Raw genomic sequence first — 72,089 nt, 5'->3', positions numbered from 1 at the left:
ATTGATCGCCAGATTTTGACATTTATTCGTGTTTGCCAGGTTTTCGAATAAACCTATTAGCTACCCTGGGAAGAATAGGGACTCAAACACTCTAAAATATTTTTTTAAGAATGTGATGGAAACGCAGCACGGGTTTCCAGGAATCTTGTTCTGGTGATATTTCTATATAGACGATGTAGACGACGAAATTGCTTCGTCAAAAGCATTTTGATCAGTCTGTGCTCTTCATCTTGTCTTTTGATAAAAGTTGAAGCAATACGTATCAATTGCTTCTTTCAGGAAACCATAAAAATAGCTGTTGATTGACTGGAATTGACAACGCAATCGATGATGAAAAGGACAACGATACGTTATCTAACGTGTTTTGACTACAGAAACCACTTTGTAGCGAACAGCAGTGTTCTATGCCATCATGGTTCCGCAATATTCCGAAAATAATTTGATTTTCACATCATCTCCACCTACTACTACTTCATTCCGAATTTAATTTACCTTCATCGGAAGCATATTGACATGATAAACAACTTTGTCGAAAACATCAACCTTCTATCTCGTCATGGTTCGGAAATATCGCCAAATGAATTAAATTTCACCGTATACTCCATCTAGCGGACTAGTTCCAAACCTCAGAGTTCGTTACCAAATGCGTCTTGGCTTTACAAACAACTTTGTAGTAAATAGTAACCTTTTAGCTCATTACGGTTTTAAAATATTCTTAAATGAATTTAATTGCTTCATTATTAGCGCCATCTAGCGAATCAGTTCCGAATTTTGTTGTATATCACGGGATGTGTCTTAACTAGATAAGCAACTTTGTCGAAAGTCGCAACCTTCTATCTATTCACAAACTTGAGTTATTGCCCGCCGTGTACTCAGTACACGACGCGACCGCTTGCGTAACTTTTTTCATTTCAAAAAAGTTACGTTACTGGTCGCGCTGGTGTACTGAGTACACGCGCGCGGACACACCATTTTTACAAGCATCTTTCGACCACTTTTTTTATTTCTTTTTTCTATGTTTTGGCATCATTAGAAAGAGGAAGAGTAGATCTTCGAATACAACCAAAACCTGGTGTGATTTGATTAAAATTTCGATGATTTTTTCGCGTTTTTCGGAAACGCGTGTACTCAGTACACTAGCGCGACCGCTCTAGGGTTAAGAGTGCAGGACAATTAAGGGATTAGTACAACGATCCTACTGACTCTAGCGGCCCCACCCAGCCGAGACCCGAGGCTGGCAAAAGAGTAAATATGTGCAAATATATCACCTCTGTTCACGAACTACTTCCTTTACCTCCACGTGGTGCTGGCTGGGGTACTCAAGCTTGGTTGTCGTATGCAGACAGGAAAGGTGGGACACTCGCCGTGTGGTTTTCGGCTACCTAATCTTACAATTCGGTGCCGGTTTTTGGGGAAGCGTGGCTGTGAGATGTGAACAGACCGAGTGAGAGATATTTTTTTTGCTGAATTAGAATAGGGAAAGAAACCCGCAATCATAATAGATCAAAATGCTGATTGTAATGATAATATCCATACAAAGAAAAAAAAAACAAAAACCCTCATTGTTGTTTACATTGTGCAGTTGTGTCCTTTTGTTCGGTTTATGCCGGATTGTAAATTTAGGCAAAAATTCAGCCACGGGACCTGACTTTGCCGTGAGAGTCAGCAATTCAAAAACCTCTAAGCTAAGGTGTAACTCCGTGCCGATGACTAGATGACTGGAGGGGTGAAAACATGCCAGTAACGAACGGAGTGTTTCGGGCATCATGCCCCATCATGCTTTCTGTGCCATGCGGGGCTCTGGTACGGTCAAATTTTGTTATCCCTTGCGACACGTGGGAACGGCATAGAAGTTCTGTCCCATTTCCCTTTTGGAGATTACATCAAATGTGTTCTGGCCAACATTATTCGCTTTGCTTACAATTTTCTGTTTGTTCTGTGTTGGAGATTGTTTGTGCATATACTCCGCTAGTCAAATAGTTGGAGTTGCACAAATCAATTTTCAACACAAACGGGTAGTAAATCATGCGAAAAATTCTTTAATGGCTCTGTCATCATCGCATTGGTTCAGGAGCCATAGTTTCGCATGGGTATTTTCATTCGACGGATATTGAACTTCGCTGCTTTCAGCAAAACTGGTATGATAAATCCTTGTTTGAGACCCAGATTAACTCTCATTTGACTACTCGATATTCCAAGTTCAAACGTCATGTAATCCGTACAATAGTTCCGACTACCAAGTATTCTAAAAAAAGTTGTAAAATTAAATGTAATATTGCAACCAATTTTTTTAAGTCTTTCAGCTATTTTTTCAACAAAAAAAAATATTAAAGGCTTCTTCCGTATGTGAATATTATGGTTTACTGAACTTTGTATTTATTCTACGCGTAATTGTCACGACCCACAGTGCACAGTGGTTTAAAAAGCGAAAAACGCGAACCTGACGTTTGTAAGAGGAAAAACGTAAATAAAATGCTATACTATAGCAAAGTTGTTGTATGTCATCAAAAGCAACTTTTGGTATGAATGAATTTTTGATTAATCCACCTAAAAGGGGATAAAAATTTTATTTTTTCAACGATTTGATAAAACAATATAGTTTCATCGGCAAGCTTGTAGAAAATAAAATTTGAAAAATCTTTGCTGAAGACACTTTGGCTCTATCTCTTCGAACGATCTACAACATTTTCTGTATGAACAACATCTAAAAACTAAAAAAATCCATTTATAGATTCTGCAAATTAACGAATGGATAAGGGTAACTGGCAGCAGTGTCTCCAAAAGGAAAATTAAGGCAGACGGGTCACATTATTATTTGCCGAATCAAGTGAACGCTCAGAATGCTGAAAATAAAACGGTTGAAACATGGAAATTACAGATACAAACATGCATAAACATTCAAACTTGCTTATTGATCGCTCGAAACCAGGGTTGGGCAATTCTAATGACGGAAATACTGCAAGACGTATTATTGAACATTGAAAAGTGTCCGCACAAATTCTGTAGCTTTGGACTCGCGCAACAACAATATAAAGCATGTGCGGCCCACAGTGCGTTGAACGTATGGGACTGCGGTACAAATATGAAAACTACTAGTTTTAGACATTTTATCAAGCTAGTGTAATGAAAAAAGTAGTTTGTGATAATCAAAGCTATATATTAGTATATTTGTTAAATGTCTTAAAATATTTACATAATGGCAAAAATGACCCAAACGCCAAATTTTGTGCAGAAAATGCGGACAGGAGGGACATTTTGCCAGTGACTGCAAAAGGCAACCGGGGTGCATGCTCTGTAAAAGAGAGGACGGTAACGACCACATGACGGGTGGCTATAATTGCCCTCTGTATATTAAGGCAAAGGCAAGCCAACAGTAATGGAGGTGATCCAAAAAAAACCTGAATCACTGCGACACTGCACAACAACAGTTGTGGCAGTCGACAACAAAAATGAAGTGCGACGTCGCAATTATTGCGGAGCCATATCGTGTTCCACCTGATAACTCTAACTGGGTCGCAGATAGTGCAGGAAAAGCGGCGGTAGAAGTCATGGGACGGTATCCTATTCAGGAAGTGGTTTCAAACACGCACGAGGGTTTCGTAATTGCTAAAATTAATGGAACTTTCATATGCAGTTGCTATGCACCCCCAAGCTAGACATTAAACCAGTTCCACCATATGTTGGACAGTTGCACCCAGAAGCTCGTTGGAAGGAAACCGGTCGTTATAGCAGGGGACTTCAATGCCTGGGCAGTGGAGCGGGGAAGCAGATGTACCAATGTGAGAGGAAATAGCCTACTGGAAACCCTGGCTAAGCTAGAGGTAACACTCTGCAACGAAGGCGCCATCAGAACCTTGCACAGAGATGACCAGGAGTCTATCATGGACGTCACCTTCTGCAGCCCATCTTTGTTGGCAAACATGAACTGGAGGGTATGCAAGGAGTACACCCATAGTGATCATCAGGCGATCATGTATACTATTGGCAAACGGAACCCTGCGGCAGAACGAAGAAATAGAGTTAACGAGCGCAAGTGGAAGACGAAAGCCATCGACAAGGACCTATTCATCAAAGCACTGCACGCTGATAGTGATTCACTGGATTTGAACGCAGATGTACTGACAGAAACGTTAGCGAAAGCATGTGATGTTACAATACCAAGGAAACGGGAGCCGAGAAATAAGCGTCCTCCAGTCTATTGGTGGAATGAAGCACTTAGCGTTCTTCGCGCCAACTACCTTAGAGCGAGAAGACGCGTTCAAAGAGAACTGGACGACATAGCCAGAGAACATCGTAGAGAGGTGTTTAGAGTGGCCAGAGCCGCGCTTAAAAAACGATAAGACAGAGCAAAACGAGCTGCTTCAAAGAGCTATGCCGTGATGCGGATGTCAACCCTTGGGGCAATGCATATCAGAGGGTGAGGGAAAAACTCAGGGGCCGACGGTGCCAGCTGAAATGTGTCCCGAAAAGCTAAGGGTTATCGTCGAGGGGCTATTCCCGAAGCATGATTCGACGAGCTGGCCATTTACACCGTATGCCGAGGATACGGAACGCAGGCAGGTGTCGAACGAAGAATTGACAGCAGCCGTAAAAAAACTGAAGGCGAAAAAAGCCCCCGGTCCGGATGGAATCCCCATTGTGGCCCTGAAAGCGGTACTGCAGGCGTACCCGGACATGTTTAGAATAGTGCTGCAGAAATGCCTAGACGATGGTCTTTTTCCGGATAAATGGAAAGTGTGTTGTTGTCAAATCCAGTGAAACCCCCGGGAGATCCCGCATCGTATAGACCAATATGCCTGCCTGCTGGATACACTAGGGAAACTACTGGAGAGAATCGTTCTTAATAGGCTGGCGGAATTTCTGGAAAGTAACCACGGACTCCGCCAGTGACGGACCTTCGCTGATGAACCGCCACGGGTGGCTCCCTAAAAAGAGTGAACAAGTGATGGGGAAATTGGATCGGGACCCGAGCTGTTTGTCACAAGCCAGGATAAAGGAGGAGTGTTGAGATTTGTCGCTCGGCGTGCAGCTCCGGATGGCTCCATGATAAGTTTATGGTGGATCCATCCGGAACTGCACATCGAGTCTCTTCCGCGGCAAATCTTGTAAAAATCTTTTGCTCTCAATGTAGCAAGTAGTCAAGGAGCATGCTACATTCTGAGCAAAGTGCGGAGGAGGACCCCAATCCTCGGTGTAACGCGACCCGTGCCTAGGGATGAATGCTTGGGGGGGTCTAATAAAGTTTCCCAAGGTCGAACGGAGCCTGCATGGTACCAGAGCACCCTGTGCAGTATATTGCTCCCTCTGTTCTAAGCTGGTAAAGAACCGTTGATTTTCTCCCCAGCAGAGTACAACCATCGCCATGGATAACCTTGAAACAATAATTGATGGGGCAACCAACGACCCCCAAGAGTTGGTGATAAACACCGGAGTAGGTGTAGAGGTGGCGCACGACGGTAGACCGGAAGTGCGCAGTCCGATCGGCACGGACAATACTGGCGAAGTAATGGATACAGGGATGGAAGAGGACTTTAACCTCGACAGCATGTCGCTGGAAGGAGGACTCTCGGCTTCATCTCTGATCCTGAATTCACCAACAGGGAATGCGGAGAGCGACGCGGATAACCTTCCCGATCCGGTGACGCTACCTGAAGTCAAGGGGCAACCTGGGACTTCCGGAGTTGTAGCCAAGCGTCTCTCCAATGCGCAACGGCGACGGCAGAAGTGGTATCAGAGCAAGGGCCACTCAAAGGACGAAGCGGAGGAACTTGCCCTTCTGCCGGCCGGCCAGCCTAGCCAGCGGGACCTTGTCGTTACCAAAAGGCAACGATCCGCTGATACGGCGTCGCCGAACATCAGCAGCAAAGGTCCCACTAAAAAGAGACCACGCAGTCGAGCCTGCACCAAAACCATCCTCGGGGTGCACCTACTGGGAAATGGTGGATGCTTTCAGTGTAGCCATAACTACGGCTGATTATCCCGTTTCCCTGCTCACTACGGATCAGCTCCAGACTGTCCGCGCCGTTCTTCTGGATCAAATAGCTGACCAGGAGACTCCAGCCATTAGACCCAAGTTCAGGAGCTGCCAGTTCAAGAACGGCTACTTGATACTGGCTTGCTCTGACCAGAACACGGTCAAATGGCTGAAGCAAACGACATCTACTCTCGTCCTGTGGGAAGGAGCACAACTACGGGCCTACGACATGAAGGACCTGCCGAAGGCTCACACCTTCATAGGGTACTTCCAGGACAGTGTCGGTACCACGGACAAGAAAATCCTGAGATTCCTCCAGAATCAGAACGACGGCTTTTCAACGCAAGCGTGGCAGATACGCCGTCGCATTGTGCGTGGAAATACCGTGGAACTGTTAATGGAGGTTGACCAAAAGTCGGCAAGTCAGATCACTGAGCAGCGCTTTACGCTAAATTTTATGTTTGGCAAAGCACGCATGCGACAGGTTGGCAGAGGTCTGATCAACACAGGCGCAACAGTCTCTGCTGCAAAGTCGAGGAAGGTACGAGAGGAACTCCCTTCTGGGAGCGCCCCGCCACCACCAAGACAATGCAATCCTGCAACGTTGAGGGTGGAAAGTGCGGAACTTCCCACTGGAAGTGCCCCGCCGCCACCTAAACAATGCAATCCTGCGAAGACTAGGCGAGTGCCGCGAAAACCTCGCAAGAGGCGTACGCAGCAATCACCAGTCGATAGCAGACCTCAGAGGCTCAATCCGCCGTTAAGTGCGGGTCGGACATCTGTGGCCTGTCGCCTGTGGCAACCGAAGCCTGCCGGTGTGAGCGACCCAGCCGCTCAACTCAGCGAAAACACTGCTGGTACCCGTTCGCCAAGGCTCGATCCAGTACTGGATCAAGCTGAAAACGGCAATCCTGCCTCCAAATGAGCAGCTTTCGCTGCATTCAGGTGAACCTCCACCATGCCAAGGGCGCGTCTAGTGTCCTATGCCGGAGGTTCACCAAAGAGCAGCTGAGTGCTGCTCTGATCCAGGAGCCATGGATCAACGATACCACGATTCTCGGTCTATCCGGCGCTAATGGTAAGTTGATCTATTGTAATACACAGTCCAAGCCTAGGACTGCCATTCTGTTAAATAAGAGAATAACATTTTCTCCAATTACAGAATTCATCCAATTCATCCAATTCATCGTTGCCATTACGGTGGTAGTCCCGACGACTAGAGAGAAGCAGGAGATAGTCATTGCGTCCGCCTACTTTCCAGGGGACAGTCCTTGTCCACCACCGTCGAGAAATACCACCGCCCCAGGTTGCTGAACTTGTGCGGTACTGCAGAGCAGTCAACAAGCCGTACGTGATAGGCTGCGACGCAAATGCGCACCACACGATATGGGGCAGCTCGGACACAAACAACAGGGGTGAGTACCTACTTGAATATCTTACTTCTAACGATGTCAATGTAATCAATGTAGGGAATGACCCCACCTTTATAAACGCTATCAGACAAGAGGTCCTAGACCTTACTCTATGTAGCGCCTCTATAGCTGAGAAAGTCAAAAATTGGCATGTCTCTGATGAAGCAAGTTTATCAGACCACAGACATATCATTTTCGACATCGAGGCTAATCCTCTAAAGAGAGAACAATTCAGGAATCCGAGGAAAACCAATTGGAGTTCCTTTAGGGATCATCTGATTGCCTCACGTAATTCCTGTCACAATAATATACGAACTCCAGTTGAGCTGGATATCGCCGCTAGTGACCTGCAATGTAGGATCACAGACGCGTATAACACAAACGAATCCCGTAAACACGCGAACAGTTTGCCGTGATGTGCCCTGGTGGAATGAGACGCTTAGCAATCTCCGTCGGAAGGCAAGGCGCCTGTTCAACAGGGCCAAAATCACGTCTAACTGGGAAGACTACAGAGCTTCCCTCACCAAATACAACGCTGAGCTACGCAAAGCCAAAAGGAAATCACGAGTTAAATTTTGCGAAAGTATTCAAACTCTGCCAGAGGCTACGCGTCTGCAGAAAGCGATGTCCAAGGATCATTGCAATGGTCTAGGGCAATTGAAAAAAGAGGATGGGAGTCTCACTGTTACCACCAGGGAAACTCTGGAAGTTCTGATGAACACGCACTTCCCTGGTTCGACAGTGACCACTGGGCAAAACATAGCCGGGCAACAGTGGAATGGGTCATTACACAATGTGCCAAATGATTCGGTTCTACTTGCACGCCGATTGTTTACGGAGGCCTCGATCAATTGGGCACTCAGCTCTTTTGAACCAATGAAATCTCCAGGTCCGGATGGTATTCTACCCATTTTCTTACAAAAAACGGACGGTGTTATAATGTCCGAGCTCATCAACCTCTTTCAAGGCAGTTTCACTTTGGGGTATATCCCAGAGAATTGGCGGAAAGTAAGGGTTCATACCTAAGGCTGGCAAAAAAGACAAAACCACGCCTAATGCTTTCAGACCGATAAGTCTGACTTCAACGCTTCTTAAGCTGATGAAGAAAATCACGGATAACTATATCCGCAATGAGTTTTTAAAAAAACTCTGCGTTACATGTAAATCAACATGCATACCAACACGGTAAATCTACGGAAACCGCACTGCACTGCTTAGTGACGTTAATTGAGAAATCGCTCAAATATCAAGAGACGGCACTTTGTGCTTTTCTTGATATTGAAGGCGCTTTCGATAACACGTCCTTTGCGTCAATTAATACGGCTCTCTGTCAAAAGAGAATCGACCACACTACAATGAGCTGGATTCAAGCAATGCTCTCGAGCAGACAAATTACAGCATCATTGGGAGATACGTCGGTCACGATTTCGGTGATCAAAGGATGTCCACAGGGAGGAGTTCTCTCCCCCCTGCTCTGGTCACTGGTCACAGCTTGGTTATGAGACCATTGCTTACGCCGACGACGTTGTACTTATCGTCAGAGGAAAGTTTGACGCAGTACTGTCAAGTCGCTTGCAAGGAGCTCTAAACACCACCATGTTATGGTGCTCACAAGAGGGACTTAATGTAAATCCCACCAAAACAGTCGTTATACCATTCACTAGGCGAAGGAAACATACCATTACTCCGCCCATACTGAATGGTGTCAGGCTGGGCTTCAGTAATGAAGTCAAACACCTCGGAATAATTCTCGATAAAAAACTGAACTGGGCTGCCCACCTAGATTATGCTGTTAAGAAAGCAACTTCGGCTATCTGGGCATGCAGGTCACTGTTTGGCAAAACCTGGGGATTGAAACCTCAACTAGCCTTCTGGTCTGTCGGTATTGGGTGCTTTTGGTGAAAACCGGTATTTCGGTATTGGCGTAGAAAATACCGGTAGTACCGGTAAAATACCGGTATTTACAGATTATTCGGAATCAATAGAAATGTCGATGTTTTTCAGTAAATGCCTCTATTTTTATTTTTATTTGCTTTATTTCCCTTGCTAGATTTTATTGCCAGCGCTTCCAACGATTGGGGGCTCTGTAGCCGCAAGGTTACCGAGTCTGCTTTGACAAGCGAATGGTCATGGGTTCGAATCTTAGTAGAATCAGGCCATTCGATGTCAAAGTAGCTTTAGCATGGGTTTATTCTCTGGCCCCTCATCACCCTTCCTTCATGCTGAGTTCTACATTATCCCGAAGACGCTTCTTATGGTTAGTATACTGGTATGAGCACCTAATGAGGAAATGGTTTTGAACCTCAGGAGGACTCACCAGTGCTAACTATAACGAGGCGAAACAGGTTTGGTATAGTAGGACATGCATCGAAGCATGGGTAAAACCCTCAACACATAAGCACGCATAAAAAAAATATAAGCTTATCGTTTACTCAATAACGATAAAGCACAGAAATGCAGTGCAGAATACAGCATACACCCGGGCAACATTACAATAGATCAATAATGATGTGGTCAAAGTGATAAGCCCATACAAAAAAAAACGATTGATTTATAGTAGCGAAAAAATTTAAATGTCCCGGTATTGTAGCTTCCAGCATATTAAATGCCCCGGTCTCCTATTGTCTCTTCACGATTTTTTTTGCATCCTCTTCATCATCGTTCACAGATATCTTCTCATATCTATTATCAATCCCACTATTCGCAGAGCTTGGAAATCTGCGTGTTTGATCAATGTATCACTCGAAATACTTGAAAAATATTCCAAAGTCTTTCCTGGCAGATCCTTTAATGGCTAGAATGCCCAAAAAGCGGAAATATTCCCGTATTCTGACTAGAGCTCGGCATCCTCGAAACAAATAAATGAAGCTAACTTTCCGTTACCTTCGCTTCATACATGTAGCAACTTGTTTCATTTGTTGAACAGAACATTTCAAATAAGCTTCAGCTGAAGTTACTAACTGTGTCAAATGACGACGATTGACAGTCAGGCACGATTTGTCGATGTTGAGAAGGTTAATTATAATATGCGCTAAATTGTAGGAAATGTTACTTAAATTCAATTCAATTGCATTCAAAGTTGCTGACCTTCTACTGAATATTTGATAGACATTTGATTTGACAAATAAAACTTTAAACGTCGACATGATGAAGTGAAAGCCGTTTTATTGAGGCTGATTAAAGCCAGTTTTAAAACGAAGCGGCGTTGCTTCAGTTGAAACTAAAACATCATTACTTCATTGTTGAGTAGTGATTTACTTATAAGTGACGTTGCTGGGCCCTGATTTTGTTTCCTAAATTCGTTATTTGAGAACTTCGAATAACTTGGTGGCTTTTAAATATCAAGTTGTTCAAAAATAAATTGAAACGCGACGTCTAGTCTTACGATGAAACTTTTTCACGACAAAGATGCTCTACTGTGCCTTAAACGGGTTCAAGAGCAATAATTATTTGACCCACAATTTCACCTTCTTCAATGTTAGTAGTCGCAGAATCTCGTCAGCATTAACACCAAGTTGTTTTTCTATGAGTTTTACAATCTTCCACCAAACTTAGTTCTTCTTCGAATAAGGAGTTTGAAAAAACTAAGATATTAAAAAATACCGGAAATACCGGTTTTTTGCTTTGCCAAAACCGGTATTTCGGTATTTAAAAATTGGTCGGTATTACCGGTTTCGGTACTACCGGTACTACCGGTTAGACAGCCCTATTCTGGTCATATACTACTATTGCACGGCCTAGGATAACCTAACCTGCAGTCGTATGGTGGCCAAAGGTGAATGAGGTGACAGCCCAAGCCAAACTAAACAAAGTTCAGCGCCTGGCCTGTCTTACAGTTACCAGTGCCATGCGTACAACACCTACTGCAGCCATGGAGGCAATGCTATGCTAAGGCAGTAGCCTTTGCATCTTTATGTGAAGAAGGAAGCAGAGCTCGGCGCACTACGGTTGCAAAGGAGTAAAACCATACTCGAAGGTGACCAAATCGGTCATCTTCGCATACTTCGGGAATTCAATCTGACACCCTTAGTAACTTCAGTCTCTGACTGCATGGAAGCCAGGCCCAATATGGACGTTCCATATGAGGTGATTGAAACAGATCGCTCAATGTGGAATAATGGAGGGCCAGATCTTCCATCTGGAACTATCTGTTTTTTTTACAGATGGTTCAAAAATGGGGGCCTGCACAGGCTCCGGAGTCTACGGACCCGGCATCAGGGAAACTATCTCATTAGGAAAGTGGCCCACCGTTTTTCAAGCAGAAGTATATGCCATATACATCTGTGCGACAATATGCTTGAAACGAAAGTACAGGCATGCGAAAATCGGTATCTTCAAGGACAGCCAAGCAGCACTACTGGCTCTCAAGTCCGCCAAATGCGTGTCCATATTAGTTTGGGAGTGCAGCACAGCATTGAGGGAACTCTCCCGCCAAAACAAAGTTTTATTATTTTGGGTGCCCGGTCACTGCGGAATCGAGGGCAATGAATTTGCTGACAACCTAGCAAGACAAGGATCAGCTCAGCAATTTATTGGTCCTGAACCGTTTCTGGGCACCTCCACATCCGCCGTGAAAGGCGAACTGATGACATGGGAAAAGCTAGAAATAGCATCCCGTTGGAATCAAACACAGGGTTGTAGACAAGCTAAACAGTTTATCTACCCAAACCCTGCAGTAGCTAAAAACTACTCCATTTAACTCGTAGTGAACTACGCACGATCACGGGACTCCTAACAGGACACAGCCCCGTTCTTTATAATTTAAAGAATATCGGCAAGGTATCATCTGACACCTGCCGCTTTTGTAACTCTGAACCTGAAAGTTCAGCGCATCTGCTCTGTTATTGCGGAGCTCTTGCATTATCAAGGCGCAACTTCTTAGGAAGTTTCCTTCTTACTCCATATCAGGTATGCAGCCTAAATCCCAAAACGGTCATTGGCTTTATAAACCATGTAGTACCGAATTGGGGCACAGGATTACAACTATTCCGTTCAACTCCATCAATGGGTATGAGCGATCCGTACACTGTGTACAGCAATCGGGGCCTGCCACAAAAGACGATCATTAAGACTGTCGCAGTGGCCTTTTAACCCAATGCCCTTCTGGCATACAAAAAAAAAAAAAAAAAAACACGGGCTTTTAGGCAGTTCGGGTTTCGTAAAGGGAGATCTACAGTGGATGCCATTCGCACGGTAATCGAAAGTGCCGAGAGGGCATCCAAGCAGAAGCGTAGAGGAAACCGATATTGTAACTATTGACGTTAAGAATGCGTTCAACAGCACCAGCTGGGAAGCCATCGCTATAGCGCTTCATCGAATGAGGATCCCTGATTATCTGTGCAGGATTTTGAGAAGTTACTTTGAGAACCGGTTGCTTCTCTATGAGACCAACAAGGGACAAAGATCGATCAGGATAACAGCGGGAGTGCCACAAGGCTCTATCCTGGGTCCATTGCTCTGGAATGTGATGCACCAAGGTGTACTCAAGCTGAATATACCTAGTGGAGTAAACATAGTTGGTTTTGCGGACGACATTGTGGTTGTAGTAACAGGAGAATCGCTGGAACAGGTAAAAATGTTGGCGACTGAGTCAGTAGACATAATTGGAAGCTGGATGCAAGGGGTAAAACTACAAATAGTCCATCACAAGACAGAAATGCTGGTGGTTAGCAATCGTAAGGCGTTTCAAAGAGCAAAGATCACGGTTGGAGAGCACACGGTAATTTCGAAGCGTGGGCTGAAACACCTAGGCGTGTGGCTTGATGACCGGCTAAATTTCAACATCCACGTTGACTACGCCTGTGAGAAGGCGGCAAAGGTGATTAACTCGCTGGCCAGAATTATGCCAAACAACTCTGGTCCAAGCAGCAGCAAAAGACGTGTTTTAGCTGGTGTATCCTCGTCGATACTACGATACGGCGGTCCAGCTTGGGTCGCAGCGTTAGAAACTCAGCGAAATAAACAGAAACTGATCAGTACGTTCCGGGTTATGGCAATACGTGTCACGAGCGCGTACAGCGCGTACTACTTCGTCGGAAGCGGTCTGCGTTATAGCTGGGGGATGATTCCCATTGATATCATCTTAACGGAGGACAGTGAATGCTATAAGCGAAAGAACATCAGAGGAATAAGAAAAGTCACGCGAGCAGAGTCATTAGTCAATTGGCAGCACACGGAAAGAAATTTGATTCCGATACCATGAATGAAATCATGAAATTTGAATTCCTGTCAAATCATGACTGAACATGATTATTATTCATGGTGTATTTTCATAAACCATAAGCTAGAACTGAAATCATGAGTCATTTTGCTCGTTTTGGAGATTAAATTTCTATCCGTGCAGAATGCTGCGACTAACGGTAGATGGACGCAAAGGCTAATACCGGTTCTCTCAGTCTGGGTAAATAGAAAGCACGGAGAAGTGAATTTCTGTCTGACGCAATTTCTTTCAAGACATTGTTGCTTCAGACAGTATTTACACCGATTCGGTAACGCAAGGTCACCCTTCTGTCCGGAGTGCGAAACACCGGAGCATGTGATCTTTGTTTGCCCCAGGTTTGAACCGATGCGCACGGATGCGCTACACTCAACGTAGACAACATTATTAAAGAAATGTGTCAAGATGAGGGCACTTGGAACGTCGTCAATAGATCGATCTCAAGTATTCTGGCCAATCTGGAGCGAAAATGGAGGGCAGACCAGCAAGTCGGCAACGCTTAGCTTGGATGGAATGGTGATGAGTGTATAGAGGACAATGTGGCCCATTGAATGGACGTCTCTAGGCCGCATATGACACACAAATCAAAAGCAACGCGATTCTGGGCGCGGTAAAACCCTAGACGGACTCATATATGTGGAGGATGGGATCTTTCCCAAAATAGTCCTTGTACCTAGATGAACAAAGTTCAGAGGGGCAATTGACGAAATCCTGCGATGGGGACTCTGCGGGGTGCGCGTCATGTTGGAGGGCACTTCCTTATCAGATCACGTCTCGACAGGTGGAGAAATCCCGCGATGGTGGTTGTGCTGATGAAGGGCACTCCTGAATTAGCTCACGTCTCGACAGGTAGAGTTTTCGTAAATGCGATCGTGATGCTAGCTAGCTACACTTACGCAAGGAAATCCTGCGAGGGTGGCCGTTAAGTTGGTCGCCATCCCAGCATCGGTGCACGTCTCGACAGGTAGCGGAGTAATCCATAGACACACTCTCCTCCCGAAGTAATGCCTTGCGGCGGTCCCGGGAAGATTTTGGGTTAGGAGTAGTGAGGTTTCTAGTGGGTTATAGTCCCATACAGTGCCACGTGATGTAATGCATCATGAGTATGCCAGGCATTGAGCTTTTTCTCACCATAAAAAAAAACACACACACACACACAGTCACTTTTTTCCAACGCCTGCTGATTTCTTATAAGGAGTCCCACAGTTCAATGTCATACCTCACCGGAAAGAGGACATTTTAACGAAAACGGTGGTGTACAATAAGCATAATATTTTATCATATTAGCGATACTAACGAGCATTTTATTCTGAAGTGTTCGAAGTTTGAGACTGTTCCAAGTTTGAATCAGAAATGTAGGCTCTTACTTATTTCATTTATTTTTGATTTGCTTATCCATTTGACCAAGTAGGCCTCCATAGATTTACTTGGATGGGGAAAAGCCGTTTTGAGAAGATCTGACATAGACTCTCAAAAAGGCATGATGTCAGATGTATGATGACAGATGTTTACATAACTGTTAATATTCGGCAGGGCAGTCTTCGGAGAAATTTATCAAGACTGAAGTTTGATGTTTTCCCGACGTTTCGACACTTTGTTGGTGTCTTTTTCAAGGGGTAATATCATTTGTTCTGTTCTTTGGATTGTACATATTACGGTCATGGAGGGTAGTAGTTGGTACATGAGTTGGACTTGAAATATTTAAAAATTCAAATAGTTTTTCTTGCTTTGAACTGTACTGCGGAGCACTAAACGTTTGGTAAAGAACCGGGAGTCAGTGCGGTTGGCTGCGGATCAGCTGTTTATGTTTGCAAGCTCCGCTATTTGACATATATTACCAATACTAATGCAATATTCAAATAAACGTTTAGGTTTTTAACGAACACATGAGATGTACAGTACAGTGTTTGTCGCACAAACACAATAACGTTAGCCACTTTCGGTTCCGCCTTCATTGGCGCACTCAAGCATGAAATCGAACATACTTTACCCTTCGCAAAACGCTACGATCAAGAAGCATATGCCGCCGTTCTAAGCTGACAATGTACAAAACCCTTATTTAACCCGTAGTTCTTTACGGAGTTGAAGCTGTGATGTCGCTCACAGTGGAAATATGCGCCCTTGTCGTGTTTGACCAGAAGATGCTGCGGATGATATTTGGCGGAGTACAAACTGAAAGCGAAGAGTGGCGGAAAAGTTTTATGAATTCCGAGCTGCATACACTTCTTGGAGAGATTGCTATCGTAAGCTGGCTAAAGTTAATAGGCTACGCTGGGTCGGACATATCGTAAAGATGCCGAATGACAGTGCGACAAAAGTAGTTCTCAACAAGCCCTCCGGCACCCGCACACGGTGGGATCGACGTGCAAGATGGGTCGACCAGATCAAAAGTGACTTCTGACTTCTTAGACGTCTGGGAAATTGCCGACGAGTGGCCCATGGAGTGGACCGAGTTGAATGGAGACGATTGCTTAAAAAGCGCAAGGTACTCCGGCTCAATGCTGATGCTGATAACGGTGGGGTATTTTGGAGCTTTCCCTAAGGAAGAATTACATAATTGAGTTAGTATTAGGAATGGGAAAACTATCATTAATTACTGATAGTTATCAGTAAGCAATAATATCACTAAGTATCAGTAAGGTTTCGCAGTTATTGTTGATGCTTATTGATACAGTTACGTCGTCCTGTTAGAAAAATCAGTTGATTTAAAGTTGATTGTCGGTAGTTTGCTTACGATAGACGAAAGTGACACAATATGTCGTCGTTGTCGTCAGCAACCTAGAGCCTAGAGGTGGCTCGTCCTGTTTCAAGCAGTCGTCTCTATTCAATTCGATCTTGGGGCATTCGTCGCAAATTTCCCAGTCGTCTCAAAAGTCATAAATCACTTTCGACTTGGTCAAGCCATCTTGCATGTTGAGTTTTCGTGTTTCCGGTGTCGGTGGGGTTGTTGAAAAGAACTGTTGTCGTTGCTCTGTCGTCCGGCATCCTTACGACGTGCCCGGCCCACCGTAGCCTACCGACTTTCGTCAGATGTAGACGGGAGTCTATGGGATTTAGTGAAAGTATGTCGTGATTCATATACTTCTACCCTTGATGAAAATCATGCCTGTCGTTTCGATACCCGCTGGTCGGAACACCGCCTCAAGAGTAATGTTGAACAGCATACTGGATAAGCTGTCACCTTGCCCAATCATCGCCGTGTCTCGAAGGGACTCGATTGTGTCACCCAGACGTGCGAAACACATCACTCGTTCCAATGTAGCTCTGATTAGTCGCCTGTTTTTCCGGAAAACCGGTTTCGTGCATTATGTGCCATAGCTGGACTCGATGTATCGTATGTTGCTTTGAAATCAATAAAGATGTGATCCGAGGACACGATGTACCCTCAACATTTCTGCAAGATCTGTCGGATGGAAAAAAATCTGGTTGGTAGTAGCGCGAGCCCCCATGAAGTCCACCTGATAAATTACAATGTAAAATTACAATGAATAATGCAGTTATTACAATTTCCTATATTTTGATACAATGCCGTGATGGGTAAAATTACTGATATTTACTGATACTTATCAGTAAGGTGCTGAAACTACTGATGGTTATCAGTAACTATTTTTAATGATAGTTCCCATCTCTAGTTAGTATTTGTAGAACGTTCCATCATGAAATTTAGTTCGCCCTATAATTTAAAAGTTTTACCAGTGATTCAAGTTTCTTGAGTTGTTATTTGATCATTTGATTGGTTATTTGATTTGATCGAAAATACCTGTTTTCGATCGTGGAAAAACCGGTAGTTCGGTATTGGAAAATAGTCCGGCAATACCGGTAAAACCGGTAAAGCATCCCTAAAAGTAATTTATCAGTTTCTTAATTTAATCATCTAAACCTAAATTGTAATCAATGTTTGTAAAAACAGAAAGTTCGAGATCTCAAATATGCGGTTTTGGCTCTCAAAGGCCTGAGAAGTGTGTTGAAAATGTTTGTGATTATTAAAGTATTGAATAATCGTTTTTCTGAATTTTTCATAACCGGAGAACTTCACTGTTTCACAACCGGGGCGAACGTAAAAATTTATGTAAAATATTTTGATTTCATTTAAAATTTGTCTGTGTAATGAAATAGAGGTCCAAAACTAAGGTTATATGCATTTTACTGCCTTTTTCTATTTTATTTGATAGACAAAAAAATCTATCCCAAAATATTCCAAAAAACTTTTTCGGGTAGGTTTTTCGAACACATTTCCTACAAAACATTCTAAAAGCTGTATTTTGATTGTTGTTTACTCAAAAGGTAGAGTACAATGAGACGAGCCGTTGGTAATAATTTGGTAGTGCTAGTTTAATAAACACGTCAAAAACGATGGGTGTTTCACAACCGGGGCCGTTTCACAACAGGGGACAATCCCCTACAAATTCTTGTATACCTCCCAGAGTATACTCAAATTTTTCACACGATTGTTAGGAACGTACTGCTCGAGCCCCAGATGCTGATATCTGATACCTGATAAGGGTTATATTATAGATTAACCAATATTAAAATCTGCTACATTTTCTGTCCTTATTTTCCTCTGACTTAGATACAAACATAGCAGATTACATTGAACGTTGCGATGAGACTGGACAAATGTTCAATGTTGGATTTTACATGTGGTTAGTGTCTATCTCGATGAAATGCGAAAATAGCTGTCTGCGAGAAGTATCGTAAATTCACCCGGAAAAGTAGCAACTTTGTCAACAATCGAATAATGTCTGACTGTTATTACATTTTCAAGCATGTCACCATCACAACCGGCACATTGTGAAAACTTCCTCGAACAGTTATACGGCGAATTTTGAATTTACCTTCTTTTATTTAGCTTTTCATGTTGAGTGACATGCTGTGTTTTGGTTACCGCTTAAATGGATACGATGAAGGCAATTTGGCCGACAGCTGAAAATTGTAATAATTTGAAAAATCCTGTGTAACATGTATGGAATTCATAACGAAATAACCGAGATCGTTCCGCTGCACTATGGCGCAAAGCTAGCCAAAAGTCAAAAATCCAATAGCTCGTGTTTGCCATTATCATATTTTTATCATTTTCTGGAATAGTTTGGGAGCTTAACTTGAAAATTTTAGCCAGTTTGAAGTTAAAATGAATTTTTGACAAATGTCTGAAGTTGAACATTTTGGAGAATGATATTTTGTTCTTCCATACAAAATATATGGGAAACTAAACACCAATATTCAGCGATCAAAAAAGTATGATGGGAAACGTCAGAAAACGATCACGTTAAATGCATCTTATACGAAATTTTCTCTACTTTTCGAAAAACTAGGTGGTTTTCTGCGCTTTGTTGCGCTAAGGAAGAAATATCGATTTTTTGACGGGTATATTGGAAGTGATTTCTCCTCGTTATATGAAGAAATAATTTTTTCTTCAATAGGAATGGGAAATTCTCGTCAATAGGAATGAAATCACTATGAAAATCATCTTTTCAACACAATTATCAAAAAGGTTAGTATAATGCATCATTTAACTTCTCCGATAAACCGATTATTTTGTGTACTCATACTTGTATGTATGTGTGCATAATTATTCCTCAATGACACATTACAGTGTTGCAGAATACAATTAGCAACCACTTTTGCTGTGTGAACTGGTTCCAGTTTTACCAAATTATTGGTCACTAACTGAAAATAAGCGTAACTAAAGGTGGCCTAGTTGTACGTTGTAAGCCGGCGATTTGGTGAAATCGGAACTGATTCATATAGTGCGGATATTATCCCGTAACGCTGAAATGTGTCAATGCGTAATCGCCTGAAGCTCAAGCTATGATTTTTCATATAACATTTCAATAATTAGGCTTATACAATTTTTGAAAAAAAGTTTAGGTCGCCCCCCCCCCTTCAAAAATTTTTGAAATTTGAAGGGGCAAAAAAATAAAGTGATAAATCATTATGTTGCATTATTTAGTGATAAGCAGGTTTTTTATAGTTCAACGAGTTTACAACTCTAAATTATCCCATATGTGCTAAGTTAAAGCAATTATCTAGTTAGTCTTGATCAATTTTTACACCAACTAAGCTTTCTGGTTCCTGCTGCACGTTACAGGCGACTATTGTACTTAACCTTTAAGTTTCCGACGTCGAAAATTGAGATGCTTCCAATAAGACTTTTGGCTTCACTTACTTTAAATTTTGTTCCATTTCAATTCATCTTATTTTAAAAGAACCGAATTAGATTGAAACAAAAACCAATTAAACAATATATTAGTGAAACTCGGTACCGTTTTTGACGGAGATATTCCGAATTTCAGTGGGATTATTTTTGCCCGTCATATATAAAAATAGAAATACGACACATTAGACACTCCGGACTATCAACTATCGGTGCTTTCGCGGCTCCAAATTGGTTCTTTTATTCCGTAGTATCCAGGTATACTTACCCTAATTTTGGATGTTAAAGGCGTAAAACTCAAAGATGCAGTTTTTTACCATGCGTTGGATGCATGCAGAAAGGATGTCACTGAACTGTTCGAAACTTGAAATTTTCTGACTATGATTGTTATGATTATTATTGGGATCAATGGTGGCCCTACCATAACAACAAATCAAACCAAAGTTATGTTATAGACTAATCTCAAGTTTTTAGTCTTGACCTTGAAATGTGGTCATACATATATATTAATATTTTTTGAAACGATGGTTCTACAATTGATGAAGGGACGGTAGGGGAAAGAAATGAAAATTTTTTGGTGAAGGAGGGGAAGAGCGGAAAGGACCTTTTGTCCAATGCTGGAAGGTGCATGAGTCGAACCAAGCTGTAATCTGAGATTATAACCGGATTCGAACCCACAACACCCGCCAGGGCATGTGGTTCGCTGGTACTTGTACCTTTGTCCTTGTACCTTGTACCGGTAGGAGTCAAAATGACTACTTGTCAAGCATAGCTACCAATACCCCCCCCCCCTTCCTTTCCGCTCTTCCCCTCCTTCACCAAAAAATTTTCATTTCTTTCCCCTACCGTCCCTTCATGAATTGTAGAACCATCGTTTCAAAAAATATTAAAGTTATGTTACTTTTTTAAGCTAGATAAGGATTTCCTATCTCCCGGAACTAGATAAGGATTCCCGAATCTCGCCTGGGAGAGGCTGTTAGAGTCAATAGAAAATTGTCCTGTACTCTAACAGCTGGCTGCGAAGTCTGTCGTATAAAAACAGAAGTGTAGGAAATGAGAGCACGAAGAGAGACGACAGAGAGAAAAAGAAAGTAACATCAGGAGAGCAGTCATATGAATAGCTTTGAGGAGGACGGACGGTAATAAGCGCGAGTTAAATATTGTTTTAAAGAAAATTTAGATTATTAATAATTGAATGGAAATGTGTTTTACTGAAGGTATTGCACCGTCGGGACACGACAAGAAGGTCAAGTTTCAATAACGGAAGGTAGCACCTATAGAAGGTTAATCAAGAAACAAGCGTTTTCAAACGTGAATAGTTTCAGAGATTTGTTTTCTTGAAATAAGTCGGTAGTACAGCATACGCGTTCCAAGTAAAAAAGTTGTAGTGACCTAAACTGCTATTTTCACACTATGATTATAAATTTAAGTACTGTACAAAATTCTGGCTTTAAATTTTCAATAATATGTAAAAATAAACACTGGTTTCTACAATCTTGTTTAGTTATTGAATGGTTGATATTATTTTTTTCTTGCCCCCCCCTTCACAATATTTTGAGACCAGGACATAAACTTTTTTTTTCAAATTTGTATAAGCCTTATTTCAATTTTATTATGTTTTGAACCAACCCAAAAAGGGTTTTTTAAATTTTATGTCACAAAATTGAAATTAGTTATTGAAATTGGTTATTGAAATTTTCACTAAAGTTTTTTTTTCAATAAAGTTTTTTATATGGTTTGTGAACCACCCTAATGCATTACGATACATGTTTTTTATGCTTTCAAGGGCAACTACAAAATTTGCCTTCTCAAAAAAAAAAACAACAAACAACCATAAAACAAGTAAAAAGCAAAACTATTTTTTTTAAATTTTGTAAGCCACCCAAATGATCGATCATTTTTTTCGATTTTTGATCCCTAATTTGAAATCAGTGACCCAAAATTAGTTATAGATTTTATTTTCAGTCAATTTGAAGCAACTTTCGACTTTTGACCAAGCTTTGTATAGAGAAGCGCCACTGTGCGCTGGGCTGTATGGATTCCATACTGTACACGTTTTGCCTTTCTACTATATGAAAATATAGTACAGGGGTATAGGAATCACTCGAAAAATCGAAAGAAAGCCTAGCGGGCCGAGTGTCATAGGGTAAGCGTACCAGTAGTGGCATATTTAGTAGTAAAATTTCAAATTTATGGTCGAAATACAGTGATATCAGAACAAATATATATGCACACCCGCACGATATGATTGAAAGATTCTTAATCTTACTAAAAATGACGTTTGGAATCATAAAAAATTCAAATTTTGTTATAAAAATTTATACAAACTGGTTCTGCTTGTTTGCATGAGCTTGCGTACTCACTTCATATGCTCGACAGATTTAAATTTCTTGAATTCATGAATAAATACCTAATATCAGAAAAAGATAAAATTTAGAACCTATTTTAGCAGCTCTGTGTATGTGTGTGTGTGTGTGTGTGTGTGTGTGTGTGTGTGTGTGTGTGTGTGTGTGTGTGTGTGTGTGTGTGTGTGTGTGTGTGTGTGTGTGTGTGTGTGTGTGTGCGCGCGTGTGTGTGCGTGTGTGTGTGTGCGTGTGTGTGTGTGTGTGTGTGTGCGTGTGTGCGTGTGTGTGGAACGCTTTTGATTGAGCCAACATTTCTCAGAGATGGCTGGACCGATTTTAATGATCACATTTTAATGTCATTTTAATGTCGATTTTAATGTCAAATGAAAGGTCTAGATGTCCCATTGTGCGCTATTTAGTTTCATACTGATCGGACTTTTAGTTCAAAAGTTATGTACAACAATACGAAAAATATGGGACTTCATTATCTCATAGGTCCCTTAACCGATTTGAACAAAATGATTGCATGTGAAAGGGGGGTCTTTCAAAACCTTAACTTCAAGATTTCATGACAAATAGGCTTGTGACTTGAAAGTTACATAAAGAAATGTGAAAAAAATGTATTTAAAACTGCTTTTTGTTACATATAAGCATTAATTCAAAGGGAAACATCCTACAATTTATTATGATTTGAAAGTTACTGTTGAGATCTATCAAACGAAACCAAGTTACTGAAAATCGGACGATTTATTCAAAAGTTATTCAAACTTTAACACTTAAGCGCCGTATATTAAACCGTTAAAATGTATGAAATCGAAATAAAGTAATCAAGGGTCGATTGTATTCAATGTGTGTGTATGCATGCGTGCATGCGTGTATGTATGTATTTATGTATGTATGTTTTTATGTATGTATGTATTTATGTATGTATGTATGCGTGTATGTATGTATATGCGATTTGCAATTTTAAAACTTGTATAGAAATACAAGAAGAGTGAGAAACATTTCAATTGTCATTTTCTTTACTTGCTGTTACTCGCAATTGGACGAGCAAAGCAAAAAGCGAAGAAAAGTTTTTGATTTAATCATATAAGTATAGTGGTGTATAGGATTGAAAATACTAATGAGTTGATTTTCCTAAATAAATTTATACCAATTTCAAACAAATTTTGCGCATCAATAGATGCTTTTCCAATCAATAGATGCTAAAGCTTAGAAATTTTATATGAAAAAGAGGAAGAAAAGGTTATTAATAATTCTGTACGATTTGTTTTCGCTAGTGACACTTTAAAAGATAATAGTCATATGTCATGTATCATGTTTTAATAAATAAATGAATATGGGTCCACTCATACCAGCAAAAAAATTTTTTTATTTATTTATTTACTAGCTGACCCGACAAACTTCGTATTGCCACAAATTAACCTGTGTTGTACATAAATCATGAATCTCGGATGATCTTTGTCACTTCTCGAGTTTTGCAAGCCCCCCAGTGGGCGGCGCTTCCGACGGCGGGTCACCGGCAACACTCGCGACCGGCTCGTCCTGAATGATCTAGTGTTACTATAGATAGTTTTTGTGGTCTTGTTATTGATTAATGTTTTATGGAAGAGTCTCGAATTTCTCGAGTTGGATTAGTTTTTGAGTTTCGCAAAAAATTCTGTTTTATTTGTATGAGAGTCCATATCCCCCTACCACAGGGGTGAGAGGTCTCTAACTATCATAAAATAAATTCAAGACTCAAAAATCTCCTACATGCTAAATTTGGTTCCATTTGCTTGATTAGTACTCAAATTATAAGGAAATTTGTATTTCATTTGTATGGGAGCCCACCCTCTTAAAAGGGAAAGGGGTCGTAATACACCACAGAAAATTCTGCCATCTAAAACTCTCACATGCCAAATTTGGTTCCATTTGCTTGATTAGTTCTAAAGTTATGAGCAAATTTGTATTTCGTTTGAATGGGAGCCCCCCCCCTCCTAAAAAGGTAAGAAGTCCTAATTCATCATGGGAAAAATGGTTGCCTCCAAAAACACCCACATGCCAAATATGGTTTCATTTGCTTGATTAGTTCTCGAATTATGAGGAAATTTGTATTTCATTTGTGTAGAAGCCCCCCCTCTTGAAGTGTGGAAGGATCCTAATTCACCGTAGAAAATATTTTTGCCTCCAAAAACCTCCACATGCCGAATTTGGTTCTATTTGCTTGATTAATTCTCGAGTTATGGGGAAATTTGTATTTCATTTGTATTGGAGCCCCCCCTCCTAATGTGGGAAGAGGTCCTAATTCATCACAGAAAAAATTCTTGCCTCCAAAAACACCTACACGCCAAATTTGGTTCCATTTGCTGGATTAGTTCTCGAGTTATGAGGAAATTTGTATTTCGTTTGTATAGGACCCCCCCCTCCTAAAGTGGGGAGGGGTCCCAATTCATCATTGAAAAAAAAAATTGTCTCCAAAAACACACATATGCCAAATTTGGTTCAATTCGCTTGATTAGTTCTCGAGTTATGAGGAAATTGGTATTTCATTTGTACAGGAGCCCCTCCTCTTAAAGTGGGGAGGGGTCCTAATTCACCATAGAAAATTTTCCTGCTCTCGAAAACCTTCACATGCCAAATTTGGTTGCATTTGCTTGATTAGTTCTCGAGTTATGAGGAAATTTGTATGGAAGTCCCCCCTCTTAAAGGGGAGAGGAGTTATAATTTCTCTTATAAAGAGGGGAGGGGTCTCAATTCACCATAGAATAAATTCTTGTCACCAAAAAAAACACCCACATGCCAAATGTTGTTCTATTTGCTTGATTAGTTCTCGAGTTAGGAGGAAATTTGTATTTCATTTGTACAGGAGCCCCCCCTCTTAGAGTGGGGAGGGGTCCTAATTCACCGTAGAAAATTTTCTTGCCCTCGAAAACCTTCACATGCCAAAGTTGGTTGCATTTGCTTGATTAGTTCTCGAGTTATGAGGAAATTTGTATGGAAGCCCCCCCTCTTAAAGGGGAGAGGAGTTACAATTCCCCTTATAAAGAGGGAGGGGTCTCAATTTACCATAGAATAAATTCTTGTCACCGAAAACACCCACATGCCAAATTTGGTTCTATTTGCTTGATTAGTTCTCGAGTTATGAGGAAATTTGTATTTCATTTGTATAGGAGCCCCCCCTCCTAAAGTGGGGAGAGGTTCTTATTCATCATAGAAAACATTCTTGCCTCCAAAAACACCTACATGCCAAATTTGGTTCCATTTGCTGGATTAGCTCTCGAGTTATAAGGAAATTTGTATTTCGTTTGTATAGGAGCCCCCCCTCCTCTTAAAGTGGGGAGGGGTCCCAATTCATCATAGAAAAAAATTTTGTCTTCAAAAACACACACATGCCAAATTTGGTTCCATTTGCTTGATTAGTTCTTGAGTTATGAGGAAATTGGTATTTCATTTGTACAGGAGACCCCCTCTTAAAGTGAGGAGGGGTCCTAAGTCAACATAGAAAATTTTCTTGCCCTCGAAAACCTTCACATGCCAAATTTGGTTCCATTTGCTTGATTAGTTCTCGAGTTATGAGGAAATTTGTATGGAAACCCCCCCTCTTAAAGGGGAGAGGAGTTATAATTCCCCTTATAAAGAGGGGAGGGGTCTCAAATTACCCTAGAATAAATTCTTGTCACCGAAAACACCCACATGCCAAATTTGGTTCTATTTGCTTGATTAGTTCTCGAGTTATGCAGAAATTTGTGTTTCATTTGTATGGGAGCCCCCTCTCTTAGTGGGGGGAGGGGTCTCTAACCATCACTAAAACCTTTCCTGGCCCCAAAAACCTCTACATGCAAATTTTCACGCCGATTGGTTCAGTAGTTTTTGATTCTATAAGGAACACAGAACAGGCAGACAGACAGACAGACAGACAGACAGACAGACAGACAGACAGACAGACAGACAGACAGACAGACAGACAGACAGACAGACAGACAGACAGACAGACAGACAGACAGACAGACAGACAGACAGACAGACAGACAGACAGACAGACAGACAGACAGACAGACAGACAGACAGACAGACAGACAGACAGACAGACAGACAGACAGACAGACAGACAGACAGACAGACAGACAGACAGACAGACAGACAGACAGACAGACAGACAGACAGACAGACAGACAGACAGACAGACAGACAGACAGACAGACAGACAGACAGACAGACAGACAGACAGACAGACAGACAGACAGACAGACAGACAGACAGACAGACAGACAGACAGACAGACAGACAGACAGACAGACAGACAGACAGACAGACAGACAGACAGACAGACAGACAGACAGACAGACAGACAGACAGACAGACAGACAGACAGACAGACAGACAGACAGACAGACAGACAGACAGACAGACAGACAGACAGACAGACAGACAGACAGACAGACAGACAGACAGACAGACAGACAGACAGACAGACAGACAGACAGACAGACAGACAGACAGACAGACAGACAGACAGACAGACAGACAGACAGACAGACAGACAGACAGACAGACAGACAGACAGACAGACAGACAGACAGACAGACAGACAGACAGACAGACAGACAGACAGACAGACAGACAGACAGACAGACAGACAGACAGACAGACAGACAGACAGACAGACAGACAGACAGACAGACAGACAGACAGACAGACAGACAGACAGACAGACAGACAGACAGACAGACAGACAGACAGACAGACAGACAGACAGACAGACAGACAGACAGACAGACAGACAGACAGACAGACAGACAGACAGACAGACAGACAGACAGACAGACAGACAGACAGACAGACAGACAGACAGACAGACAGACAGACAGACAGACAGACAGACAGACAGACAGACAGACAGACAGACAGACAGACAGACAGACAGACAGACAGACAGACAGACAGACAGACAGACAGACAGACAGACAGACAGACAGACAGACAGACAGACAGACAGACAGACAGACAGACAGACAGACAGACAGACAGACAGACAGACAGACAGACAGACAGACAGACAGACAGACAGACAGACAGACAGACAGACAGACAGACAGACAGACAGACAGACAGACAGACAGACAGACAGACAGACAGACAGACAGACAGACAGACAGACAGACAGACAGACAGACAGACAGACAGACAGACAGACAGACAGACAGACAGACAGACAGACAGACAGACAGACAGACAGACAGACAGACAGACAGACAGACAGACAGACAGACAGACAGACAGACAGACAGACAGACAGACAGACAGACAGACAGACAGACAGACAGACAGACAGACAGACAGACAGACAGACAGACAGACAGACAGACAGACAGACAGACAGACAGACAGACAGACAGACAGACAGACAGACAGACAGACAGACAGACAGACAGACAGACAGACAGACAGACAGACAGACAGACAGACAGACAGACAGACAGACAGACAGACAGACAGACAGACAGACAGACAGACAGACAGACAGACAGACAGACAGACAGACAGACAGACAGACAGACAGACAGACAGACAGACAGACAGACAGACAGACAGACAGACAGACAGACAGACAGACAGACAGACAGACAGACAGACAGACAGACAGACAGACAGACAGACAGACAGACAGACAGACAGACAGACAGACAGACAGACAGACAGACAGACAGACAGACAGACAGACAGACAGACAGACAGACAGACAGACAGACAGACAGACAGACAGACAGACAGACAGACAGACAGACAGACAGACAGACAGACAGACAGACAGACAGACAGACAGACAGACAGACAGACAGACAGACAGACAGACAGACAGACAGACAGACAGACAGACAGACAGACAGACAGACAGACAGACAGACAGACAGACAGACAGACAGACAGACAGACAGACAGACAGACAGACAGACAGACAGACAGACAGACAGACAGACAGACAGACAGACAGACAGACAGACAGACAGACAGACAGACAGACAGACAGACAGACAGACAGACAGACAGACAGACAGACAGACAGACAGACAGACAGACAGACAGACAGACAGACAGACAGACAGACAGACAGACAGACAGACAGACAGACAGACAGACAGACAGACAGACAGACAGACAGACAGACAGACAGACAGACAGACAGACAGACAGACAGACAGACAGACAGACAGACAGACAGACAGACAGACAGACAGACAGACAGACAGACAGACAGACAGACAGACAGACAGACAGACAGACAGACAGACAGACAGACAGACAGACAGACAGACAGACAGACAGACAGACAGACAGACAGACAGACAGACAGACAGACAGACAGACAGACAGACAGACAGACAGACAGACAGACAGACAGACAGACAGACAGACAGACAGACAGACAGACAGACAGACAGACAGACAGACAGACAGACAGACAGACAGACAGACAGACAGACAGACAGACAGACAGACAGACAGACAGACAGACAGACAGACAGACAGACAGACAGACAGACAGACAGACAGACAGACAGACAGACAGACAGACAGACAGACAGACAGACAGACAGACAGACAGACAGACAGACAGACAGACAGACAGACAGACAGACAGACAGACAGACAGACAGACAGACAGACAGACAGACAGACAGACAGACAGACAGACAGACAGACAGACAGACAGACAGACAGACAGACAGACAGACAGACAGACAGACAGACAGACAGACAGACAGACAGACAGACAGACAGACAGACAGACAGACAGACAGACAGACAGACAGACAGACAGACAGACAGACAGACAGACAGACAGACAGACAGACAGACAGACAGACAGACAGACAGACAGACAGACAGACAGACAGACAGACAGACAGACAGACAGACAGACAGACAGACAGACAGACAGACAGACAGACAGACAGACAGACAGACAGACAGACAGACAGACAGACAGACAGACAGACAGACAGACAGACAGACAGACAGACAGACAGACAGACAGACAGACAGACAGACAGACAGACAGACAGACAGACAGACAGACAGACAGACAGACAGACAGACAGACAGACAGACAGACAGACAGACAGACAGACAGACAGACAGACAGACAGACAGACAGACAGACAGACAGACAGACAGACAGACAGACAGACAGACAGACAGACAGACAGACAGACAGACAGACAGACAGACAGACAGACAGACAGACAGACAGACAGACAGACAGACAGACAGACAGACAGACAGACAGACAGACAGACAGACAGACAGACAGACAGACAGACAGACAGACAGACAGACAGACAGACAGACAGACAGACAGACAGACAGACAGACAGACAGACAGACAGACAGACAGACAGACAGACAGACAGACAGACAGACAGACAGACAGACAGACAGACAGACAGACAGACAGACAGACAGACAGACAGACAGACAGACAGACAGACAGACAGACAGACAGACAGACAGACAGACAGACAGACAGACAGACAGACAGACAGACAGACAGACAGACAGACAGACAGACAGACAGACAGACAGACAGACAGACAGACAGACAGACAGACAGACAGACAGACAGACAGACAGACAGACAGACAGACAGACAGACAGACAGACAGACAGACAGACAGACAGACAGACAGACAGACAGACAGACAGACAGACAGACAGACAGACAGACAGACAGACAGACAGACAGACAGACAGACAGACAGACAGACAGACAGACAGACAGACAGACAGACAGACAGACAGACAGACAGACAGACAGACAGACAGACAGACAGACAGACAGACAGACAGACAGACAGACAGACAGACAGACAGACAGACAGACAGACAGACAGACAGACAGACAGACAGACAGACAGACAGACAGACAGACAGACAGACAGACAGACAGACAGACAGACAGACAGACAGACAGACAGACAGACAGACAGACAGACAGACAGACAGACAGACAGACAGACAGACAGACAGACAGACAGACAGACAGACAGACAGACAGACAGACAGACAGACAGACAGACAGACAGACAGACAGACAGACAGACAGACAGACAGACAGACAGACAGACAGACAGACAGACAGACAGACAGACAGACAGACAGACAGACAGACAGACAGACAGACAGACAGACAGACAGACAGACAGACAGACAGACAGACAGACAGACAGACAGACAGACAGACAGACAGACAGACAGACAGACAGACAGACAGACAGACAGACAGACAGACAGACAGACAGACAGACAGACAGACAGACAGACAGACAGACAGACAGACAGACAGACAGACAGACAGACAGACAGACAGACAGACAGACAGACAGACAGACAGACAGACAGACAGACAGACAGACAGACAGACAGACAGACAGACAGACAGACAGACAGACAGACAGACAGACAGACAGACAGACAGACAGACAGACAGACAGACAGACAGACAGACAGACAGACAGACAGACAGACAGACAGACAGACAGACAGACAGACAGACAGACAGACAGACAGACAGACAGACAGACAGACAGACAGACAGACAGACAGACAGACAGACAGACAGACAGACAGACAGACAGACAGACAGACAGACAGACAGACAGACAGACAGACAGACAGACAGACAGACAGACAGACAGACAGACAGACAGACAGACAGACAGACAGACAGACAGACAGACAGAAATCCTTCTCTATAGGTATAGATTTTTTATTTATTCCAGTCTAACGGGTTAAAATCCACTTGTAGCTGCTGATTTATGCTGTGCCTCTCTACCTTTATCACCGTTTTATTTTCACTTCCATATTTTTCCTTTTATTATTGTCGAGTTGTCACAAGATAAAAACAATTCAGCTAACAGATTTGTGCTTTCCGTCATACTAAACATATTTTATAAATGCTGTCATATGAGGTAAATTGAATTAGAACTTTGACGTCCATTTTTTCAATTCTATTTCAATTAAGTTTCCATCATAAAACGAAAAATTTGACCATGTAGAAGGCAATCAAAGAACCCTTTGCTTTTCATTGTTCACAACCGTCAAACATTTTTGTGAGTCTCGTTCGTGCAGTTTAAAAATGGATAATTCCTTCGAGGTGAACTCGTTATGGGACGGCGTAGAAGAGAATTACATGGAAGATTTGCACTCCCCGTGGACGGTGCCGCTGCCCCGTGTGGATATTCCGAACGCTTTGGATCGTTACATGGAAGTTGCTCCGGCTCTTTTGGGGACGTACCCTCGGTTGCTGGATTCGATCGTCCTTCTACCAGTGATCGAAGAAGTCGAACCGGAAATCGAACCTACTGATTCGCCAAACATTGTGGAGGAACCTGAAAAAAATCACTGCGAGGAAATGGAAAACAAAGGTGACGAATGTCCGGTGGAATCAAAATCCAGCGAAGAACAACAACAGGAAGCAGATGAAAAATAAAAATAAAATAATTTGCGATCTTTAACTCTGATGTTTTTTTTTATGAAAATACATAAATTTTCAGTCTGAATTCTAATATTTTTGAACTTCAACCAATCTAACAGCATATTTTCCTTACTGACTCACGACTTTTGCTTTCCTTTTTTGCCTTTCTACTATTACTATGTGTGACGCATGGCGTCGACAGTGCGTTTCTATTTGCTCTACGTCTTAAATTGAGTTTCTAGTGTAATCAAAGCACCTTAAATCGTGATTTGTGTACAGTTTTAAATCGTTATTCTTGATTACTGAAAAACCGATTTATTCGTCGTGATAACTGCTTATTTAATCGAATTCACAAATATCAAAAATATCGGCTATTGTTGTGATCCGTTTCTATTGAAGCTGTTCATCATTCGTTGCTTGCCGATCGAACAAAACTTACCATCAGTTGCTTTTGGCTTTCCTTTCTGCTACACAAAAGCTGCGTCATGGATAAGTGCTGCTATGAATGTGCGAAACCGATTAAAAACCTAAATCAAATTAAATGCTATCTGTGCGAAAGTGTTGGGCATTTAAAATGTTTTGGTTGGGATCGCGCGAATCTCGATTTTGCCAATAATCAGCCGAATTTATTGTGGTTCTGTACTGGTTGTTTGAAATCGGTAGAAAAATTAAAAAATAATAAGAATACTTCGTCTGACTTAACCAAAGCGGTGGTTTCTTCGGTGTCTGATGTGATCAACTGCTGTATGAATGGCATCAAAAAAGAGCTTGCACAAACCAATGAATGCATTAAACGTGTTTCTGATAAAATGCTATCCGTTGCATCCCCATCCGTTGCAATTTCATCAAATAATCGTACAAATAAGCGCCCGAGAGTGCATTCGCCGGATGCTACCCCGAAGCTACCAAAAGTAACGAAAAAATTGTATGGTGGAACTCGGATGGCTGATAATATTAATATTGCTATCGAAACAGTGCCTAAGCCAGCTGAAAAATTTTGGCTGTATCTTTCGCGCATTGCCCCGCACGTCTCTTAAGCTGAAGTTTGTACACTTGTTGAGTCATGTATGCCTGGCGCTCATCCCGTTGTTAAGAAATTGATTAAAAAAGATGCCGATTTGAACTCGTTTGCCTTTGTGTCATTCAAAGTCGGTGTTGATTTAAATCTAAAGGAGCTTTCGCTGGATCCATCTACGTGGCCTAAGGGAATTTACTTTCGTGCCTTCGAAGAACGCGGAACTGTATCCCGGGATTTTTGGCTTCCCAGTGCGAACGAACTTCCGCGAACCGATCCTTCAGTACCAGCCCAGGGTACCGCTACCCCTCGTCAGACAGCCTAAATTTGAATGGTCATCCATCGTTGGACTATGGGGGCTACCTGGCCCCCAATCCAGTTAAGTTAATGCCTTCTAGTAATTTGCAAAAAGATTATTCTGTTTCTTTCTGCCATAGCTCTTCATTCGGCGACACCGCAGCGCATGATGATTTGCCTCAGCTAAGAGTTTCTGTTCCTGAGCCTGTCCTTCTGTTTTATCAGAACACTAGGGGTCTCCGCAGCAAGATAACCGAATTCAGCTTGGCAGTGTCGGATTCTTCATATGATTGTATTGTTTTAACTGAAACATGGCTTGATTCTCAAATTATCTCAAATCAGCTGTTTGGCGAGGACTATACTGTTTTTCGCACTGATCGCTGCCCGACCAACAGCAACAAGTCATCTGGCGGTGGTGTGCTAATTGCAGTTCGGCGTAATTGGTCGTCCACGTTATTAACGAATGCAATTGATGAGTTACTGGAGCAATTATGGAAAACGGTTTCTACTGGAACTACAAAGTTAGCTATCGGTGTTATTTATGTTCCTCTTAACTTACGCAATGATGCTGAAGTGATTCAACGATTAATAAGGTAAACGATTCTCTCGGTCCCAGTGATGATCTTTTACTGTTTGGCGACTACAACCGTGCTGGTCTAACCTGGAAGCTACATGATATCAACAGATATTTGATTGTCAATACTCTGCATTCTCATATTAACTCTGGTAGTTCTTGTCTTCTAGACGGCGTTGCCTTAAATGGCCTCTACCAGGTCAACCCAGTGCTCAATCATAATGGCAGGCTTTTGGATCTAATTTTTGTTAACAGTCATGCTCTGCCAGCCTGCTCAGTGACCACTGCAGTTGATGAGCTTTGCAATATTGATCCTCATCATCCTCCCGTTATGATTAGATATGACAAGCCTATCAGTTCGCTATTTTATGATGAATTTGACTCTAATGCGTACGATTTTCGGCGAGGTGATTTCGATGCAATAAATTGTAACCCGAGGGGGTACCGAGTCCGGGAAATCTACCAAGAGTTCCGAATGAACTCTTGAAAACAGAAGATTGACCGACCGTCTCCGATTTACCAACGATTGGCTTATGCGCCACCTCAATTGAGGACCAATCGTCACGTTTGATTGTCCAGCTTGAGACTAACGGAGTTAGGTCAAAATTGTGTCCCTTTAAAAAGGTTCAAAGAACGGTTGGCCTTCTTCTCGATTCACCGGGGAAGTCTTATTTGCGAAACCTACCAACGACCATCATCACCAACTTCACCCTAGATCAGCTAGTCAACATCACAACCGCCTACATCAAAAAGCTTATCATCACGGGCGAGTTTCCGCCACTCGACACCAGAGGACCTGCCGCATGGGAAGATTCAAACTTATCAGCTTGCTTCACTGAATTTTTCTAACCATCGAAACGCGACAACATACTCGTGCGACACCTAAGAACCTCAGAAACATTTCAGGAATATGGCGATCAAACCGGGCATTGAACAATTCACTAAATTTGATTTTACATTCGCTACATTTATTTCTCACTGCGCGCTACAGTTTTCCTACGGTTCAATTGTCTAACTCTGCCCTAATTGTGTGCGTGTTCTTCTAATCTACCGGTATCGATACGGCATCTACCTACTTCGTTCAATTCATATTCTATGGCTCCATTGAGCCAGCGCGTCACATGTGCACGGGGTAACAAAAGGATCGGTCTGTACTTACAGCCTGCTGCTGCTACGGGGACTTACGGCGATATCTCTGCGATCGTCTGCGATGTGGGTGCTGTTCGACATTACAGCGGACGACTGCGGGCTCTGTTGGCGACGGCCGCAGCGTCTATCCACCCAGCAGGGCGAACTCTCCGTCGACTTCTGCTCGATGTCCAACGGAAATGACGTTCGATAAAAACGGAGGATTTGGTCGCGATGTTGACGGCGCGACTCCTCCTGGCCACGTTCCTAGCTGAACAGGCAATATGACCCTCGGAAACGTAGATAGCGTCGGTGTAGTGATTCCTGCCCCTATTTAAATTAAAATGATTTTCAAAGAAAGAAACACGCACTCGCACACAATACCTTTACCTTATCTTATGCTTTTGGATTTTATTTGTTATTTGTTATTTGTTATTTATTTATTAAATTCATCCGACTGGAGTGTCTTAATGAATATGGCTGGGAAAAGCCACCTTGAAAATCATGGATGACAATTTTCAAGCCGGCACAAAAACCCAGCATCTTTTTGACATAAATAATACATAGATATAACTTACTCACTACAAACAATTCACATTACAGGCAACAGATAACGAAAAATCAAAAATTGAAGTTGTGTGCAGCACTGTTGTATGATGAAGCAAGGCGACGGATAGGTTCCTGTTGGCCATAGTTTGTGCGATGAGTATTTAACCATAGCAAACGTTGATGGCGTTGTGGGCGCAGAGGGCAGTGTAGTTGTAGCATTGAGAGGATGTTTGGACAGTCATAGCTACCAGTTAAAATTTTGTGAGCCGTTTGAGCCATTATTTCCTTTCGTCGTTGTTCAAGTGTAGTAATACCAAGCAGGAGGCAGAGATTAGCGTATGGTGGCATATTGTCAGGGTCTCTCCATGGCAGTGTACGGCATATCCTACGAACAAACTGTTTTTGCACGCGCTCGATGCGTTTTACCCAGTTGTCGTAATACGGGTCCCACACAGCGCAAGCTGTCTCCAAAATTGAACGCACCAAAGAGCAATAGAGGATGCGTAAAGTCGCAGGGTCCTCGAATTCCTTACCGACTCTCAGGATTAAACCAAGTTGTCGATTTGCTTTGTTTACGATCATTGAATAGTGTTGCCTAAACGTTAGTTGTGTGTCCAGCACAACTCCGAGATCAGAGATCACATCACAGCGTTCAACCGCTATCCCATTAATACGATAGTCAAACATTAAGGGCTGTTTTTTACGATGGAAGCTGATTGCAGTACACTTCGCAATACTCAAACTCATGTAGTTGCGGCAGCACCAGTCAGAAAACAAATCGATCAGCATCTGAAGTCTAGTGCAGTCGTCATAAGAAGTAATAAGCTGATAAATTTTGGTGTCATCCGCATACAATAGTCGTGTGCCGGGTGGTAATAGTTTCGTAATATCGTTGATAAATACCGAAAACAGTAAGGGTCCCAAAATACTGCCTTGGGGAACTCCAGAATTGTTAGTAAACCAGCTAGACTGGGATAAGCCCAGCTTTACAGCAATTTTCCGGTTGCGTAGATACGATTCTAACCAAGCTACCAACGCAACAGAGACGCCTAGTTTATTAAATTTAGCACAAAGTATTCCATGATCCACACGGTCAAATGCAGCCTTCAGGTCGGTGTAGATAGCGTCAACCTGAAGGCATCGGTCCATACCACGTAAGCAAAAAGAAGTGAATTCAAGTAAATTTGTAGTCACAGACCTTCCTGGGAAAAAGCCGTGCTGTGCAGTAGAGATGTAATTTTTTATGCTGAACATTAGATGATCATAAACAATCGCTTCGAACACTTTCGAACAGGCACACAAACAGGAGATCCCACGATACTGCTCTACATTACGTTTATCGCCCTTCTTGAAAACTGGAAACATAAATGATTCTTTCCAGCTACAAGGGAACTGTTGGCATCGCAAGGAAAGATTGAAAATCATGACTAATGGCAATTTTAAAGCATCGCAGCATCTTTTCAGAAAAATAGCTGGAATGCCATCAGGGCCAGGACTATAGGACTGCTTCAAATTGCCAATTGCTGTTGCGACTTCCTCTTCGGTAATTGAAAACATTTCTGCGGTGAGCAGATTACTAGGAACATGCGTAAGGGCTGTGGTAATATCATCCGATGATGCACATTCGCTGTTAAAAACGCTGAAAAGGTGTTCTGCAAACAAGTCGCATTTGCTGCCATCCGAGGAAGCTTCTCTGTGTCGCAGATACATGCTAGAGGGAAGCCCATCCTCTTTTCGTTTCGAGTTGATGAACCGCCAAAAGCCTTTTGGATTCAAACGTAAATTGCGCTCTGTTTTTTGCACGTAGTTTCGATAGAGACTTCTGTTCAACGCTTTGTATGATCTGCTTGCAGAGATGAAACGACAACGGTTGACAGGATTTCTATTCTTTCGGTAGGCACGAAGAGCAGATTTCCGTGTGCGATTGAGCCGTGTAAGTAACCTGTTACCCCAAATTGGCTTAGACCGTGGACGAACTCTGGGAATATGCTGTGGAATAAGTTCATGAATTTTCGCAGCAAATCTCGATACAGCTTCGTTCAGATTGTTGCAGCCATTGATTGAGATCCAATCGACTTCTCGTAATGCAGTGTTGACTGCATCGTAATCTCCCCGACGAAAATCAAAACAGTTATAATCAACTTCGTCAATAAAATTAGCTTTGACCGTCCTGTTAAAGCTGACAATCAATGGCGGATGATGAATGTCGATATTACAGAGGGGATCGGGCGCGGTCGTGACGGAACAAGCAGACAAAGCTTGTTGATTCACAAAAATTAAATCCAGAACCCTGCCGTTCTGGTTACATATGGGATTAACCTGGTACATGCTGTGTAAATCCATGCCATCTAATAAACGAGAACTGCCGACATTTATCGATGACCGTACAGCGTCAACAAATAGGTAGCCCGCTTGTGGATGCAACGACCAACATAGTCCAGGACGATTAAAATCGCCGAATAAAAGCAAATCATCATTAAAAGAAATTGAATTAACAACTTTCTCAAGCGATGAGATGTGGCGGCCAATGGTTTCAACTTCATTGCGCAGATTTGGTGGAATATAAAGAGCACCGATCACAATATTTGAATCATTGTTCATTATCGTTACCCATAAATGTTCAATTGATTCATCGATGGCATCGACAAGCAAAGTGGATGACAATGAACGTCGAACGGCTATAACCACTCCACCACCCCTAGCCTTAGTGCTATTTTTTTAAGTGCGATCACAACGATACACTGTATACTCTGTGCCAAACAGTTCAGCCGAAGTGATTTGCGAGTCGAGCCAAGATTCTGTTAACACAATGCAGTCATATGGCGAGTCACAAACTTCCAGTGCAAACTCCGAAACTTTGCTGCGCAATCCGTGTGTGTTCTGATAATAGAATAATAGATGTGTAAGCACCGGGTCGGATGAATAATCGGGTTGTAGCTGGCTGCTTCGGGCGATGTCACCGGCGGTGCAGGAAAAGGGGCTATGGGAGACAGAATCTGCATAAATTTTTTGAAAATTTGAAATTTGCAATGACTTAACTGAACTGGGGACCGGCTGGTCCCCTATATCCAACGGTGGTTGAGCAATCAATTGATTGTTGATGACTGCGACGGATCCAAAATCGTGGTTCACGGAATTTTTGCCGCAACTGGTTCCCAAAAATCCGACTTATTTCGATCTTCAAACTCCCGAAAAAACACTCCTTTCGGCCAATTTGTGGCATCTAGAGCAATATCTTTCAGCTGAGCGTCTATACCAATTTTGAACGAGATGAATGCCAACGAATTCAGGTCGGCATTTCGTTTCACTAGTTTTTTAACCATCGGCTGAGAACCAGCAACGCATTCTTGCACAAGAGCTGAAATCTCGTCCTCAGACACGTGCGGGGCAATTCGCTATGATGGCACCGCACGATCTCTTTTACACTTACAGAACTGCCCGTAGCTGAATGCGTGAAAATTATTTCCGACATGTTTCTGTCTTTTGCACTCATTAACAAATCGCTATTCTGCTTCACGCAAACTCGAAACTAATGAAGGTGTCTCCACTGCGGCGCCGTTATAGCGAATGCGTGATAAATAAAGCCAAAATTTAGCCGCCGGCTGCGGAACGGTGTCAACTAATTTGGGGAAATTTTCAGTTGATCTTGTGCCACCAATCAAATTTGATAACCCAGTAGGGCGCCTGGGAGTGTCAGTAGGTGAAGCAACTCTAGGGCGCTTGGCTCTTCGAGTGGCCGATGATACTACAGGGGTTGAATTCGATAAAAGTTTTTCTGAAATCGAACCGATAAATGTGGCAATTTGACCGAGTTCGTTTTTCACTTCCTTCATACAACAATTGACAGAATCAGCAAGGGAGGACAAATCATTTGCAGTAGTGTTTGAAGACTTTTGCGCCTTTAAATTTTCGACTGATTTCATGCAGTCAGCGCAGAACCAAAGCAGATTCATTTGCTCGTTAAAGAAATCCAAATTCGATCGCACCCAGCCGAAGCATGTCATGTGAGCAACACAGTCACATAGATGGCATTTTATCAAATTAAGATTTGTGATGGGTTGAGAGCACTCGTAGCAGGTTTTATCCATCCTTGCGAAAAAGCTTTAGTTTATCCGGCAAAAAGCGTTATCGGCAGATCAACAAATCAGTTTGATTTGGGTAGGCACAGGCGGCGGTATCAGCGAACAGAAGACGATAACGATGAGGTTTATGATCGTTGATCACAGATGTCGCTTCAGATAGAAAAACTGAACGTAGCGGTAGAGGCAGTTGCAGATCCAGAATATAACCAAAGTACACAGCAGCAAATATTGAATCAACAGTGGAAGTACACTAAACTTCACTAAATTCACAACAAACTGTATCGCTGTTAGTCAGCAAGGCTGCATTCACGCGATTTAAATACGGTAATACACTATAAAATTAAGTTTAAAAGTCGAGGTTTAAAAATAGTCACTCAAGCGTCACAGGCAAGGTTGCCAAAAAAAAGCATGTTATAAATTGCTTTCGTAGGGCGGTAATCAATTAACACTATTTAAGCTAAGCACTGAAATATTCAATCGAAACCAAGGGTAAGTCGCTGAGAACATTTCGTTCACCTCATTCATGAAAATTTTGTTCAGTCTGTGTCTTACTGTGCCGCCGAGGTTCTGATCGTGTGAAACTCTCAAACTCACCTGCACTCAGCCTGACTTTTTTATCGTTTTGACAATAACAAACATTGACAGGGCTGCCAATTTCTAACATTTCAAGATTTAAAGTTTCAAGTTGGGCCTCAGTGTGCAACAAACTGTGAAATGAATGTACCGCAATTGAAATCAGTGAGATAAGCTGTTCCCTAAATTGAGCCTGCTACAATGTTCTAAGCGACTGACCCTTGATCGAAACTTAATATCGTCACGTGTATATTAAAATGAGATCACACCTCTTTGCGACGCGGGAAAACTAAAACTTCCTATTCGTTCGACGGATCCGGGTCAAATGAACGGTAAACTTCGAATGCCCTCAGATCAGAGTTCAAGGCAGGTCAGTGACATTGAACACTACGGCCGAACTAACCGGATACCCATAATTCTAGTAGTTCTAGCCGAAGTTAACTCAGATGGTCATTGGTCGAACTCGTCTTGCTTTCCCGATCCTTTCTTGAATCTAGCTTTCCCGTTCTGATCCCCGATTCGCAGTTCGCAATTTCAACCGAACCCAGTACTGTCTAGCAAACGAGACTATTTCAATCTCACTTCTAGCGAGATGCTCTCAAAATTTGAATCGGTGCTGGGTAAGCCAGATTGTATACCCGTCGGGCGTTCTCTCTCACGTTTTTGATTTCTTAAATTCTAACCCATCGTTCTATAATGAAAGTTCTATACAAGCGATATCGAACTTTCATAATTAAATATTTTATAACAACTAGGCAACTGTTACAAAATGTGGCTTTAAGCAATGCTGATTGGCCATTTTTAACCAGCAATACTGATGTTGATGATGCAGTTGCTAGCTTTATTGTCAAAATTCATGAGCTTATATTGCAGCATGTCCCCCGAGTGCGACCGCGCTGTAAACCAGTATGGGGAAACCGCGAACTAAACCGTCTAAAACGCCAGAAATATCGTTGCCTTCGTGCTTACCACTCATCCAGTAGTGCACGCAATCGTCAAAATTTCAAATTGGCTAGTCAAAAATATAAGTCTCTGAACAAAAGTCTTTATCGCAACTATGTACGCTACACCGAACGTAAACTGCGAAGTAACCCTAAACAGTTTTGGCGATTTGTCAATAGTAAACGGAAAGAGGATGGCCTTCCATCTACTATTTTCTTGGATAATGATGTTGTATCCTCCACTAGTAGTAAATGTGCTTTATTTGCAAAATACTTCGAGAGTGTGTTTTGTACGGAGTCAGTCTTGCCTGATAGCTTGGAAGATGCCCTGTTTTACGTTCCTGACGCCGAATTCTCAGTTGGACCTTTTATTGTTGTTGCAGAAGACGTTGCTAATGCTGTTCATAAAATGAAACAATCGTATTGCCCTGGACCTGACCTGCTGCCTTATTAAAAAAAATGCTGTGATACCCTGAAAGCTCCAATCGCTACTTTATTCAACCTTTCTCTACGAGCGCAAAAATTTCCCGAAAGTTGGAGGTCGTCATTCATGTTTCCTGTATTTAGAAAAGGCAACAAGCATAGTGTGAAGCACTACCGTGGAATCACCTCCCTATGCGCTTGTTCTAAGATTTTTGAGGCAATTGTCTATGACCATCTCTTGTTCCGTGTGAAAAGTTATATTTCCACATCGCAACACGGATTTTATCCGGGCCGATCAGTTACTACATACTTACTGGAGTTCACCTCGCTATGTCTACATACTATGGAAAAGTGTAATCAGGTCGATGCCATTTACACTGATCTGAAAGCGGCATTCGATCGTGTGAACCATGATATTTTGCTAGCCAAGATGGACAAATTGGGTGTCTCATCTAGTTTACTTTCCTGGCTGAGCACCTATTTACGCAATCGCTAAATCACCGTTAAACTAGGCCCTTCTCATTTGAGGTGGTTTCAGAATGGATCAGGAGTACCTCAGGGTAGCATTTTAGGACCACTATTATTTTCACTGTTCGTTAATGATGTCACTCGACTATTGCCTCATGGAACAAGGTTGTGCTATGCAGATGACCTAAAAATTTATATGCAAATTAAGACAACCACTGACTGTTTGAGTCTGCAAAAATTGGTTGATATGTTCGTGAAATGGTGCAGCTCCAATCATATGCTAATCAGTATTCAGAAATGCACTGTCATCAGCTTTACCCGTAAAAAGTACCCGATAGTTTTTGATTACTGTATTGAAGGCACACCACTACAGCGCAGTGATAGTGTGACGGACCTTGGCATCGTATTGGATAGCCAAATGTCATTCAGGCAGCATTATGATTTTATTATTAACAAGGCGTATCGTCAGCTGGGAACCATTTTCCGAATCGGCGGAGAATTTAGTGATCCTGGTACTTTACGTACCCTTTACTGTTCCTTGGTTCGCTCTATTCTGGAGACAGGCTGCGTTGTCTGGAATCCGCATTACGATTACTGGATTGTTCGTCTTGAGCGAATTCAGAAGTGCTTTATCCGCAAAATTTGTCGCATGCTGCCATGGAGAAACCCTGATGCTCTGCCTCCATACGAGGAACTCTGTCTGCTTGTTGGCGTATTACTTCTTGAGCAGCGGCGAAAAGTTATTGTAGCCAAGACTGCTTATAAAATTCTGTCGGGCGCTCTGGACTGCCCTGCTATTTTGTCACAACTGCATCTATACTGCCCTCTCCGGCCTCAACGGAACCAACGGCTTCTACGTGTTGACCCGCACCGGACCAACTATGGCCTTCATGAACCTATTCGGCAGATGGCACTGGAATATAATCAACGTGAAAATGAATTTTTTTTTAGTGAATGTTGTGTGTAATTTGAATAATGTATGTAGTTATGCCATGTTCTATGTGTTGTCTCTGTTCAATTAAAAGATGCTGGGTTTTTAGGCGGCTTTTCCCAGCCAAATCAAATCTCCATTAAGACAGTTTGTCGGATGAAGCAAATAAATAAATAATAATAATAATAATTACTATATATAGTTTCCTTGTGTCTGACTGTAACGCTAGATCCAAGCAAGCTGTTGAATTAAAAATTTTCTAGACTCCAACACGCGTTGTGAAGGTAACAATGATTTCAGTCAGTGGGTGGGTGGGTGTAATAGGCAATTTGATGGGTTGCCACATAATGCGATACTGATTTCAACAAGTCCTGCGCTTGAATAAAAACGTTTGATTTTAAAACAAATTTTTGAAGCAAACGTCAACCGTTTGAGATTGATGGAGTAAACGTGTGGTTTGGCACGTGGTAATAAGGATAGTCTACGAGCCATAAATGATTATCAGAAGCTGCCAAAGTAGCGCATACTCAATATAAAGCGCGCAAACGCATATCCCGTTGAGTATTTTTATTCTTACATTTCCTTCTTCCGGAGTTTCTTACGAGAATGGTAGCTAAAACCCTTTCCGAGTCAGGTGTGGGATGATATCTGAATCACACAGAAGTAATGTAACGTGTTTTCTTAAACAGTTTAATGTTTTATCAAGGACACATTCAAAGTTTGATGATAAAAAAACAGTCAGAATTAATCAAAATATGGTTTATGTGGAATTTGTTGTTCCATGATTTATGAACGTTAAGTTGATTTATGAACGCGACCTGAAATATCTCAATATAAAGTAACATAAATATTGAACTCCACAAATTCAGGTTCTTTAAAAAGTTAGTAGAAGTAGCTTTAGACATTTTCTGTAGAGTATTTTATTTAAAATATTTTAAAAGTATTCTAATTTTTTCAAGGGATGTTTTTGTAGCTGTGGTCCAACGAGTGGCAGCGAATGTCTGCCCGGTATAATGCAATCAATGTCTTCTGCAATCATGCTTTTGGCGACACCGAATTTAAATTTTGTGTCAGTTCTAAAATTGAGTATTTTCCTCGATCAGCACGTTCAATACAATTGGTAGATTTTTGCCCTTTTATCTAAGCCCCGTTTGCTTCGTTTGTAGATAACACGTGCAATGGAAGGTTGCCAATTTTAAAGCTGTTTCACTAATAAATTTCAATAAAATTCTATAGCAAATTGTAAACAATATTACATTTTCAAAGGTTTTGGTATCGTGGCTAGCCACGACGGGTCAACCTAGTATGAAAATATAGTAGGGTAGATGATCCATTAGTTGCGCCACTAAGCACAATATAACTTCATTTTGCTTGTTTATTGAGGTATATGCTTCAATTAATGCTTGTGGGATATAAATTTATCAAATACAAGGTATTTGTCACAAGGTAAGACAATTGCTTTCGTTGTATGAGAAGCTTTATAAAGAAAAAATGAATTTTCCGATTCAATTATATTGTACCAACAGTTGCGCTAATGTTTCGTTAGTTAAGTTTGATGTTCCTTTAATTGTGGTATTCCATATACATTGCTAGGTTGCTAAGTGAAAAAACATCGTAGCAAAACTATAGATGAGCGCCTATAGTTGTGCGCTCCAACTGCGCGTTGGATTTTGGAAAATTGGCATTTTAGCAAATAATGCTTTAATTTTAAATCGTGTAGTCTAACTACCAATACTTCTAAAAACCTGTTTTATATAATGAATGTAATTGTTTTATCTAAAATGCTACGGTGACGAAAATATGCATTAATAATGAATATTAGCGCAACTATTGGTACTACCACAACTATTGGATCAACTACCCTATAAAGGTATAGAATCGAAAAAGCGAAAATCGAAAGAAAGCCTAGCGGGACGAGTGTCATATACCATGCGACTCAGTTTCGAAAACTGAGAATTTTCTGTGTGTGTGTGTGTGTGTGTGTGTGTGTGTGTGTGTGTGTGTGTGTGTGTGTGTGTGTGTGTGTGTGTGTGTGTGTGTGTGTGTGTGTGTGTGTGTGTGTGTGTGTGTGTGTGTGTGTGTGTGTGTGTGTGTGTGTGTGTGTGTGTGTGTGTGTGTGTGTGTGTGTGTGTGTGTGTGTGTGTGTGTGTGTGTGTGTGTGTGTGTGTGTGTGTGTGTGTGTGTGTGTGTGTGTGTGTGTGTGTGTGTGTGTGTGTGTGTGTGTGTATGTATGTGTGTTTGTGTATGTAACGCTTTCAATCTCACTCACTTTTCTCGGAGATGGCTGAACCGATTTTAATGATCTTAGTGTCAAATGAAAGGTCTAGATGTCCCATTTTGCGGTATTTAGTTTCATACTGATCGAACTTTTAGTTCTAAAGTTATGTATAAAAATACGAAAAATATGGGACTTCATTATCTCATAGGTCCCTTAACCGATTTGAACAAAATTGATTGCATATGAAAGGGGGTCTTTCAAAACCTTAACTTCAAGATTTCATGACAAATAGGCGTGTGGTTTGAAAGTTACATAAAGATATGTGGAAAAAATGTATTTAAAACTGCTTTTTGTTACATATAAGCATTAATTCAAAGGGAAACATCCTACAATTTATTATCATTTGAAAGTTACGGTTGAGATCTATCAAACGAAACTAAGTTACTGAAAATCGGGCGATTTATTCAAAAGTTATTCAAACTTTAACGCTTAAGCGCCGTATATTAAACCGTTAAAATGTATAAAAGCGAAATAAAGTAATCAAGGGTCGATTGTATTCAATGTATGTGTTATGTATGTGTATGTATGCATGTATGCGTGTATGTATGTATGTATGTATGTATGTATGTATGTATGTATGCGTATATGTATGTATATGCGATTTGCAATCTTAAAATTTGGATTCTTTACTTGCTGTTACTCGCAATCGGACGAGCAAAGCAAAAAGCGAAGAAAAGTATTTGATTTAATCATATAGGTATAGTGATGTATAGGATTGAAAATACTAATGAGTTGATTTTCCCAAATAAATTTATACCAATTTCAAACAAATTTTGCGCATCAATAGATGCTTTTCCAATCAATAGATGCTAGAGCTTAGAAATTTTATATGAAAAAGAGGAAGAAAAGGGTACTAATAATTCTGTACGATTTGTTTTCGCTAGTGACAGTTTAAAAGATAATAGTCATGTGTCATGTATCATGTTTTAATAAATAAATGAATATGGGTCCACTCATGCCAGCAAAAATAACAAGCGCCGGAAATTATATTGATCATATTTCCCATCCTCAAGCATGTTTATGGCGCCGCTTTTGTTTATTTCATCTCATCGTTTACTAAAATATCTAACGTATAAACGATCAAGCTAATGACTATTTTTTCATTAAAGTTTATTCAAAAGAAGCTCAAGTTTTGATTTTCATGCAAAAATAATCAACTGAAAGAGCGCCAACTAAGAAAAAGTCCAATTTCTCGTTTTCGTTTTTCATATCTAATACTCTATTCAGTTATTTTTTCAAATTCAGAGATTATCTTTTTTGGATATGGATTTTGAAAAATAAGGAACGGTTATTTAAGAATATAGGCAAGTTAATTATGGTTGTTCTTGAGAAATTAAAAAATAATTATTGCGGCAGTAGAAAGGCTAGGTCACACCGCTAGGTGGATTAATTCGGGTGTTTTGTAGACATAGGAAGAAAGTTCAAAAGCAGTAAAAAGTGAACTTTTATTTCAATTGCAACGCTTACCGCGGTGCACATTTGATATTATGTTATATGCTAAGGACAGAAGGAAGGCATTAATTCATTTATGGGCCAACTTTATCCGCTAACTGTAATAATTAAAGCCGGGCAGAACCCGACTACTGTCTATTTTGGCTTTAATTGGATTCACAGAAAATTTGTGATTCAATTATTTCTCTTGTTCCGAATATTCGCTCTCTTTTTACTAACAACGGAGTAACATCGAACGTAGCTTTGCCAACCGTCAAAATTAATCATGAAAATTGAGCCAACTAAAACCAATCGTGTATTTTCAGTTACCTAAATATTTCTCTTAGTGAACCAATTTCTACGAAAATAAATATGTCATCAATTTTGTTTTGACCGATATTATGCCACTGATTGGCTTCGAATCGTTTATATATACCTATGTGATTGGTTTTGCACGACAATTTGATTACGAAATCTTTTCTCTCTTGCGTCCTTGCAGCGGACACTCGAAATCGATGGCAGCCGGTCGACTGGAAAACGTCACACAAACTATCTCTAGGATACTGGAGGGATACGACATCCGGTTACGGCCGAACTTTGGCGGTACGTAAATACGTTTGTATTTATAGCATTCCACCATGCATATGTAGGATGAAAGAACATCAATGGTACATCGGTTGCTGGTTAAAACGGAAGCTATCGATTTGGGATGGAGTACCTATATTCTTTTGTTCTATATTGCAAACTGGCGGTAGGCGTGTGGGATACATATGCGGTTTATGAATATTTATTTATTCATCAATGTGATTGTTTTTTTGCTTCATCCTATTTTTTACAGTTGTTTTTATATCTTACGCATTATTTATTAATATTGGTTGTTCTCCATATGGTTTAGAAAACTAAGCAAATACAAATTAACAACGGTTGATCAGTGTGAACCCTGATGGGATACCGTCTGTAGTTTTGAAAAAATGCGCTGAGGCGTTATATAAACCGCTACTAAAAATTTGCAATTTGTCTCTTCGACAAAGTAAGTTCTCGGGGTTCTGGAAAAGATCTTATATTTTTCCAATATTTGAAAAAAAAAAAGACAAATGCAACATCGCGAACTATCGAGGAATAACCTCTTTATGTGCTGGTTCTAAGTTACTTGAGATCCTCGTGAATGAGCTACTGTTTAGTAAAGTGAAATCATATATTTCGATAGAGCAACATGGATTTGTTCCCAAACGCTCAATTAATACCAACCTACTGCAGTTCTGTTCATTCTGTCTTCGCCAGATAGAAGTCGCAGCCCAAGTCGACACAATATACACAGATCTCAAAGCTGCTTTTGACCGCATTGACCACCATATTTTGCTTCGGAAACTAAACCGCTTAGGAGCTTCTGATGGCTTCGGCTGCTGGCTTCAGACTTACCTAACAAATCGACAACTCTCAGTTAAATTGGGCTCTACTGAGTCGTACTGTTTTTGCAGTCAATCTGGCGTCCCGCAAGGAAGCAACCTAGGTCCATTATTGTTCATAATATTTTTTTAATGACGTCTGGTCGGTGATCCCATCGAGCTGCAAGCTACTATACGCTGATGATCTAAAGATGTTTCTCTGTACGATCTGTTGAGGACTGCAAGCTATTACAAGGCTTTATCAACCAATTTACAAAATGGTGTTGTTTAAACAACCTGACAATCAGTACTTCCAAATGCTCAGTCATCACCTTCACACGAAGCAAAAAACCAGTTGCGTACAATTATACAATCGACAACTCTTGTCTTGAGCGGGTCAAAGTTGTTAAGGACCTAGGAGTGGAGCTGGATACTAGAATGACCTTCAACAACCATTACTCAGGCATTATTTCAAAGGCGAATCGTATTCCGGGTTTTATCATGCGCGTGGCTAAAGAATTCCGCGACCCATATTGCTTGCGAGCTCTTTACTTTTCCCTAGTACGCTCCATTCTTGATACTGCTTCTGTGGTATGGAGTCCGTTCACGGACATTTGATCAACAAGAATCGAAGCAGTGCAACGCAGATTTATTAGGCACGCATTAAGACCTCTCCCGTAGTCGGACCTTCAAAATCTCCCACCCTATGAGGACCGTTGTAAACTGCTGAATGTGGAAACCCTATGTAAAAGGAGAAACGTATCCAGAGCCGTCTTCGTTGCCCAACTCTTGAAATGGGAGGTCGACGCTCCAGGACTTCTACGTATGATTGATGTGAATGTTATCCTTCGACCGCTTAGATCCCGAGGATTTCTACGGCCTGCTTTTCACCGTACAAGTTACGGACTACATGAACCAATTCATGCGATGTCTTGTTTATTTAATGAGGTGTATGAACATTTTGACTTTACAATATCGACGTTTAATTTTAAGAATAGGATAAGAAATAGTGTGACTTGATGCGAATTTTATGCCTCTACGTTTGATCAAGTTTGTGTACCAATGTTACTTACGTTATTTCAAAAGATAAGGGGCTTTTATGCCGATTAGAGACTGGGATTAAATCTCACCTCAAATCGGCTTTTCCCATCCACAGTTTAATTCTTCATTTAGACATTAGTTCCGATGAAGTAAGATAATAAATTAATAAATAAATAAATAAATATATATTTCATGGATATACTGTCAGTTTTAGAGACGTTTTGGATGATGCAAAATCATTTATATTTTGCTAGATTTTGTGAAGGTAGGATTTATTTTGATACATGAATGTACTTTGCATACCTACTACTGCAACAAGCAAGAGAAACCAATTAGTTTTTGATTTACACTTAATACTGGGTCTGGCACTAGATGCGCAACCTATTAAAAAGGCCATAAATGCAATTTGAAATTCGAGAGCCAGTGTGTGGTCGAAATGAAGTTTGAAACGTGGTTTTTCAGCAATTCGGGGTTCACTCGCGCTTTGTGAGACGGTGCCGTGTCTTGTTGAAACGGCCATGCTCTGCAACCGAAATGTTTGTCTGCCCATGGTTTCACTTTTTCGATAATATGTCGCATTTACTTTCACGCTAGGCTCAATGAAAATGATTGGAGAACGCTCATCCAGAAGTACAGCGGTCAACCGACTTCAATATCGGTGAGTCACCAGGAAGCAGCACCCGCTACGCTACTCAATTATGTTGAGCAAAGAAGTTGCACTAAACGTATAGAAAACGTTCAGATAATTTATTTTGCATAACATCTCTAATGGATCCTACTTACTAAAAATTTAAAAAGCGAAAAGGGCGTCATCGCTAATCACCGATTGACTGACAGTGACTGCGCTAGTGCTACGGATTCACCAATACCATAAATAAAATTTTCGACTCGAAACGTGCCAAATATCTTCTCCTCTTTCTCTAAAGCTTAGCACCAAGAACTTGTCTCCATTGTACGCGGTCCTGACATAGGTAAGTACTTCGTTTTCTTCGATCTTATGATACTCGTCGCCAATTCATTGAGTGCCTCCATACTAGGGATGGGCGAACGTATCTTGAGCCGTTCGAATGAACCGGTTCACAAGAGTGTTCAAATGAATGGTTCTTCAAATTTACCCGAAGCTGACACGCAGCTCGGTTCGTGAATCATAATTTACCGAACTTTCAGCTGAATCGGTTCGCAGTAGCAGTAGGATCTGAGCCGCTCACTCATAAGAGCCATTTTGCCCACCTCTACTCCATACTCCCAAGTCTGGTGGAACCATCTAATACGTTGGGCCCATCTATTCCTGGTGCCGGTGGGATTTGTAACCCAATCCTCCTAGCCTCCGATTTTAGTCTGGTGTAGAATCCCTCCATTTCTGGTTTCTGGTAGTAATGTAAATGTCGTTTGCAAAGGCTAGAAGTTAGCTATTTTTGCTGTAGATTGATCCTCTCGTTTCGATGCCCTTTCGCCAGATCATTTTTTTTCCATGTGTGGACATCACTGCGACCAGTATCGTTGATCTATTGTGATATCGCCCGGGTGTTTGCTGTATGACCTGTACTGCATTTCTTTTAGCTATAATCGCTATTAAATGAGCGATATGCTTATTAAATTTTATGAGTGCTTGTGTGTATTGGGGTTTACTCTTCCTTCAAAGCTTGATCTACTTTACCCACATATTCCTCACTGCCAGTACTATCCCCATATTATAGCCGTCCCTGGCGAGGACTCATTCGTACCTCTGACCAGTACACTAAACTGTAGGAGGGACATTTGCACTGTCAAGAGGTGTCAGAGGGAAAATATAGAATTCAGCATAAAGGAAGGGTAATTGGAGGGGCCTGAGAATAAACCCATGCTAAAGTCACTTGACATCGAATGGCTTGATTCTACTAAGATTCGAACCCACGACCACTCGCTTGTCAAAGCAGACTAGACAACCTTGCGGCTACGGAGCCCCCTTCGCCAGAACATACCTCCAATAGCGCTGTTTCTTAATATACAGGACAGTCCATCCTCCTGCCGCAATATTCTACGCGATATCAAGAGGCTCGAAAGTGCTCCCCATACGCACACGTAGCACATTACTCGCTCCAAGGTGGCTTTGATCATTCTTGTGCATTAACTGCCATAGCTGTTCTAGCTCGAGTGTATCGTATGCTGACCTGAAATCTATGAATATATGATGCGCTGGCACGTTTTACTCCCGACATTGCTGGAGGATTTGTCGAAGTGTGAAATTTTATCCGTACACCCAAAACTTGAAACTATTACTTTAAAAGGAATAACGAAAAATTCTTCTTTTAGTAACAACTTTGTTACTTAAAGAGTAATAGCGTTCGTCGCCGGTTGAATAATAACATATACTAATGCACATTGTATACATTATACAGCCCAACTGTTTGCTGTTTGCGCCCGCGCTTTGATTTACATTCATAGCATTACTGTTGGATAGCACTCAATACAAAAACGCTGAATGTGAATGTGCGTTGTAAGTTGAATTTGCTAATCGTTACCGTTTGCATCGGGGGACTAGCAGTCCTATTCCTTCCTATAACAAATTACAGCAACCGCGGGCCGTATTCGAACGAAAATTAATCGGCTGAAAACTGTCATCCGGAACTGTCTGTTGTTTTTTTTATTGTAAAGATGATGACAGCATTACCATTTGTGCAATCATCAAAACATCTAAGCAACCATGTGCTACTCGTACTGACAGGAGCATCAGATGGGACATAACCAAGAGCAACGTGACTGACATTTGAAAACATTTTTTCACCAGCTTTTCAAAAGGGCCAATTTGAAAATTTAGATAAACCGAGTTGGGTTTTTTTCCTATGCTAGCCCAGCAGAGAATAACCCTTACTCGGTTTGTTTACATTTTGCAGATTGGTCCTTTGAAAAGTTGTTGCCGACTAGCAATATGTTCGATGTTAGCTGCAAAATATGGCTGCCTGCTAGCACCCTGGTTTGCATCTGTAAAGTGTGGGCGTATTGGTAAGTTTTGTTTGCGTATTCCAATACGAAAGAGTAAAACTGCGCGGCCAGAATTTCTGGGCAAAAAGCAACTAATTATCCATTATCGGATATTTTGAAAACCATGGTTGTTTACTGAATTGCAGTATATTTTTCCAGCTAAAGTACAACGTTAAACGAATAAACGAGAAATTGTTCTATTGAGCCATATGAATAAAACAGTTTGCATTGCTTTTATTGTGTAAGCCTTACGGAAGAAGCAAAGCAAACTATTTTATTTTTACCGGCCATTGAATTCTAGAATATAGTTCTGCATAGAAAACATAAACATAGCTTATTTTCAAACATAGCTTAGAAAACGTAGCTTATTTTCAATCATCCGCTCTGAAAAAAAAAAAATGAATTGACATGCAAACTAATACTAATTTCCAAAAGTTAAACAAACTAGCAGCTCTGGTCATGACAAACATGTAATCGGTTTTAATTATAGGGTTCATCTACCAGTTATGGACCCTTTTCATATTATGAACCCAGGCATATATTTTTTTCAAGCTTATAATTAGTTTTGTATATATTCTGCTTGAAACAGGATAAAGGAAACATCAAATACACTTTAATTTATAAATTTATTTATTAATAGTTTATTTATCTTCCGAGTTCGATAATCAATGTATAAATATCAATATTTTCACCAAACGAATATTTTTAGAAGGGGAAAGTCGCTGAGAACATTGTGCTAGGCACCTTCCAGGGAACGATGTCTTACATAATTCAGCTCATTAATCACAATTGCGGTACATTTATTGCACAATTTGTTGCACACTGTGCACTCAAGTGACACCTTTTTGACACCTAAACTTTAAAATCTTGAAATTTAGCAGCTTTGCCAATTTTTAACATTGTCATACTGAACAAACGAGCACAAGTTTTAACTGATCTGAACCTTGCCGGCACAATAAGCTACAATTTAAACAAAATTGGCTCGAATATGGTGCATAGTGTTCTAAGCGACTTATCATTGTATTTTTAGCAAAATCTATTAAACGAATTACAATGCAAAAGATGTCATATTTTGCAAATCTTCTCCATGTAAATACGTTAGTATTCTTGTAACAGATTCTGTTTGTAAGATTAATGTGGAAAATACAGCTCAACAATATGATGTGACAATATTGTTAAAGATGTAAACATAACTTTTTGGGCATTTCGGGTCAATTAATCACCAACAATTAACTACCAACAATCAACTTTTCTCTCATAAGAGAAAATAATTCAAGTACAAAAATGTCTTCTTCTGGTTATTATACCCTATAAGATGCAAACGGACAAAAGTGACGTCGATCTGCGAATGGATCCATGTGGTTTGAAAACTGGGAATAGGTTTCTAAAATCACAACTGCTTGATTTCGGCGCTAGTGTACACATACGCTAGCGCTAAATTTAGTTAGTGAAGAATAGAGTAATGAGCGAATATAACATCAATACAGCTACAAAAACTAATCTCTAACTAACACATATAGTACAATTTGCGAATGTGTGGTTCATTGCAAAAACGCATACATAGATGCAGCGGTCATTTTTCTTGTTACTTTTAGGTTGTTACTCTTTTCGTCTAATGTACGGTCATAAGACGAAAAAAGTAATAGATTATTGCTCAAAAACAACAAAATATTCTCCCCGAGTTTTGGGTGTAGTAGCACGGGCACCCTGAAAGTTCGTCTGGTAACAAGAGCCCGCAACGTAACAAGATCTGAGAGAGCACCTTGCAGGTAGCGTTGACCAGCGTAGTGCCGCGGTATTTGCAGCAATGGAGCCGATCTCGCTATTTGTAGATGGGACAATTCATTCATCCAGTAGTTTCCCCTCCTCACAAATCCATGAAATTATCCAGCGAATCGTCATTGCTAACGGTCTTTAGCCATTTTTTAGAGTTTTTTTTGGGAGTCGGTTCTTTCCGACGGCTTCATTTGTCAGCTCTCCTGTTTCATGTCGAACTGTTTGAGATCGCGAATGTCGTCGGACGATGTTATCGTTTGTAGGCACTCCTACCGTAACTTTCGTTCCATTTTACTTATTTACTTATGTGTCCATGTCCGCCGGTCCGGCGGAATAAAGGGATGAAATCAGAGATCTCCACTGTAGACGGTTACCCAGCATTGTTCACTACCATGGTTCTTGCTACATTAACTGTTAGACCTGCTGCCTGGGAGTGGTCATCTAACTAGCTCTGTATATCGTTTTGGCGCTGTGCGAGCAAGACAATGTCGTCGGTCGACCTAGCCGACGACATTGTCTTGCTCGCACAGCGCCAAAACGATATACAGAGCTAGTTAGATGACCACTCCCAGGCAGCAGGTCTAACAGTTAATGTAGCAAGAACCATGGTAGTGAACAATGCTGGGTAACCGTCTACAGTGGAGATCATTTAACTGCTCCATAGTTAGAGGATTCCAAGGCAATCCTCGATATGGTCTACTGTCAATTGTTCCAATCAATATCTCTTCCATAACGATGAGAAATAGAAGCGGTAATAAAATGCAGCCTTGTCTCACGTCAGCAGTAACCCTTATAGGGTTGGACAAGACGCCGTTGTGCAAAACCTTGCACGAGAACGCCTCGTACTGAGCCTCGATGAGATGCACTAACTTATCTGGAACTCCTCTACGCCTTAGTGCGCTCCAGAGTTTTCGTGGTTGAGTCAACGAACACCAGCAGAAGAGAGTCCTGGAAGTCGTTGATCTGCTCCAATATAATGCGAAGCGTTGTGATATGGTCTACACATGATCGGCCAGCACGGAATTTAGGTTGCTGCCGCCGGAGAGTAGCGTCAATCTTCTCCTGGATCCGTTTGAGTATTAACTTACAGAGTACTTTGAGAGTAATACAGAGCAACATATTGCCACGCCAGTTACCGCATTTTAAGCAGACATTCTTGTACCGGGGACGTCTTAGTCACTACGATTGGTTGACTCGTCATTTTTCTGCAACAGTTTGCGATGAATCTGGCCACGCTAGCCGTGATTCGAAGAAGTCGAACCCAACGAAACGTTGAATCGACGTTGACCACGAATAAGCTGCATCGTGATACAGTAAGGAAGCACGCATTTCTTCACGAGTATCTACATCCGGTAATGCCCTGATCGGCCACCGTGTCTCGGACTCCAATAGAAAATCAGGGCCTTTGAATACATCAGCAATGTTTGTTTACGTTGGAACCCAGCGCCAGTCGGAGACGTTGGAATTTTCGCGGATTTCGTCAAAGCGTTCAGCGTGGTTTGTATTTCAGCGTGGTTTGTATTTCAGCTGATCCTGAGCTGAGCGGATCCAGCTGAGCACCGTTTAGGAATAGGATCAAAGAAACTGCTGAGTGATGAGACGAGAATGATACCCTTTAACTGTGCGTAACAATTGTGATCCCAGAACTGCTGCCATCAGTTCGAGCCGGGAAAACGACCGCCGCTTCAACGGCGCTATCCTTGAGCGTCACTAAGGAGTACATTCCCTCCCTGCGTACTACTGCTCTGAAGTAGGCCGCACATCCGTAAGCGTGCTCGCTTGCATCTATGAAAATGTTCAACTGCAGAGACTCGGATTCGCTGGAAAGAGCACCGCCGATGTAACAGCGAGGAATACGGATTGCTACCTCCTGCGCCAGAAGATCTACCAATCGCTTCCACTTCTGCAACGAATCGTCGTCATTGTTTTCGTCTCAATTCCATCTCGTTCGCCATAGATCTTTGATAAGCGTTTTCTCGTGGAAGATAAACGGACCAAACAGGTCAAGTGGACCAAAACAAACCATCACACAACTTAAAACCAACCGCTTTGATGGTCGTTGAAACCCGTCACGTGGTCACTTCTCTAGAACTCAGATTAACCTCTCTATATCGAGAGTAAATACCGAATTCGAGAAAAGAGCATTTTCATACTACTGTAAAGTGCAATACAATGCTTTTCCAGCCACCATGAAAGACGAGAGAAACTTCAAAAAGTTTAAAGACTCTGTGTTACAGTTAATGCGACTCAAATTTCCGCAATTCTTACGGTAAATGCATTCAATTTTTCAATGCTAAACGTACGAGACCTCCTTCAAGTTCAAAGAGATCTAAATCTCAGGGGGTCCAGCCAAGCCAAGTTAGCTAGAATACCTATTAGAGCTTAGTGTAAGAAGTAGAAGTGTAAAGCTATTCAATGAACTTGTAATAAATTGTAATTAAATAAAATTATAAACAGTTGCAACCACTACCAGGAGGATCAAAATACGTAGAGCCTCCTGGAGTGGGGGTTAGTGGCGGGCACAAAAAAAATCTCCCCCAAAAGCAACACGACGTTCACGGAAGAGGCTGATTACTGCAGTCAATGCACAGTGGTTCAAACAGCGAAATACGTGATCGTGTGATATTGCGCCGAAACGTGAAGTTTTTCGCATGTAGTGTCTTTAGGAACCTTTCTTGGTATAACAGGCCGCTTCTTGTGAGAGAAATCTTTGGGTGATTAATTCCCTTAAAAGTGAGATACGAAATTTATTTTCCCGTATATACGAGATACAGGTGTGGTACTTTCGGCAAAGTTGTAGTAGATATTAATACAAACAACTTTGTCAAAGACACCATACTTGTATCTCTTATTGGAAATTATCTATTAAGCGTTATCCGCGGACAAACCCTTTAAAACAGTTTTTAAACCCTAACTTATTCTGGTCAATTTTTACGTGTTCATAGTGTTTTAGAAAGTTGTTTATCTTGCTAAAATCAACGTTTCTGTAGAACATTATTATATGTTATTTTCCAAAGTTTCGGAGATTTTGAGCTATTTTGGTGAAAAATAGTACATCTTTGAGCTTAAATGTTTCCCAAGGTGGCAAGTGGTGGCAGATCAAACAACTCCTACTTTAAAGTACAACAAAATACCTGTAAAAGCAAGTGTCAATTGACTGTATCTGTTTGTATCCTCAAAAGTTATAGTTGTTTTAAAAATTCATCTTAGTCATGTTTACAGAACAATTAAACTGTACTTCGGATGCAATAATCGCCATTTTGTTTACGTTGACAATCGCTTTATAACAAGTTGAGTTACCAACAATTTTTCGCCTATTTTCGAGTCGAAAATGAATGTAGACTTAAAATTATTTGACACAATTAATAAGAGAAAAGCTTCCAAATAACTTACTTATGCCTATTTTGTCCAATTCCTTCGATTGATGTCTTTTCAAAAGGACACACTCTGGCTGGTAACGAATGGCCGAAACATTAATGGTCGAATCACGAATGGCCGAAATCCAAATGGCCGACTTTCAACAACAGTCACAAAAGGCCGAGTCGTGAAAGACCGAATTTTCTCGGAATGACTAAGTAAGCAGTACATCATATATAGTGGATTATGTTAAATAAGGGTGTAGGTGAGATGACTCATCATCGATTGCTGTTTTGGAAAAACGCTGAAGGAGAGAGCAATTCAAAATTGAACAAAATAGACTTAAGTTAGTTATTTGAAAGCTTTTCTCTTATTAATTGCGTCAATTTTGGATCTACATTCATTTTCGAATTGGAAATAGGCGAAAAATTGTTGGTAACTCAACTTGTTAGAAAGCGATTGTCAACGTAAACAAAATGGCGTTTATTGCATCCGAAGTACAGTTTAATTGTTCTGTAAACGTGACTGAGATGGATTTTTAAAACAACTATAACTTTTGAGGATACAAACAGATACAGTCAATTGACACTTGCTTTTACAGGTTTTTTGTTGTACTTTTAGGTAGGAGTTGTTTGATCTGCCACCATTTGCCACCTTGGAAAATATTTAAGCTCAAAGATGTACTATTTTTCACCAAAAAAGCTCAAAATCTCCGAAACTTTAGAAAATACCATAAAATAATGTTCTACAGAAACGTTGATTTTAGTATGATAAACAACTTTCTAGAACACTATGAACACGTAAAAATTGACCAGAATAAGTTGAGGATTAAAAACTGTTTTAAAGGGTTTGTTCACGAATAACGCTTAATAGATAATTTCCAAGAAGAGATACAAGTATGGTGTCTTTGACAAAGTTGTTTGTATTAATATCTACTACAACTTTGCCGAAAGTACCACACATGTATCTCGAATATACGAGAAAATAAATTTCGTATCTCACTTTTAAGGGAATTAATCACATAAAGATTTCACTCACAAGAAGGGGCCTGTTATACCAAGAAATGTTCCTAAAGACACTATATGCGAAAAACTTCACGTTTCGGCGCAATATCACACGATCACGTATTTCGGATTTTGAACCACTGTGCAATGGCGTAACTTGCAAGTGGCTGTCTCCGCTGTTGTTGCGACGTCCCACACGAGACGAACTTGTCCAGTTCACAGGTGGATACTATCGTTTTCGCGGAATGGTTTGCACCAACTCCTTCGATGTTACTACGTAGGTGTATCCCTTTAGCAGGTACTCATCTATCAATCGTCGACAACTTTTCGTATAGTGTCGGATTCTTCTCTAGCCGCTGCTCTAGCTACCTCTGCCGTCTACGATCCATCGGAAAACTGTCCGGTAATGCTCGATTGTCGGTTTTTCATAGCCCTCCGGTTTCAAAATGGTCACCGATACGCACAGTTGTGCTTCTCAGAATTTCTCGAGGTCTCATCTCATCCTTCATTTCTTGTATCGTTACCGTTAATTCCCCTAATGCTTAGTGATCTTTTAGGAGCTCATAGAAATCCTTGTTGCTGACTTTGCGGTGATGACTAATGATGTTCGTACCACTTTTCCGTCCAACGCTAGGACCGTAAATCGACCGACCCAATTGCGAACGCACCGCTGTCGGTTCTCCTAAGTCCTGGACTTTGGCATCGATTGGCGCGATGTTGTGAAGATTACTTAAACCAATAGAAAAACCAGGATGATTGGCTGAGTACGAGACGAGGAAGTGTCCAAATTCGAAGCCAAATTCGACTTCGGAAATTAAAACGTTTAGGGTTTGACTACATGGCCTCGTCCGCTGGCTTCAGACTGATCTAACAAATCGTCAACTGTCAGTTAAATTCGGTTCTACTGAGTTGTATTGCAAAAGCATTAATCTAAAGTTCCACAGGAAAGCAACGTAGGACGTTTACTCTTCATTATGTTTTTAATTTAACGTTTTGTTATCTCACCGGCCATAGCTTGCACACTGATTATCGAAGGATATTTTTCTCTATGCAATCTCTTGAGCACTGTAAGGAGTGTAAAATGGTGACGCTTAAACAACCTGACCACCAGTACTTCCAATTACAGCAGTCATTACATTCACACAAAGCAAAACAGCTGTTGAGTATAATTATAAAATCGACTAGTCTTGTCTTGAACAGGTTAGAGTTGTAAAGGCGCGAGGAGTAGAACTGGATACTAGAATGAAACCGTCAACAACCATTACTTGAACGATATTTCAAAAGCGTATCTAATTTATCATGCGCATGACTAGAAGTTTCCCATATGGCCCATGAGTCAATGCGCTTTTCTCTTTTCGCTAGTACGCTCCACTCCTAAGACGGGTTCTGTGGTGTGGTGTTCGTTCACAAACATTCAATCAATATGAATCGAAGTCGTTTTCTTATCAGCCGACAGCCGGGGTGGTTCTTGCCAGATCAAGAATTCCCCTCTATTGTACTCGATTCTGGATTGCTCGTCGCCAATTCGTTGCGCATCTCGACACACGCAAGTCGGCTTCAACCTGGTCGACCCATCTAGCACGTTGGCCTCTCTATTCCTGGTGCCGGTGGGGGTCTTGAAAAGAACGGATTTCATTGCACAGTCGTCCTACATTCTTGCGACGTGGCCGGCCCACCGTAGTCTTCCAATTTTCGCCAGGTATACGATGGGAATCTCTCCAAGTAGTGCCTGTAGTTAGTGATTCATAGGCATACGCCACTCTTCGCTTTCCGTTTGTACTCCGCCAAAAATAGTCCGCAACACCTTTCATTCAAATACGGCTAGTGCACGTATGTCTTCCGTAAGCAAAGTCACTGTCTCATGTCCGTAGAAGACTACCAGTATGATTGGCGTTTTATACATCGTCTGCTTTATGCGGCGGCGTATGCTTCTTGATCGAAGCGTCTTGTGGAGGGAAAAGTAGGCTCGATTTCCAACTTGAATGCGTCGTTGGATCTCCTTACTTGTATCATTGTCGGCGGTAACCAGAGATCCCAAATATACGAACTCATCAACTCGTTTCGATGCCCGCTCGCCGGATCACACCATCAATAGCGATATCGAATAACATACAGGACAGTTCATCCCCTTGCCGCAACCCTCTGCGCGATTCGAAAGGACTCTAGAGCATCCCCGAAACGCGCTCGTAGCACAATACTCGCTCCAGAGTAGCTTTGATCAGCCGCGTCAGTTTGTCCGGAAAAGAGCACTCGTGCATTATCTGTCATAGCTGTTTGCGTTCAACTGTATCGTATGCTGCTCTGAAATCTACGAAAATATGATGCGTGGGCACGTTGTACTCTCGACATTTCTGGAGGATCTGTCGAAGAGTAAAAATTTGATCCATGGTAGCACGGGCCCCCATAAAGCCCGCCTGATACTGCGCTATGAATTGTCTTGCTATTGGGGATAGCCGACGCAGCAAAATCAGGGAGTATACCTTACCAACGTGATACCGCGGTAATTACAGCAATCCAGCCGGTCGCCCTTTTGTAGATGGGACAGACTACATTTTCCATCCACTCTAACGTTAGTTACTCCTCCTACCAAATCCTAGAAATTATCCAATGAAGTGCAGTTGCTAGTGGTTCTTAGCCATTTTTGTAGAGCTCTGCCGGTAGGTGGTCTTTTCCAGCTTTATTGTTCGTCAGCTGACGAATTTCTCGCCGGATCTCTTCGAGATCGGAGCCGGACCCCTGTTGTCGTTTGTAGGTACTCCGAGGTTAACTTCCGTTGCGTCTCCTTCTGCTAAATTTCCGTTGAGGTGCTTATCGAAATACTGCTTCCACTTGTCGACCACCTCGCGCTCGTTTGTGATTAGATCCCCTCTCTCGTCCCTACACCAGTTAGGTTTAGCTGTGTAGCTCTTACGAGTTTGGTTCACTTTCTCGTAAAACTTCTTCTTCTTCAGCAGCATAGAGCCGGGGTGGCTCGTGCTGTTTCAAGCACTCGTCTCCATTCAACTCGGTCTTGGGCCACTCGTCGCCAATTTTCTAGTCGTCTCAGAAGTCGCAAATCGCTTTCGACCTGGTCGAGCTATCGTGCACGTTGGGCCCCCCTGTTCCTGGTGCTGGTGGGGTTGTTGAAGAGGACTATTTTCGTCATACTGTAGTCCGACATCCTTACGACGTGTCCGGCCCACCGTAGCATGCTAACTTTCGCTAGATGTACGATGGGAGTCTCCCCAAGCAGTGTCTGTAGCTTGTGATTCATACGCCTCCGCCACTCTCCGCTTTCAGTTTGTACTCCGCCAAACATCGGCCGCAGCACTTTCCGCTCGTACACGGCAAGGGTGCGTATGTCCTCCGTGAGCAGCGTCACGGCTTCAAGTCCATAAAGAACTATTGGTCTAATAAGAGTTTTATACATTGTTAGCTTCGTGCGGCGGCAAAGTAGGCCCGATTTCCCGCTTGGATATGCCGCTGGATCTCCTTACTAGTGTTGTTGTCCGCGATCACCATCGATCCCAAATACACGAACTCCACTACTACTTCTAGTTCGTCGCCGTCAACGAGTACCGTCCGAGGCGACGTTTGTTTCCTTTGAGCTTCTTCCTTTCATGTATTTGGTCTTTGAAGCATTTATTTTTAGTCCAATTCTCCTGGACTCCGCTTTCAGCCTGGCGTAGATTGCCTCCGCCGTCGCAAAGTTCCTGGCTATTATGTCGAAGTCATCTGCAAAGCCTAGAAGTTGGCTACCCTTGGTAAAAATCGTGCCTCTCGTTTCGATGCCCGCTCGTTGGATCACCCCCTCAAGAGCGATGTTGAACAGCATGCAGGATAAACCGTCACCTTATCTAAGCCCTTGCCGCGTTTCGAAGGGACTCGAGAGTGTCCCAGAGATGCGTACGAAACACATCACTCGATCCAATGTAGTTTCGTGCGTTATCTGCCATAGCTTGTCTCGATCGACTGCATCGTATGCTGCTTTGAAATCAATAAAGATGTGATGCGTGGGCACGTTGTACTCCCGACATTTCTACAAGATCTGTCGGCTGGTAAAAATTTGGTCCGTAGTTGCGCGAGTCCCCATGAAACCCGCCTGATAATTCCCTACGAAACCTTGTGCTATCGGTGACAGCCGGCGTAACAGGATCTGGGAGAGTACCATGTAGGCGGCGTTTACCAGCGTTATACCGTTATAGTTGCAGCAGTCCAGCCGATCACCCTTTTTGTAGATGGGACAAACCACTCCTTCCATCCATTCCTCCGGTAGCTTTTCCTCCTCCCAAATCCTCGAAAGAATCCAGTGTAGAGCCTTTGCTAGCGTTTCTCCGCCGTGTTTATAAAGCTCTGCCGGTAGGCGGTCCTTCCCAGCGGTTTTATTGGTCTTCAGCAGCCCGATTTCTCGTTTGACTTCTTGGAGATCAGGTGCTAGGACATTACTATCTTCCATGGGCACTCCTAGGTTAATTTCCGTTCCGCATCCTGCGATTTCGCCATTGAGGTATTCATTGAAGAACTGCTTCCATGTGTCGACCACCTCGCGCTCGTTTGTAATTAGATTCCCTCCCTCGTCTCTACACATGTCAGGTTTTGGTGTGTAGCCCTTCCGAGTTTGGTTCACCTTCTCATAAAACTTGCGCGTGTCATTAGCACGGAATAGTTGCTCTAATTCTTCACGATCTTTGTCCTCCTTTTGGCGCTTTTTCCTCCTCAGGATCGTGGTCAACTGGTTCCTAGCTCGTCGGTATTTGGCCAGGTTCTCTCTAGTGGCAATACTTAAACAAATATTTCCAAGCCGTTTTTTCCCCTCCACCGCTTGTTGGCATTCCCCCTCAAACCAATCGTTTTGTGTACTCCGAGGTTTAATACCTAGTACCGCGGTAGCGGCCTCTCCGATGGCCGAGCGTATTCTGCCCCAACCGTCTTCGAGATTTGAAGTACCTAACTCCTCGGGAGAAGGCAGTGCCTCATTCAGTACTCGCGCGTAGTTCTCGGCAGCTTGTGGGTTATCTAGCTGCCTGATGTTCAGTCGAGGAGGGCGGCTTTGACGTGTCCGGTATACGGTGGACAGCTTTGAGCGCACATGTACTGCTACTAGGTGATGGTCAGAATCAATATCCGCACCCCGACGGGAGCGTACCTTCGTGATGTTAGAGAAAAACCGGCCCTCTATGAGAACGGGGTCAATTTGGTTCATTGTACGTTGGTCAGGTGATCTCCAGGTGGCTTTGTGGATATCCTTGCGCGGGAAAAAGGTGCTTCGGATCGCCAGGCCTCGGGAAGCTGCGAAGTTTATACATCGTTGGCTGTTATCGTTTGTGTCGGTGTGCAGGCTATGGGGGCCTACCACCGGTCTATACATCTCTTTCCTACTGACCTGGGCGTTCATATCTCTGATGACGATCTTGATGCCCCGTGACGAGAAGCTGTCGTACGTTGCCTCCAGCCTCGCGTAGAACGCTTCTTTCTCGTCGTCGGGTTTAGCTTCGTGCGGGCAGTGCACGTTAATGATGCTATAATTGAAGAAACGGCCTTTTATCCTCAATACACACATTCTCTCGTTGATCGCCTTCCAATCTATCACGCGATCCTGCATTCCGCCCAACACTACAAAGCTCGTTCCAAGTTCGTTGGTAGCGCCACCGCTCTGGTAAAACTGGGCCTTTCCGCCACGGATCTTCCATACCTTCTCTCCTTTGCGACAGATTTCCTGCAGAGCTACGATGCCGAGTTTGCGGGGTTCAAGCTGTTCGATTAGTACCCGCTCGCAACCTGCGAAATTTAGCGATCTGCAGTTCCACGTACCGAGTCTCCATTCATCGTCCTTGTTCCGTCGCCTAGGTCGATGCCCAATATTCCGCTCCGAATTTGCTTGAATTTTCTTAGTAATAATTTAATTTAGGTGTGTAGCCGTACTGGGGCAACACTACCGAGTCTCGCGATAGGGCTGCCATCTTATAGTGCCGAGAGTCACTATACCTCCTTCCCGGTTAGTATACGACCGGGGTTGGTTACCGATCTCCGCTAAGGTTGCTCGTATTCCGGCTGGTATCACGAGGAGGTCGGGATCGGAGTTGCTGGATAAGAGGCTAACGACCACTATGGGGTCTATATTCCGCATTATCCAGCCGTTTACCAACCAAAAACTCGTAAAACTTGCGCTTGTCATTAGCACGGAATAGTTGTTCCAGCTCCTCACGATCTCTGTCATCCTTCTGACGGTTTTTCCTCCTCAGGATCAAATTTTCTTAGATTCCGAGGATTACTTCGGCCCGCTTACCAACGTTCACATTATGGACAACATGCACCAATTCAGACACTGTGCTGTTTATTCAATGACGTACCCCTATAAACAATTGAACCTTTCGTTATCGAAGAATATATTTAAGAATAGGAATAGGACTAATGTAATTTGAGGTGAAATTTAAGGTAATGTATTTTTATGCCGATTTGACAATGGGATAAAATTCTAATTCTGCGCTCCACATATTTCAATTGAAAATTGACAGATTCTCAAATAATTAACTATAGTTTATATACCTGCATATTTTGCTAGACGCGTTAATTAAGATAAAAATTTGCAAGGAATTGACTGAAAGTTTTGACTGAAATACGGGGTGCTCAGAATTAGGCACGCTGACAGTAAATAAAATCAAGCAGGCGCACTATTGTTCTACAATATAAAAGTCGGTACCTAAATGGAAACGTATTATTCCATTAAACTGCAAGGTTGCAGTTAAAGTTTGTGTGTTCACGGCACGTTTACTGGCCATTCAGTTTTGTAGCCAACCTTTTGGATAGGTCAAGGCAATTTACAGTTACGAAAGTCAATCAGACCAACATAGTCAATCGATGAATGTTTTCAAGTGCTTATCTTGCTTTAACACGAATTTTTTTTGTTTTCTATATTTTCAGGTGAACCCTTAACAGTAGGAATGGACCTAACCATAGCTAGTTTTGATGCAATTTCTGAAGTTAATATGGTAAGATTCACCACGATTGAGTTTATGCTCGTCGCGTATGTCAAATCTTTTACTGTACCAACTCTTCCACCTACAGCCACTAGTACAATGAAGTATTTATTTTCCCCCTTTAGGACTACACGATAACAATGTACCTAAATCAGTACTGGAAAGACGAGCGATTAGCGTTCAATGCGTACTCAATTTGGGGTGGCGCGGGAGGAACAGGTGGTGGCAATCAGTACGATCAGAACGGCGACATCATGATTGAGGACGACGGAGCAAATGACGTCATTACGCTATCCGGGGATTTCGCGGAGAAAATCTGGGTACCGGATACGTTTTTCGCCAACGATAAGAACAGCTTCCTGCATGACGTCACCGAGCGGAACAAGCTGGTACGGTTGGCCGGAGACGGTGCAGTCACCTACGGTATGCGGTTCACCACGACGTTGGCTTGCATGATGGACCTGCACTACTACCCGCTGGATTCGCAGAACTGCACCGTGGAAATCGAGAGTTGTGAGTATAGGGAAAACCGCAAGCGCTGGCTGTGAGGATGTGAGGTGGATGAGGATGTGAGGTGCTTTTGCAATTGACAGTTGACTGGAGGAATAGTACTTTTATTGGTTTGCAGTTCAATGCATGTGTTTTGGCGGGAGCCAAATGGTATTCCCACAACAAATAAAAATTTGAATCGAAGTCTGCCGGCTGCCGCATTAGAAGGCAAACTTCATGTGTGGTAAGCAGTAAGATTTTGGTGAACACTTTAAACATTTATTTAATGAAATTATTGCGGAGTTTCCACCTAGCGTCCCACGCGAAAATTATTAGCGTGGTTATTTTCTGCGTTTACACACTTAAACAGTTCGATAAATTTTACCGAAATCTAAACAGCTGAACATTCGGTAAAAATTTCGGTCGTGCATATCGACGTTTACGGATCTTCAGTAACGTTTGGTAACATAAAAAATTTTACCGAACGTTCAGCTGTTTAGATTTCGGTAAAATTTTACCGAATTCGGCGCTTTTTTTTAAGTGTGTACCACAAATGTTTGCAATTTAGCAATTTGAACCATCAGTTTTTCGTTATTGCCTCCCCACTGCACCTCTCTTTGCTTGACAAACATATTTTTAATGTATTTAGTAAGTACAGGATAATTATTATTAAAAAACGAATTTGCGTAGGACTCGTAAAATTGCTGCCAGGTGAAATATTGAAATAATAACGGGTGACAACTAAAATTTTGGTTTTTTTTTTTTTTAGGACTCTATATTCAACAACAAACGAGTTCAGAGAGAAATGAGAGTATGTATGTATTAGCTCTCTCTCTTCTCTTTTTGTCAATATTTTTTGTTTTGTTTATGCTTGCCTTGTTTTGCTAAAAATGACGTCGAAACCAGAAGCATTTCGGGAGCGCGTTGTACACTCTACGAATTGCCATAGAAATCTCGGCAAAAAGTATACGGTACAACATTTAAAAAGCGCATATGTATTTGCTTATTTATAAAGCAAGGTAGTGGAAGACCAGCCAAAATTATGAACACAGAAGGACATCGTTCTCTTTCTCGTTTCTTTAACAATAAGCCCTCTAGTTTGGCGATCAATTAAGATGTGCCAGACGAATGTTTGAAGAAAATTTTGATCCCGTTTCTGCAAAACATCATGCAGATGGACAATACGTGTTTTGGATAGAGCATCATCACATTACGCCAAAAAAACACAATCGTTCCTGAATACCCATTCGATCCCATTTGTACCCAAAAACCACGACCCGACAAATTTGTCTCAGTGCGTCCAATCGAAGATTTCGTCGGGATTTTGAGTTCCTTGGAGTACAAAAATAACTGAAGAGTCACGAATTGCAAACAGTTGATTGGTAGAATCAAGAGATGCATTCGCAAAGTTGACATGATGGCCGTACAACGCTCCTGTTCGGACATCAAACGGAAGCTGCGCCGAAAAGCCGATTACGGACCGTTTTCAAATATACACTAATTTTTTTTCAACAGTGGATAATGTATCTTTAATTTCGGTAAATCAGATCTTCTTCATGTATCTTTGTCTTATTTTGATAGCTTGAGAAAAAAATTCCAAAATTTTAGTTGTCACCCGTTACATTTCTAATTCAGCGGCTAAATATCTATTTCTGTTCATTTAGTTTTTTCTTAAACCAAGCTGTGAACATTCCGAAATGTTATTTTATTTATTCAGAATAGCAAAATCTTGCTTTACCTAACAATATTTAAAAAAGAAAAGAAAATTTATGATTTGTTTCTAATCATTGTACAACCAGGCGCACCCATAATGCATATTTGTCATGGAGACGCATTATTATTCACCCGGCGATGAAGAAAAAATATTTCTTCTGTTCAAAGTTGTATGTTTACTTTTGCGGGAATTTGAATTTAATTTTGATTGAAGCAAAACGTTTCAGTCGAAGAAGGTACTATAAATTTGACAACGATTTTGTAAGTGCTTCACACCATTCTTTCACTCTAATTCACAATTTTTTTTGTTACCGTTCTTTCTCCAATTTTCCAGATGGTTACACCGTATCGGACGTGGTAATGTATTGGCGCTCGACTCCGATTCGCGGTGTAGAGGAAGCAGAACTGCCACAGTTCACCATAATAGGCTACGAAACTAACGATAGGAAAGTGAGTATAATTGTTGTACTCTTTTGTTTTTCAGTTTTAGGCATTGTCCAAAAGCTGATTGTTTCATTGATTTGACTTTTAATTACAGGAAAAATTAGCCACCGGAGTGTACCAGCGGTTATCACTGTCGTTCAAGCTACAGCGAAATATCGGGTACTTTGTATTCCAAACCTACCTGCCCAGCATTCTGATTGTGATGCTATCGTGGGTCTCGTTCTGGATTAATCACGAAGCGACATCAGCAAGGGTGGCGCTCGGCATCACGACAGTGCTTACGATGACTACCATTAGTACCGGAGTGCGTAGTTCATTGCCCCGGATCAGCTACGTGAAGGCCATTGACATCTATCTGGTGATGTGCTTCGTGTTTGTATTCGCTGCCCTGCTGGAGTACGCCGCCGTCAACTACACCTACTGGGGCGCTAGAGCCAAGAAGAAAAGTAAAAAGAACAAAGAGGCAGAGAAGAAAGTTTCACGTGAGTTTCAATGTCTAATATGAGAAACTGGATTAGGACAAAATTTATTAAAAAATTATTTTACGGCAGGAAAACAAGACAACAGTGGCTGTTCTTCAGAGGACATCATCGAGCTGCAAGATGTTCGAATGAGCCCGATCGCTTCCCTACGGAATAGGCATTACTCCAATACCACCTCGACGACGGGTGGCGACGCCGTAGATTTAGCCAAGTTCCCACCTAGCTTTCGAATTGCACGGCCGTACGGTTCTAGTTCCCGGTCAAGTGGGTTGCGCTACCGGGGTAACCGAGGTAAGGAAACCCACCATACTCAATATGTATGAAACTAAAAATCTATTCACGCATTAGGTCACAATCGTCCTAAAATGCTGCACGCAATAAAGCGCGGTGCCTCGGTCATCAAGGCGTCCATCCCGAAAATCAAGGACGTTAACGTGATCGATAAGTACTCCCGGGTTATTTTTCCAGTGAGTTTTGCAGCGTTCAACGCGGGCTACTGGATTTTCTACGTACTGGAGTGACCTTCTGTGAACTAACCGGACACGTAAGGTGTCGCCACGTAGCAACTTCAGTCGTAGTAGCGAGGAGAACCATAATGGAGTCAGTGCAGTGTGTAGTACGTACGAGCGTGTTGTGTGCGACCACCACGGAAGCCACTAGGATAGAACTTAACAATAGAGTCCGTCGTAGGCTGTCCCTACACCTGATGAGTTCTCGCGAGTCTCCTACAGCAGTTGGTAGTTATTTGGCATCCGGTTAGTTCGAAATCCGACCGCAATAGTCGAGTATGTACGTTAACAGAAACCGACAAACCATCAAACACTCACTAAGATTACTAGAATCGAGCAAAATTTTAAATAAATTGGTGGGGTAACCCGAAGCGACCTAAATGGTCGCCAGCAACATCCGTCAATATGACTAACAGTTTTATAAGCAGTAGATTTACACGAAGAACAAATTATCTGTAGTATTCTTAAATTGGAACAAATCGCGAGGCTCAAAGTCATTACAGCTCATCTAGTCGTAAGTAGATTGTTATAGGGGTACGAGCAGTTAAATGACATTCAAACGCTGATAGGTACGTAAGACAGACGGTCAAGTGCTGACTTGAATTGCTGGTAATGGAAACAATTTTTATCCAATCGATTGGTCAGTGCCAATGATTTGTAGATTAACAAATCTCTGCATTGGAATGATTTAACTCAGACACAAAGTTCGATGAAACTAAACGGAACTACTAAATTTATTCTAAATTACTTTTATCAATTTCAATTTATAGTAAATTAGCATGTAACTTACAAACCACCGTGGCCCAAAAGGGGAAAAGCTGGAACTTTTTTCCTAGTGTTTTCTGCTTTCATTTTAGCAATTAAAGGAATCTGTATTATGTAGTCTAAGGGGATCTCCGTGAGCAGCGTCACAGCAAGTCCACAAAGAATTGTTGGTCTAATAAGGATTTTGTACATTATCAGCTTTGTACGGCAGCATACCCAGGTAGCATTTTCATATGTATAAAAAAGGTAAAAATCTGCATTACGTACAGATATACATGCTAAATAAATCGTATTTCATGTGCAAAATTGGCATATCCGTACTATTTTGGAGGCGATATACGTGATTACGAATAATTTTGAGCGTTACGACTATATAAGTATTTATATACGATAATATCCGATTAAGCGCGAGTCGCTCCGTACTACTCTTCGATTTTGTGCTGAAAATCGTATGTATGTCAGTCATTATCATTATATACGACAAAAAATCAACTTGATCCCACTTTATCCAGCTTTAGTTACGATTTCGAGTTTGTTAGGAGATATTTACGATAGTTTTCGTACATTGATATACGAGTTGGTGCTAGCTGGGTATACTTCTTGATCCTAGCATTTTGTGAAGGGCAAAGTAGGCCCGATTTCCTGCATGAATGTGCCGCTGGATTTTCTTACTAGTCTGCAGTTATCTGCAGTTATCTGTAGTTATCTGCAGAGCCTAGGAATTGGCTACCCTTGGTGCCTCTCGTTTCGATGCCCGCTCGTCGGATCACCCCCTCAATAGCGATGTTGAACGGCAATTAGGATAAGCCGTCACGTTGTCTTAACCCTAGCCGTGGCGCGGGTCAGAGAGACTCGAGAGTGCCCCCGAGATACGCACGGAACACTCGATCCAATGTAACTCTGACCAGTCGAGTCAGTTTAGCCGGAAAACCTTATTCGTACGTTATCTGCCATAGCTGGTTTTGATCGACTGTATCGTATGCAGTTTTGGAGTCAATTAGGATGTGATGTGTGTTTCTGCAAGATCTGTCGGAGTGTAAAAATTTGGTTCATAGTTGCGCGAGCTGCCATGAAGCCCGCCTGATAATTCCCTACTAAACCTTGCGCTATCGGTGACAGCCGGTGTAACAAGGATTTGGGAGAGTACCTTGTAGGCTGAGTTTACCAGCGTTATACCGTTATAGTTGCTGCAGTCGAGTCGATCACCTTTTTTGGAGGTGGGACAAACCATACATTCCTCCGGTAGCTTCTCCTACTCTTAAATCTTGGAAATAACCCAATATAGAGACGTTTTTCAGAGTTTCTCGGTCATGTTTATAAAGCTCTGCTGATAAGCGGTCGTAAGCAACGGATCTTCAGTAGCCCGATTTCTCGTTTGACTTTCTGGAGATCAGGTGCTGGGATATTACTATCTGCCATGGGTGTTCCTAGGTTGACTTCCGTTCTGCCTCTATCTACAACTTCGCCATCGAGGTGAACTGCTTCTACCTGTCGACCACCTGGCACTTTTTTTGCGATTTGATTCCCTATGTTATCTCTACACAAGTCAGTTTTCGGTGTGTAGCCGTTACGAGTTTGGTTCACCTTATCGTAAAACTTATGCGTGTCATTAGCTCGGAATAGTTGTTCTAACGAATTCATCACAATCTATGTCTTCCTTTTGGCGCTTTTTACTCCTCAGGAACGTGGTCAACTGGGTTCTTGCTCGTCGGTATTAGGCCAAGTTCTCCGTAGTGGTAATGGTCATATAATTTTTCCAAGGTTCACCGCTTGTTGGCATTCTTCATTTCATATACTTCGAGGCTCTTCACCTAGTGTCGTGGTAGTGGCCTTGCTGATGACCGAGCGTATTCTGCCCAAACCGTTTTTGAGATTTGAAGCACTTAACTCCTCGGAAGAAGGCATTGGTACATCCAGTATTCGCGCGTAGTTCTCGACAGATTGCGGATTATTTAGCTGCCTGACGTTCAGTCGAAAAGGACGGCTTTGCCGTGACTGGTATACGGTTGACAGTTTTGAGCGCACATATATTGCTACTAGGTGATGGTCAGATTGTCAGAGTCAATATCCACATGCCGTAAGGAAACATACGTGATGTGATATTTAGGTGTCTTTATGGATATCTTTGCGTGGGAAAAAGGTGCTTCGGATCACCAGGCCTCGGGAAGCTACCAAGTTATACATCGTTGGCCGTTATCGTTCATGTCTGTGCAGGCTATGGAGTCCTATTACCGGTCTATACATTTCTTCCCTACCGACCTGGGTGTTCATATCCCCGATGACGATCTTAATATCTCGTGGCGAGCAGCTGTCGTACATTACCTCCAGTTTCACGTGGAACGCTAGTTTCTCATCGTCAGATTTACCTTCGTGCAGGCAGTGCACTTTGATGATCTCTTTTCTCTTCTTTTCTCTTTTTTTTGTGACAGATTTGACAGAACTACGATTTGCAGAACTACGACGCCGAGTTTACGGGGTTCAAGCTGTTCGTGCAGCAACCGGTAGCCACCTGCAAAAGTTAACGATCTGCAGTTCTAAGTTCCAAGTATCAAGTTTCTATTCGTCATCCTTGTTTCATCGCTCATGTCAATTCCGAATATTCCGATCCTTATTCGCTTGAGTTTTTATAGTAATTGGGCCTACCAGGGTCACCCTACCGAGACTCGTGATGAGGCTGCCATCTTACATATCCAGACAACACAGCGTCTCTATCTCTATCGATATCCGGCCTTCGTTTCCACTGGGGTTGGATACTCGATCTCCACAAAGGTTATTCATAATCCAGCTGATACCACGAGGAGGTATCCAAAACAGGCCAGGTATTAAGATCCAGGCCAGGAGTCGCATACTCATTGTAGTAACGCGGCAAGACAGAAAAAAGCTAGAGCTGCGGGGAAAAAACGCGAGTACTAAGAGTATGTGCTCGCCGGCGCAGAGGAGCGATACGCCAGCACCGAC

The 72,089-nt window shown here is 42.2% G+C and overlaps 1 protein-coding gene across 1 annotated transcript; it reads left to right on the top strand.

The window, feature by feature from the left end:
- The first annotated feature begins 36,202 nt into the window (after positions 1–36,202).
- On the top strand, positions 36,203–68,378 carry LOC128746047 (gamma-aminobutyric acid receptor subunit beta-like). The gene is made up of 8 exons (XM_053843096.1): positions 36,203–36,276; positions 46,749–46,852; positions 64,674–64,741; positions 64,855–65,242; positions 67,266–67,381; positions 67,470–67,857; positions 67,927–68,148; positions 68,206–68,378. The coding sequence occupies exons 1-8, from the start codon at positions 36,203–36,205 to the stop codon at positions 68,376–68,378; spliced, it is 1,533 nt and encodes a 510-aa protein (XP_053699071.1).
- Positions 68,379–72,089: the final 3,711 nt, after the last annotated feature.

Source organism: Sabethes cyaneus, chromosome 1 (genome assembly GCF_943734655.1).
Source record: "Sabethes cyaneus chromosome 1, idSabCyanKW18_F2, whole genome shotgun sequence".
Taxonomy (NCBI): Eukaryota; Metazoa; Arthropoda; class Insecta; order Diptera; family Culicidae; genus Sabethes; species Sabethes cyaneus.
The sequence above is the reverse complement of the archived record's forward strand: the minus strand, read 5'-3'. Positions and strand labels throughout refer to the sequence as shown.

What these genes read in the sequence shown, in the direction of transcription:
- LOC128746047 (XM_053843096.1), top strand. Translation starts at nt 36,203, where the DNA reads ATGATCCACACGGTCAAATGCAGCCTTCAGGTCGGTGTAGATAGCGTC. An exon ending in AAGGCATCGGTCCATACCAC is followed by an intron (nt 36,277 to 46,748) that starts GTAAGCAAAAAG and finishes GCGTCCTTGCAG; the next exon opens with CGGACACTCGAAATCGATGG. An exon ending in CAATTTCTGAAGTTAATATG is followed by an intron (nt 64,742 to 64,854) that starts GTAAGATTCACC and finishes TTCCCCCTTTAG; the next exon opens with GACTACACGATAACAATGTA.